The following is a 72089-nucleotide window of genomic DNA, read 5'->3' on the forward strand; positions in this document are numbered from 1 at the left end:
AGGGGAGATGTGGGAGTTCAGTCAGGGTGGTGGGAAAGATCTTAGAGGAAAAATTATAAAGATAGTTATAGCAAATAGTCACAAACCTTGGAAGGTGGGGAGTTTGCATAGCTTTAGTAAAAGATTTGGCTGAAAGCAGGTGAATTCTCTTCAAAGGTGTAGCTACATAGGATTGTATAAGAGTTTACTCAGGTGATCTTAAGAACAACCTTTGATTATCTGCAGATGCAGGATTGCTCTCTACTTGGGAGGTCGGTAATATCAATTACCCTCTGGTGGTGTTTACTCAAGACCTTTGTCATTTAATCTGTACTAAATAAATGCAAACTTAGCTGGCTGATTGGGGTCACTGCTGCTAACTATTTTCCTGAACTTTCTTGGTGTTGGTGAGTGGCTTGGCAGCCCAGTCTGCTCTTTCACTGGATATTTGTGTCTGAGTATATTTGTTTTTCTGTCACTGGGTCAGGGTCTGCCGGTCAGACTCAGACAATCAAGCTCCTTAATTGTTTTTTGTCCTAAGGCCCATTTCAGACCCTGTCTCTTCATTGATGTCTGTATGGTTGTTTCTGTTAGAGGCAGCCAACTTTCCTTTCTTTGGATTCTGGTAGGTACAATTGTGTAGAATGAAATACAAGTTTTAGTTTATTACTCTTTTAGAAAAAAGAAACTAATTCATTCTGCTCATTAAAAGTTTTCTTTTCAAAACAAATCTTAAAATCTTGATTGGAGAAGGATTAGAGATTAAACTGTTGATGTTTGAAATTCATCGTGGCTTTAAAAAATGCTTATTTTAGTTTCAGGGGTACACATGTAGGTCTGTTATATAGGTAAACCCATGTCACGGGGGTTTGATGTACAGATTATATCATCAATTAGGTACTAAGCCTAACACTGAATAATTATTTTTTTCTTCTGTTGTTTTGCCTCCCACCCTCCACAAGTAGGCCCTGGTGTGTGTTGCTCCCATCGTGTCCATGTGTTCTCATTATTTAGTGCCCACTTATACATGCAATATTTCATTTTCTGGTTCCTGCATTAGTTTGCTAAGGATGTTATCCTCTAGCTTCATTTATGTTCCTGCAGTAGACAAAATCTCATTCTTTTTTTTATGGATGCATAGTATTCCATGGTGTATATGTACCACATTAAAAAAATCCAGGTTCCATTGATTGGCATTTAGGTTGATTCCATGTCTTTTCTATAGCAAATAGTGCTGCAATGAAAATTTGTGTGCATGTGTCTTTATGGTAGAATGGTTTATATTCCTCTGGGTATATAAGCAGTAATGAGATTGCTGGGTCAAATGGTAGTTCTGTTTTTAGCCCTTTGAGGAATTGTCACACTGCTTTCCACAATGGTTGAACGAATTGACACTGCCACCAACAGTGTGTAAGCATTCCCTTTTCTCTGCAGCTTTGCCAGCATGAGCTCTTTTATTTTTTGATACTAGCCATTCTGATTGGTGTGAGATGGTGTCTTGTTGTGGTTTTGATTTGTATTTCTCTAATGATCAGTGATACTGAGCTTTTTTATGTGCTCTTGGCCACATGTATAACTTATTTTAAAAAGTGTCTCTCCATATCCTTTGCCCACTTTTTGTTTTTTTTTTCTTGTAAATTTATTTAAGTTTCGTATAGATGCTGGATATCAGACCTTTGTGAAATACATAGTTTCTAAATATTTTCTCTCATTTTTTAGCTTGTCTATTCACTCTGTTGATTGTTTCTTTTGCTGGAAGCATGAGTTTTAGATTCAGAAATATGTGAGTCTGCGTCCTGATTCCACCTTTAATGGGCTCTGAGATAAGGGACAAGTTCATTGATGTTTTGGGATAGAGGGATAATAGTAACTGATTAAAGGGTCATTGTGAACATTAAATGAAGTGCAAACATAAAGGTTCCCAGCGCATAGCAGGTTTTTTCTTCTTCATTTTCATCTTCATCTTAAGATGTATATTGTCTCATAAAACAAAGTCCCTGCAATTGTAACTTTAGGTGTGCAATCTAAGTTTAGCTCCTAAAACTGAAGTCTCTTAGATTTTACACTGATGATGCTTTTTCTTTCTATGTACAGAATAAAGACAAGATGAGAACAAATATTCTTCCCCCTCCTTGTCTCTTCCAACCTGTCTTCCCTGCTTTAAGAACATGCAAAATGCCAGGCCTCCTGAAAACCTCCTCAAAGATATAAGAAGCCACAGAGTGTTTCTACAATTTGTTTTTTTCCAGGGTATGCCCTCAAGCTCTGGTCCAATAAACCTCAATTGATTCAGAAACTTGAATTGGGCACTCAATTTAGTTTACATTTTGCCAACCATGAAGGGGTCCTGTTAATGGAGTTTAGAACCTTTGACCTGCAGTGCTTCTTCTATTGTTCATGCTCTGTACCAACTATAGAGCTTTAGTTCTGACCAATTGTGTGACTTTCAGGGAATTGGATCCTACTTTCTCTTGAGGTCCCTGCTGTCTTAGATTTTTTTTGTTTGAGATCTGAGTTTTGTTTTTTCATGGAACTCCTCTCCTCATGGAGCCTTGCTCACTTCCTAAAAGGAACATGAGTTTCCTGCTCCTGTGACAATGGAGATCAGATTACAGCTAGCTCCCTGCTCAACTGAGGAGCTGGTTTGGGGTTTTGTTTTAGAATTTGCTAGCTGCAGGATAAGGCTTTTTACTACTTCATTCTAACCTCTCCTTATGCTTACAGTGTTTAAAAGTATGTAAATAGTACAATCAGTATTTGTGGTTTTGGTTTTTATCATTCTTCTTTTGGATTTGACCAACTCTTCACCCTGTCTAATGTCCAAAACCCTTTCACTTGGTCAAATCCAAATCTAACAGGAGCTCTAAATTATGTTGATGCAGGCCTTGAAATTGGCTAAAGTTCTGTAACTGCAGAACATCCAATTCCACCTCTAGAAACACCTGTTAGTTGAAGAAAATAAAAATATTTTTAACCCACGATATATTTCTTTGACAAATTTTGATGTGTCTCTCAGAAGGCCAGCAAATAGAAGTGGCCCTGCACAGTTGCGTTTTGTGGAAAAACATCAACATCATAGAGAATCATTATTAATGCAGGCATGTCTTCCCTTATCTGGATCTGGGAGAAATGGACTGAACCTCACACCTTAAAGATAAAAAAATTTAGCATTGATTTTCTCTAAGGGCTGCTACCTGCAAGGTTTCACTGACACAAGACCAGCTTTGCTAACTGAACTTCCTTTCTTTCTCCCATGAGCTGTATTACCATTAAAATCTGTTTTACTGCCATAACATCGTTTTGGACATGCAGAAATGCAGAACAATAATCAGCCAGCTAAAGGGTAAAAATGTATTAGTCTCAAGTTTCCTGGCTTCTCTCTGTGCATTCTTTCCAATTGGATGGTAAAAATCACTTTCCTCCACCAAATTTTGATTAATGGGAGAAGATATGTGTTGGACTAGTCTTGGTGTAGTAATTCTGGTGTACTTTTAAGTGATGTTGGGGTATGAATATTTTGATTGCTTAATCCATTTCCTCCCTGAAATAGTCTTTTCCTTTACCTCTTTCCTTCAGTGTTGTTCATAAAGAGAGGTACTGGATAAAATGTTATCTCACCTTGTCGTATATCCTTGAGGGCTTGATTTGTGACCAAGTCAGAGCACTCACTCTTGGTCTCCACCATCAGGGGGAGGAATCATTTTTGAGTCACATTAGTTGACCAGCCTTAACATGGCTGAGTGCCTGAGGTTTTTTATTTTTTCTTTTGTTTTCTAAATGTGTTAAGCTCCCAGGAGGGCTTGTCATTAGAAATCCCATCCATCATGGACTTTTGGCATCCCAAGTCTTGTTGCCTGGATAGGGCTGTGGCAACACGAGTCTTTTGCTTTCCTAAGCCTATTCCTGAGAGTACATAACTTATTTTGTTGGGATGGGGGAAAAGATCATTGGGATTGGTTTTTCACTGAAGAGGCTGTTGGATTGAGTCACTTAGAATCAATACACCACTGGAAATTCTAATAGTCCATGGCCAGAAGATGGATTCTTTAAATTGGGACTTGTAATTTAAAAAATATTTTAGAGCTCTGTTATTCCAAACGGTTGATCAGAGGATTGAATGTCAAGGAAAGACACCTAATAGTTTTATGGGTAGCCTTAAAATTTCTTTTGACTAAATTACAGAGCAACAATCTGACCTAAAACAAAGTTAAACTTTTTTTGTAAACTCAAACTGCTTCCCTTAGATCCTCTGAGAAAATAAGAATAAAAGCCACTTTACCTTGTCATCGAATAGTTAAAAATTTTATGCTTTTACTGCCGCATCCTGGATTTAATTTCGGATGAGGGATCCAACCTTATTTGTTTTGATATTTGTGTGATTTTTGAGTTTTTGAGTTGCTCCTTCACCTCTTTGGAGATGTCTCATACATGCTTGGCTAAGCCATAATCTTGGTTAAGACTTATTAGTTTCATTTGGGAGAATACTTTTGGTTAAAAAACAAAAACAAAAACAAAACTCAAAGGCCAGAAACATCAGCTGTTTGTCCTACCTAAAATCTGACAATAAGAAATCTGAGGCCGGGCGCAGTGGCTCATGCCTGTAATCCCAGCACTTTGGGAGGCGGAGGCGTGAGGATCACGAGGTCAGGAGATCCAGACCATCCTGGCTAACGCGGTGAAACCCCGTCTCTAATAAATATACAAAAAATTAGCCAGGCGTGGTGGCGGGCACCTGTAGTCCCAGCTATTCTGGAGGCTGAAGCAGGAGAATGGTGTGAACTTGGGAGGCGGATGTTGCAGGGAGCTGAGATCGCGCTACTGCACTCCAGCCTGGGTGATAGAGCGAGACTCTGTCTAAAAAAAAAAAAAAAAAAAAAAAAAGGACAATCTGACAGTAGGTAGCTGGTCAGATGTAAGCCAGGCAGGAGAGCTCCTTGCACCTCCCCACAGTAGAAATGTCAAGTGATCATCACCAGGTGATGGTCAAGTCAGGTGGTTGTTAATATCTCTCTAAAGAAATAACTGGTTGCAGGTAGTGCCAGGGAGATATAGTCTCACAATAGATAGAAAACACCTGAAACAAGTGATCAGCAGCTTTCTGATAACTTCTGAGAAGTCGAGCAAGTGGGCTCAAAGATACGCATTAAGAGGCAACATAATAGAGTTTTCTGGTATATGATGATCAGGACTTCTTTTTTTTTTAACATTTTAGAAGAATTTATAACAACTATGTTTTCAAATTTTTACCATTTTATTTTATTTTTAAATCTTTTATTTCCATAGGTTTTTGGGGATTTGGTATTTAATTACATAAGTTCTCCAGTGGTGATTTGTGAGATTTTGGTGCACCCATCACCCCAGCCGTATACACTGAACTCAATTTGTAGTCTTTTGTCCCTCACCCCTTTGCCACCCTTTTCCCTAAGTCTATTGTATCATTGTTATGCCTTTGCATCCTCATAGCTTAGCTCCCACTTATGAGTGAGAACATCCAGTGTTTGGTTTTCATTCCTGAGTTACTTCACTTAGAATAATAGTCTCCAGTTTCTTCCAGGTTGCTGCGAATGCCATTAATTCCTTCCTTTTATGGCTGAGTAGTATTCAATCATATATATATATATACCACAATTTCTTTATCCACTCATTTATAGTTTGCATTCCTACCAACAGGGTAGATGTGTTCCCTTTTCACCGCTTCCACATCAACATCTATTATTTTTATTTATTTATTTTTGAGATCATGGAGTCTTACTCTTTCACCCAAGTTGGAGTGCAGTGGCATAATCTTGGCTCACTGTAACTTCTGCCTCCCAGGTTCCAGCCATTCTGCCTCAGACTCTGGATTTGCTGGGATTACAGGCATATGCCACCTCACCTAGGTAATTTTTTTGTATTTGTAGTACAGACAGAGTTTCACCATGTTGTACACGCTGGTGTCAAACCCCTGACCTTAAGTGGTCCACCCACTTCGGCCTCCCAAAGTGTTGGGATTACAGGTGTAAGCCATCGTGCCTGGCCAACAACTATTATTTTTTCATTTTTTGATTATGAACATTCTTGCAGGAGTAAGATGGTATCACATTGTAGTTTTGATTTGCATTTCCCTGATCATTAGTGAAATTGAGCATTTTTTCATATGTTTGTTAGCCATTTGTTTATCTTGTTTGGAGAATTGTTTATTCATGTACTTAGCTCACTTTTTAATGGGATTGTTGTTTGTCAATTTGTTTTGAGTTTCTTGTAGTTTCTGGATATTGGTTATCTTTCAGATGTATAGATTGTGAAGATTTTCTTTCACTCTCTGGGTTATATGTTTAGTCTGCTGACTGTTGCCTCGTTGTTCAGAAGCTCTTCAGTTTAATTAGTCTCACCTACTTATTTTTGCTTTTGTTGCATTTGCTTTTGGGCTCTTGGTCATGAACTTTTCGCGTAAGCGAAAGTCCAGAAGGATTTTTCCAATGTCATCTTCTAGAATTTTTATAGTTTCAGGTCTTAGATTTAAGTCCTTGATTCGTCTTGAGTTGATTTTTGTATAAGGTGAGAAATGAAGATCCAGTTTTATTCTCCTCCATTCGACTTGCCAATTACTTCAGCACCATTTGTTGAATAAGGTGTCCTTTACCCAATTTATGTTTTTGTTTGCTTTGTCAAAGATAAGTTGGCTGTAAGTATTTAGGTTTAATTCTGGGATCTGTATTCTGTTCCATTGGTCTATGTGCCTATTTTTATACCAGCACCATGCTGTTTTGGTGACTATGGACTTAGAGTATTGTTTGAAGTCAGGTGATGTGACACCACCAGATTTGTTCTTTTTCTGAGTCTTGCTTTGGGTATGTTGGGTCTTGTTTGGTTCCACACAAATTTTTGAATTGTTTTCTCTAGTTCTGTGAAGGATGATGGTGGCATTTTAATGGGTATTGCATTGAATTTGTAGATTGCTTTTGTCAGTGTGTCCATTTTCACAACAATGATTCTATTCATCCATGAGCAAGGGGTGCATTTTCATATTTTGCGTCATCTACGATTTCTTTCAGCAGTGTTTTGTAGTTTTTCTTGAGGTCTTTCACCTCCTTGTTTAGATATATTCCTAGTTATTATTTCTTCATAACTGCTGTCATAAAAGTTGTTCAATTCTTGATTTGATTCTCTGCTTGGTCACTTGGAGGGGTCTTTAGGGTCTTCTAGGTATAGGATTATATTATCAGCAAGCAGCGACAGTTTTACTTCCTCTCTACCAATTTGGATGCCCTTTATTTATTTCCCTTGTTTGATTGATTTGGCTAGGACTTTCAGTACTCTGTTGAATGAAAGTGGTGAGAGCGGCATCTCCTTGTGTTGTTCCCCTGCTGAGAGTGAATGCTTTCAACTTTTTCTCATTCAGTATTATGTTGGCTGTGGGTTTGTGTGCCAATTTTGCTGAGAGTTTTAATCATAAAACGATGCTGGATGTTGTCAAATACCTTTTCAGTGTCTATTGAGAGGATCATGTGAGTTTTAAATTCTGTTTATGCGGTGTACTATATTTATTGACTTGTGTATGTGGAACGATTCCTGCTTCCCTATTATGAAACGTACTTGATCATGGTGGATTATGTTTTTGATGTGCTGTTGGATTCAGTTAGCTAGTATTTTGTTAAGAATTTCTGCATCTCTGTGCATCAGGGATATTGATCTGTAGTTTTCTTTGTTATATCCTTTTCTGGGTTTGGTATTAGGGTGATACTGGCTTCATAGAATGATTTAGGGAGAATTCCATCTTTCTCTAGCATGTGGAATAGTCCTGGAATTTGTTTTGTTTTGTTGTTAATTTTTAAATTATCTTTTCAATCTTGCTGCTTTTTGTTGGCCTGTTCAGGGTTTCTAATTCTTTCTAATTTAATCTAGGAGGGTTTTATATTTCCAGGAATTTATTCATTCCCTCTAGGTTTTCTAGTTTATGCACATAAATGTGTTTGTAGCACCTGTGAATGATCTTTTGTATTTCTGTGGCGTTGGTGGTAATAGCTCCCATTTCATTTCTAAATGAGCTTATTTGGCCCTTCTCTCTTCTTTTCTTGGTTGTTCTTGCCTATGGTCTATCAATTTTATTTATTTTTCCAAAAAGCCAGATTTACATTTAATTTATATTTGGTATTATTTTGTTTCAACTTCATTTGATTCTGCTCTGATCTTGGTTAATTTCGTTCTTCTATTGGGTTTGGGTTTGGTGTGTTCTTGTTTCTTGAATTTCTAGAAATGTAACCTTAGATTTTCTATTGGTGCTCTTTCAGTCATTTTGATGTAGGCATTTAAGGCTATGAACTTTTAGCACACTCTTTGCATAATTCCAGATGTTTTGATAGGATGCATCATTATTGTTCATTTCAAAGAATTTTTAAATTTCCATCTTGATTTCTTATTTGACCCAATGATCATTCAGGAGCAAGTTATTTAATTTCTGTGTGTTTTCATGGTTTTTAAGGTTCCTTTTGGAGTTGATTTCCAGTTTTATTCTACTGCTGTCTGAGAGAGTACTTCACAGTATTTCAATTTTCTTAAATTTATTGAGACTTGTTTTGTGGCCTATCATATGGTCTATCTTGAAGAAAATTCCATGTGCTGATGAATAGAATGTACATTCTGGGTTATCGGGTTGAACATTCTGTAAATATTTCTTAAGTCGATTTGCTCTAGGGCATAGTTTAAATCCATTGTATCTGTCTTGACTTTCTGTCTTGATGACCTGTCTAGTGCTGTCAGTGGAGTACTGAAGTCCCTCACTATTATTGTGTTACTGTCCATCTCAATTCTTAGGTCTAGTAGTAATAGTTATATAATTTTGGGAGCTCCAGTGTTAGGTGCATATGTATTTAGGATTGTGATGTTTTTCTGTTGGACAAGTCCTTTTATTGTTATATAATGTCCCTCTCTGTCTTTTTTAACTGCTGTTGCTTTAAAGTTAGTTTTATCTGATAAAAGAATAGTTACTTCTGCTCACTTTTGTGGCCATTTGCATGGGGTATCTTTTCCTATGCTTTTACCTTAAGTTTATACAACCCTTTATGGTTATTGGAGTCTCTTGAGGGCAGCAGATACTTGCTTGGTGCATTATTATCAATTCTGCAATTCTGTATCTTTTAAGTGCTGCTTTTAGACCACTTACATTCAATGTTAATATTGAAACTGAGGTCCTGTTCCATTCATCCTGATATTTGCTGCCTGAATACCTTGGTTTCATTCATTTATTGATTGTATTTTTGTTTTTTAGGTCCTGTGAGATTCATGCTTAAAGAGGTTCTGTGTTGATGTGTTTCCAGGATTTGTTTCAATGTTTGGAACTCCTTTTAGCAGTTATTGTAGTGCTGGCTTGGTAGTGGCAAATTCTCTCAGCATTTGTTTGTCTGAAAATGACTGTTATCATTCCTTTATGTATGAGCTTTAGTTTTGCTGAATATAAAATTCTTGGCTGATAATTTTTTTAAGGAGGCTGCAGATAGGTATGCATGCTCATTTGAGGCATTCTTCTATTATTGAAGATTACTAATATCACATGTGTTGAAAAGCATTTGAGATTATTTTCTTAATTGATGAGTACTCATTTATTTTTATATTAATTTGATACCATGTATAAACAATATATAAACATAGGTACTGACATATACATATATGTGATACCACATAGAACATATACATGTGCACATAAAGATAGAGGGAGACAGAAATACTTTAGATATTTGATTTTAAAACTTTCTGCATGGAACCCATAAAACTCACTATTAAATAAAACAGTTGGATTTAAATGGTGCGTTTGTAAATAGAAAAAGTTAGCATTTATCTGAGGAAGCCCTGGCTGAGTTTTAGAGAAAGTAGGTAGTAAATTAATATCTCAAAGCAGAGAGAAAGAGAGAGAGAGAGAAAAGGAATTTGGGTGTGTTCAGGGAAGATTAAAAATAGATGCCAAGGTATCACAAAAATGATAGAAATTTATAACAGGATTTTATAACTAGACCAATTTTATTTACATATATAACTTTTATTTTGGTCTCTGTTTTCCAACTGTACTCCAGGAAACACACTACACAGGGTCCCTTCATAAGTGCTAGTGGGCCACTTCATATGCAGACAGCCCACTTTAAGGGAAGAATCAGGGGAGAAGAGATGTAGACCCCAGAATTATGCCAACATTCAAAACCCTAATTCAAAGGTCAAACCACACACGTGAAATCTCATCACCTGTTTGGCCCTGTTTTCAGTGTACTTTACTTTCTTTAATTTCTGCTCTAACACCGTTAAATAAACTTTCAATCTTGGTGTAAAACTTGCCTCAGTCTCTTCTTCTGTCTTATGACACTTAGTTGAATTCTTTCTTTTGAAAATAAAGAATTGAGGCTGCTGCAGACTTGTACAGATTTGTGGCCATTAATATATTTTAGCACCATTCTACATGGTAGAATATATATATATATTCATATATATAAAACATATGTATTCATAGAGGCCTTGAATCTATATTCTTGCTGCACTTTATATAAACAATCCAGGTGTAAGACTAAAACTTATTTTGGAAATTCATTTGTCCCAAATGATTTCTATTTCATAAAATGGGGAACAGGAGGGGGAAAATTATTTTTCAGAGGAAAAGAGCAGAACAACAGTTATTAAATTTTAGATGTGTTCATTTAAAAAAAATTTTGTTATTTACCTACAATTTGGACTGAATCATACATTTTTTCCTGGCCAGAATTTTCAAAACTAATGGTTTCAGAATTTTCTTCCATTTTTCTTCCATTTTGGCATATTATAAATTTAAGCTGTGCTTTTCAATTTTGTATCATTTTTTTAAAATTACACTTTTAAGTTCTGGGATACATGTGCAGAACCTGCAGGTTTGTTACATAGGTATACACGTGCCATGCTGTTTTGTTGCACCCATTAACCCATCATCTACATTAGATATTTCTCCTAATGCTATCCCTCCCCTAGCCCCCCACACCCCAACAGGCCCCAGTGTATGATGTTCCCTTCCCTCTGTCCATGTGTTCTCATTGTCCAACTCCCACTTATGAATGAGAACATGCAGTGTTTGGTTTTCTATTCCTGTGTTAATTTGCTGAGAATGGTGATTTCCAGCTTCATCCATGTCCCTGAAAAGGACATGAACTCATCGTTTATTATGGCTGCATCGAATTCCATGGTGTAGATGTACCACATTATCTTTATATAGTGTGTCATTGATAGGCATTTGGGTTGGTTCCAAGTCTTTGCTATTGTGAATAGTGCCACAATAAACATATGTGTGCATGTGTGTTTATAGTAGAATGATCTATAATCCTTTGGATATATACCCAGTAATGGGATTACTGGGTCAAATGTTATTTCTTATTCTAGATCCTTGAGGAATCGCCACACTGCCTTCCGCAGAGGTTGAACTAATTTACACTCCCACCAACAGTGTAAAAGCATTCCTATTTCCCCACATTGTCTCCAGCATCTGTTGTTTCCTGAGCTTCCTCCAGCATCTGTTGTTTCCTGACCAACATTCTAACTGGCGTGAGATGGTATTACATTGTGGTTTTGATTTGCATGTCCCTAATGAGCAGTAATAATGAGCTTTTTTTCATATGTTTGTTGGTCACATAAATGTCTTATCTTGAGAAGTGTCTGTTCATGTGCTTTGCCCACTTTTTGGTCGGGTTGTTTGTTTGTTTTTTTCTTGTAAATTTAAGTTTCTTGTAGATTCTGGATATTACCCTTTTGTCAGATGGGCAGATTAAATGTTGCAAGCTGAAACTAGACAACTTATGTAAACTTCTGGAGAAATCATAGCAACTTATATATAAACAACCTTTATGCCTGCTGATGAGTAGACAACACAAAACATACACGTGAACACTGGATTCAGACTGCAATTCAGAGAATTGTGTCAGATTGCCATGGCAATTGGAAGATGCTTCAGAAACTCTAGAAAACCTAGTCTGTAGACTGCTGCAGACATTACAGGTGAACCAACATACAACTGAAAATGTTAGAGCGATGTTTGCCAAACAAATTCCTCTCATTGAAGCAGCATTTGTGTGACTTATTAAGGTTCCAGGATTATACTATCCCTTTGTTGCTGTGATTTCCCTTTGCCCTTTTCTGATTTGTCTTCATGCCCTTTTCCGTGGGATGTGACTTCTTAAGAATGAGCCTTCCTAGTCAGGTAGGATCAGATGAAACATACAGACACAGGGGTCTTCTACAATGCTTTCTCTGAGAGCCTTTGAAGAATTGTGGGGCCAGGTGTGCTGGCACAGGCCTGCAATCCCAGCCCTTTGAGAGTCCAAGGCAGGAGGATCACTTGAAACCAGGAGTTTAAGACCAGCCTAAAGAAAAAAGGGAGACCATGTCCTTACTAAACAAAATAAATCAAATTAGCCAGGTGCAGCAGTGCATGCCTGTAGTCTCAGACACTGGGAAGGCTAAGGTGGGAGGACAGCTTCAGCCCAGGAGTTCAAGGCTTAAGTGAATACACTCTAGTCTACGTGACAGAGCAAGATTATGTCTCTTAAAAAAAAAAAAAAAGAAAGAAGAGAAAAAGAACGGGGTAAACAGAAAAGCCAAAGATCTCTGGCATCTCCGGATGACTGCCTGAACAAGTTGTTTTTGTTTGTCTTCAAAACCTTTCAAGATGTATATTTGTTTTTAAAAGAAAGACATGTCGATTATAACTTTAGGTGAGCAATCAAAATCTAGCTCCTAAAACTAAAGTACTTTTACTCTCATTCTGATAGTATTTATTTTCTGAGGTACAGAAGAAAAACAAGATTAGATCTATTGTTTTTCTGCCCACTCCGTCTCCTCCTACCTGCCTTCCCTCCTTTAATTAAATGTATAAATACTAAGCCTCCAGAAACCTCTTCAGAGAGAACACAAGCCACAGAGGTTTTTTGCAACTCATATTTTCCCAGGTTGCACCCTCAAGCTCTGGCTCAATAAAACTCAATTTGTCAAGACTCTTGCCTCAGTCTTTCATTCTGGAAAACAACCATGAGTCCTGCAAAGCCATTCAGTAATGTATTGCCTGCCTAGGTGATGTGTACCTCGGTGAGTCATATCTTCATGAATCAAACACTCTTTTTCCTTTTTTGCCTTTCCCAACCCTACCACTCAGTGCTATGTGCTCTGATTTGACCCCAGCTCCCAGGTTGTTTGTGTTGGTCTAAGAAAGCAAGACCAGGAAGGGCAGGTTGAGAAGGAATTAAGAGGCCAAGAGCCGTGGAACGTGGCAGGTGGGGCTGTCATTGCTCAAAGTCACACTCCCTGGATGCATTTTATGAATTTTTCTGGATTTGGAATCTTTTCCCTGTGTGTCTTTCTAGAAACTCACCCTCCTACTTTCTTCTCATTACACTTTCTGTTTCTAGTGTACTTGGTTATGTCCAGAGAATGGCCATGCAAACAGTTGACAATAGAATAGAAAAAGACTTTTTGTGAGACTTGGAACCTGGCCTTTCTTTTTTCCAAAAAGATTGAGGTTTCTAAAAGCTAGCTTTTATGCAGGACTGTGCAGTTGTGAGTGTAGTGTTAGGGAACAGGTGCATAAGTGAAGGATGAGACAGAAAACAAAATCTGGCTGTCAAATCCTGAAAGTAAATGGGACAAAAATTATTTTTGAAGGTGGATGTCATTCAGGAGACCTTGTAAATCTTAGCATGTCCTCTTACCAGATGAAGTGGAGGATGAGGTTAAGTTATGGAGTTAGGTGACAGTGGGCACATACTTCTCCGCCACAGTTCTTTTTTTCTTAATCTGTAAAAATGGTGATGGTGACACTTAGGATTTTTGTCATGACTGTAGCTACATGAAAAGCACTTAGGATGTGCCTGTTGCATAGTTATTATGCTAACTCAGGTAGACTGGAATCGACTTCTTACAGAAAAATATGATCTGTTTTGAGAGCTATCTGCTTCCTTAAAATTTCAGTGATAGTATATAACATTTGTCATGTATGGCTCTATTTTGGAGTGTCTGTACTCTCACTTAGGTGAGAATATGAACAAAACTTAAAGCATTAGCTTTAGTCTCAATAACTGTAATTTTGGGCTTCTATCAATTCTTTCCTTTTCTTTTTTTTTTTATTTTCTTTGTCTTTAAAAAATTTTTTTTTATACTTTATGTTCTAGGGCAGATGTGCACAATGTGAAGATTTGTTACATTTGTATACATGTGCCATATTGGTGTGCTGCACCCATTAACTCATCATTTACATTAAGTGTGTCTCGTCATGCTATCCCTCCCCCCTTCCACCACCGTATAACAACCTTGGTGTGTGATGTTCCCCTTCCTGTGTCCAAGTGTTCTCATTGTTCAATTCCCACCTATGAGTGAGAACATGCTGTTTTTGTTTTTCTTTTCTTGTGATAGTTTGCTGAGAATGATGGTTTCCAGTTGCATCCATGTCCCTACAAAGGACATGCACTCATCCTTTTTTATGACTGCATAGTATTCCATGGTGTATATTTGCCACATTTTCTTAATCCAGTCTGTCAATGATAGACATTTGGGTTGATTTCAAGTCTTTGCTATTGTGAATAGTGCCGCAATAAACATACGTGTGCATGTGTCTTTCTAGCAGCATGATTTAGAATCCTTTTGGTATATACCCAGTAATGGGATGGCTGGGTCAAATGGTATTTCTAGTTCTAGATTCTTGAGGAATCGCCACGCTGTCTTCCACAATGGTTGAACTAGTTTACAGTCCCACCAACAGTGTGAAAGTGTTCCTATTTCTCCACATCCTCTCCAGCACCTGTTGTTTCCTGACTTTTTTATGATCGCCATTCTAACTGGCGTGAGATTGTATCTCATTATGGTTTTGATTTGCATTTCTCTGATGGCTAGTGATGATGAACATTTTTTCATGTGTCTGTTGGCTGTATAAATGTCTTCTTTTGAGAAGTGTCTGTTCATATCCTTGCCCACTTTTCGATGGGGTTTTTTTTTCTTGTGAATCTGTTTGAGTTCTTTTCTGGATATTAGCCCTTTGTCAGATGAGTGGTTTGCAAAAATGTTCTCCCATTCTGTAGGTTGCCTGTTGACTCTGATGGAAGTTTCTTTAGCTGTGCATAAGCTCTAGTTTAATTAGATCCCATTTGTCCATTTTGGCTTTTGTTCCCTTTGCTTTTGGTGTTTTAGACATGAAATCCTTGCCCATGCCTATGTCCTGAATGGTATTGCCTAGGTTTTCTTCTAGGGTTTTTATGGTTTTATGTCTAACATTTAAGTCTTTAATCCATCTTGCATTAATTTTTGTATAAGCTGTAAGGAAGGGATCCAGTTTCAGCTTTCTACTTATGGCTAGCCAGTTTTCCCAGCACCATTTGTTAAATAGGGAATCCTTTCCCCATTTTTTGTTTTTGTTAGGTTTGTCAAAGATCAGATGGTTATAGATGTGTGGTATTATTTCTGAGGGCTTTGTTCTGTTCAATTGATCTATATCTCTGTTTTGGTACCAGTACCATGCTGTTTTGGTTACAGTAGCCTTGTAGTATAGTTTGAAGTAAGGTAGCGTGATGCCTCCAGTTTTCTTCTTTTGGCTAAAGATAGTCTTGGCATCCTGGGCTCTTTTTTGGTTCCCTATGAACTTTAACGTATTTTTTTCCAATTCTGTGAAGAAAGTCATTGGTAGCTTAATAGGGATGGCATTGAATCTATAAATTACCTTGGGCAGTATGGCCATTTTCATATTATTGATTCTTCCTATTCGTGAACATGAAATTTTCTTCCGTTTGTTTGTGTCCTCTTTTATTTCATTGAGCAGTGGTTTGTAGTTCTCCTTGAAGGGATCCTTCACATCCCTTGTAAGTTCGATTCCTAGGTATTTTATTCTCTTTGAAGCAATTCTGAATGGGAGTTCATTCATGTTTTGGCTCTCTGTTTGTCTGTTATTGGTGTACAGAAATGCTTGTGATTTTGGCATATTAATTTTGTACTCTGCTGAAGTTGCTTATCAGCTTAAGTAGATTTTGTGCTGAGATGATGGAGTTTTCTAAATATACAATGATGTCATCTGCAAACAGGGACAATTTGACTTCTTCTTCTCCTAATTGAATACCCTTTATTTCTTTCTCTTGACTGATTGCCCTGGCCTGATCTTCCAACACTATGTTGAATAGGAGTGGTGAGAGAGGGCATCCCTGTCTTGTTCCAGTTTTCAATGGGAATGCTTCTAGTTTTTGCCCATTCAGTATGATATTATCTGTGGGTTTGTCATAAATAGCTCCTATTATTTTGAGATACATTCCATCAATCCCGAATTTATTGAGAGTTTTTAGCATGAAGGGCTGTTGAATTTTGTCAAAGGCTTTTTCTGTATCTATTGAGATAATCATGTGGTGTTTGTCTTTAGTTCTGTTTATATGCTGGATTACATTTATTAATTTGCGTATGTTGAACCAGCTTGCATCCCAGGGATGAAGCCCACTTGATCATGGTGAATAAGCTTTTTTATGTGCTGCTGGATTTTGTTTGCCAGTATGTTGTTGAGGATTTTTCCATCGATGTTCATCAGTGGTATTGGTCTAAAATTCTCTGTTTTTGTTATGTCTCTGCCAGGCTTTGGTATAAGGATGATGTTGACCTCATAAAATGAGTTAGGGAGGATTCCCTCTTTTTCTATTGATTGGAATAGTTTCAGAAGGAATGGTACCAGCTCCTCCTTGTACCTCCGGTAGAATTCGGCTGTGAATCCATCTTGTCCTGGACTTTTTTTTGGTTGGTAAGCTATGAATTATTGCCTCAATTTCAGAGCCTGTTATTAGTCTATTCAGGGATTCAACTTCTTCCTGGTTTAGTCTTGTGAGAGTGTAAGTGTCCAGGTAATTATCCATTTCTTCTAGGTTTTCTGGTTTATTTGCATAGAGGTGTTTATAGTATTCTCTGATGGTAGTTTGTATTTCTGTGGGGTCGGTGTTTATATGCCTTTTATCAATTTTTATTGGTTCTATTTGATTCTTCTCTCTTTTCTTCTTTATTAGTCTTGCTAGCAGTCTATCAATTTTGTTGATCTATTCAAAAAACCAGCTCCTGGATTCATAGATTTTTTTGGAGGGTTTTTGTGTCTCTATCTCCTTCAGGTCTGCTCTGATCTTTGTTATTTATTGCCTTCTGCTAGCTTTTGAATGTGTTTGCTCTTGTATCTCTAGTTCTTTTAATTGTGATGTGATGTTAGGGTGTCAATTTTCTATGTTTCCTGCTTTCTCTTGTGGGCATTTAGTGCTATACATTTCTCTTTATACACTGCTTTAAATGTGTCACAGAGATTCTGGTATGTAGTGACTTTGTTCTCATTGGTTTCTAGGAACATCTTTATTTCTGCCTTCATTTCGTTATGTACCCAGTAGTCATTCAGGAGCAGGTTGTTCAGTTTCCATGTAGTTGTGCGTTTTCATTGAGTTTCTTAATCCTGAGTTCTAGTTTGATTGCACTGTGGTCTGAGAGACAGTTTGTTATAATTTCTGTTCTTTTGTATTTGCTGAGGAGTGCTTTACTTCCAATTCTGTGGTCAATTTTGGAATAAGAGTGATGTGGTGCTGTGAAGACTGTATATTCTGTAGATTTGGGGTGGAGAGTTCTGTAGATGTCTATTAGGTCCGCTTGGTGCAGAGCTGAATTCATTCCTGGATATCCTTGTTAACTTTCTGTCTCGTTGATCTGTCTAATGTTGACAGTGGAGTGTTAAAGTCTCCCATTATTATTGTGTGGAAGTCTAAGTCTCTTTGTAAGTCTCCAAGGGCTTGCTTTATGAATCTGGGTTCTCCTGTATTGGGTGCATATATATTTAGGATAGCTAGCTCTTCTTCTTTAATTGATCCCTTTACCATTATGTAATGGCCTTCTTTGTCTCTTTTGATCTTTGGTGGTTTAAAGTCTGTTTTATCAGAGACTAGGACTGCAACCCCTGCCTTTTTTGTTTTCCATTTGCTTGGTACATCTTCCTCCATCCCTTTATTTCGAGCCTATGTGTGTCTTTGCACGTGAGATGGGTCTCCTGAATATAGCGTACTGATGAGTCTTGACTCTTTATCCAATTTCCCAGTCTGTTTCTTTTAATTGGACCATTTAGTCCACTTACCTTAAGGTTCATATTGTAATTTGTGATCTTGATCCTGTCATTATGATCTTGCTAGTTATTTTGCTCGTTAGTTGATGCAGTTTCTTTCTAGCATCGATGATCTTTACATTTTGGCATGTTTTTGCAGTGGCTGGTACCGGTTGTTCCTTTCGATGTTTAGTGCTACCTTTAGGAGCTCTTGTAGGGCAGGCCTGGTGGTAACAAAATCTCTCAGCATTTGCTTGTCTGTAAAGGGTTTTATTTCTCCTTCACTTATGAAGCTTAGTTTGGCTGGATATGAAATTCTGGGATGAAAATTCTTTTCTTTAAGAATGTTGAATATTGGCCCATACTCTCTTCTGACTTGTAGTGTTTCTGCTGAGAGATCCGCTCTTAGTCTGATGGGCTTCCCTTTGTGAGTAACCCATCCTTTTTCTCTGTCTGCCCTTAATATTTTTTCCTATATTTCAACTTTGGTTAATCTGACAATTATGTGTCTTGGAGTTGCTCTTCTCGAGGAGTATCTTTTTGGCATTCTCTGTATTTCCTGAATTTGAATGTTGGCCTGCCTTGCTAGGTTGGGGATGTTCTCATGGATAATATCCTGCAGAGTGTTTTCCATCTTGGTTCCATTCTCCCCGTCACTTTCACATACACCGATCATACATAGATTTTGTCTTTTCACATAGTCCCATATTTCTTGGAGGCTTTGTTGATTTCTTTTTACTCTTTTTTCTCTAAACTTCTCTTGCTTCATTTAATTTATTTGATCTTCAATCACTGATACCCTTTCTTCCAGTTGATCGAGTCGGTGACTGAAACTTGTGCATTTGTCACGTAGTTCTTGTGTCATGGTTTTCATCTCTATCAGGTCATTTAAGGGCTTGTCTACTTTGGTTATTCTAGTTAGTCATTTGTCAAAGATTTTTTCAAGGTTTTTAGTTTCTTGGCGCTGGATTCGCACTTCTTCCATTAGCTAGGAGAAATTTGATTGTCTGAAGCCTTCTTCTCTCAACTTGTCAAAATCATTCTCCATCTAGCTTTGTTCCGTTGCTGGTGAGGAGCTGCATTCCTTTGGAGGTTGAGAGGTGCTCCGATTTTTAGAATTTTCAGCTTTTCTGCACTGCTTTTTGCCCATCTTTGTGCTTTTATCTACCTTTGGTCTTTGATGATGGTGACCTACAGATGGGATTTTAGTGTGGTTGTCCTTTCTGTTTGTTAGTTTTCCTTCTAACAGTCAGGACCCTCAGCTGCAGGTCTGTTGGAATTTGCTTGAGGTCCACTCCAGACACTGTATGGCTGGGTATCAGCAGTGGAGGCTGCAGAAGAGTGAATATTGCTGAACAGCCAATGTTGCTGTCTGATCGTTCCTTTGGAAGCTTCATCTCAGAGGTGTACCTGGCCGTGTGAGGTGTGTAGTGTCACTCTGCCCCTAGTGGGGGATATCTCCAAGTTAGGCTACTCAGGGTCAGGGACCCACTTGAGCAGGCAGTCTGTCCATTCTTTGAAAAAAATTCCACCCTGGGAGAACCACTACTGTCTCCAAATCTGTCAGACAGGGACATTTACATCTGCAGAAGTTTCTGCTGCCTTTTGTTTGGCTATGCCCTGTCCCCAGAGGTGGAGTCTACAGAGGCAGGCAGGCCTCCTTGAGTGGCGGTGGGCTCCACCCACTTCAAGCTTCCTGGCTGCTTTGTTTACCTCCTTAAACCTCAGCAATGGTGGCACCCCTCCCCCAGCCTTGCTGCTGCCTTGCAGTTAGATATCAGACTGCTGTGCTCACAATGAGCGAGGCTCCCTGGGTGTGGGACCCTCCAAGCCAGGCACGGGATATAATCTCCTGGTGTGCCATTTGTTGAGACTCTTGGTAAAGCACAGTATTGGGTGGGAGTGACCCAATTTTCCAGGTGTTGTGTGTCACGGTTTCCCTTTGCTAGGAAAGGGAATTCCCATCCCCCTTGTGCTTCCTGGGTGAGGTAGTGCCTCACTCTGCTTCGGCTCTCATTCATTGGGCTGCACCCACTGTCTTACACCCACTGTCTGAGACATCCCAGTGAGATGAACCTGGTAGCTCAGTTGAAAATGCAGAAATCACCTATCTTCTGTGCTGCTCATGCTGGGAGCTGGAGGCTGGTGCTCTTCCTATTGACCATCTTGACACCACCCGCTCTTCTTTTTTTTTTTTTTTGTTGGAGTCTCACTCTGTCGCTGAGGCTGAAGTGCAGTGGCACGATCTTAGCTCACTGCAACCTCTGCCTCCCTGGTTCAAGCCATTCTCCTGCCTCAGCATCCCAAGTAGCTGGGATTATATTGCAGGATCTGGCCAGCAGCCCACAATGCAACAGGGCTCTTTCTTTGTTCCCAGGTGGATAGGCAGGTCAAGAAGTAAAAGATACACACAAGATAGTGAAAGCTGAGTCCAGGGGTGGTGATTACGTTTTGGTCCTGTGGTGCCGCCAATGCACTGGATATACCAGCATTTATTATTAAGTTTAGTGAGGGCAGGGGTAGGTTAGTGAGGGAGTTAGGGGGGTTTGATTCTGAAGTGAGATGGTCACATTGGGATGAAGTAATTCTTTAACATAACATCGGCATGCAGAAGTAGAGTATACAGAGATAAGAATTTACAACATGGTGTGTGCATCAGCATTTTCTAAGAGAGCCTTAAAACAGAAACACAGTCTATCCATAACCTATGATTAGCAAGATATTAATCAGCAGTGACAGTTGCAGTCAAAGCTGGTTGCAAACAATCAGTAGAAACAGGAAGTGAAGCTAGACAACTGGCGAAACCAAAAAATTATCAGAAGGGAGTATGCCTTAACTCTAAAGAGACCTAGAAGAGCCGTGGCAAGATAAGGGCGTTTATAACCCTATCTTATCCATATGAACAGACGCCCCTCATGTGTCCATTAATAGGCTCTCCACAGGGTTGCATTCCATTCCCAGAGCTATGAACATCTGCTTTTCTTTGATAGGAATCTTGGTGGTGTGAAATCTCCCTGAGTACACATTCATTAATAGGCTCTCTGCATGGGGAAGCCAATCACGCACTGTTGGTTCATTGTGGCAGCCCAACCTGGCATTGTCTTTACACAATCCTGCATGCAATTTTGTATTTACAATACAGGAGCATTTTATCTTTTATTCCATAGCAATGGTTTCAGGGGGTCTCCCTACAGGACTACAGGTGTGCAGCACCTAATTTTTGTAATTTTAGTAGAGACAAGGTTTCACCATATTGACCAGGCTGTTCTCGAACTCCTGACCTTGTGATCTGCCTGCCTTTTCCTCCCAAAGTGCTGGGATTACAGATGTGAGCCACTGCCTCTGGCCCATAAACCACACATTTCTTTGAGTTTTTGAATTCCAGCCCAAGAGAAACAATTTGATATTTGAAGGATGGCTGATCACAAATATTTGCACAGAAGTAAAAATGTTCGTAGATTGCACCACATGAGGGAGACTACCAGTATGACTATCAGGACGAAAATATCAAGAGTTTGGAGTATGCACCTTAAGCAAGATGCAAACCAACTACAACAGAATAAAGAAGAAGCCAGAAGAGTCTAGTCATTTTAACCAGGCAGCACATTTGTTGATCTTTACAATTGAGTCTCTATTAGAACCCGATGTATTTATCCATGTGCAACAAGAAGTGTCAGAAACTGCACAGGCTCCTCCCTGTTAAGCTGGTAGAGAGCAATTCTATTTTCTAGCATTGCATGTCTATGTTAAATTAAAACAGAGAGTGAGAAGAATAGGCAAGTATAGAAGTGGAAGCCTAAAAAAAACTCGACACATTTGAGGAAAAAGTTGTGTTAAAGATGCAGCTAACGTCAGCTTTGGGGTGGACTAAAGGATCTCTTGTTATGTAAAAATGTGTGGACCAGGTGTAGTGGCTCATGCCTGTAATCCCAGCACCTTAGGAGGCCGAGGCGTGCGGATCACCTGAGGTTGGGCGTTCAAAACCAGCCTGACCAACATGGAGAAACCCCGTCTACTAAAATTACAATATTAGCCAAGTGTGGTGGCGCATGCCTGTAATCCCAGCTACTAGGGAGGCTGAAGAAGGAGAATCACTTGAACCCAGGAGGCGGAGGCTGTGGTGAGCCAAGATTGTGCCATTGCGCTCCAGCATGGGCAACAAGAGAGAAACTCCGTCTTAAAAATAAAAAAAAAGCGTGGTTGATGTGATATATCTGACACTGTTAAGTTACTCTCAGAAGCTACTTCTTGTGAAATCCTAAGTACAGCATTATTCTGGGAAGCAAAGGAGACAGGCATAAGCAAGGACAAATTAAGAGAGGTAAGAGTCTCATCATGATTGATAATCTTGTTCTGACATATTGAGAAAAGCTGTCCACAATGTAAAGTCATCAACTTGTTGTCGTGGTTTGCAGTTTAAGTTTCTCTAAGTTATGGTCTTGAATATTTGGTGAACTCTGAGTGGCCCACTCCTCAGACATGAGGGTTTTCCCATGAAATTTACATTGAGTTGTCCACCTCCAGATTATATGGCTTCAGAAACAGAGCTGTTCTTGTTCTTAATGATTGAATTGGAAGAACTAAAAGAATTCAGGGTACAGTCCAGTCTACCAGTGGATTAAAAATACTCAAAGATAATGAACAGTGGTTCAGTCTGGTAACAGGTGTACTACAGTTTTTCTTTCCAACATAATTTTTCTCTATATAGGAGTCTCTATTTTTACCCAAGGTAATTGCAGTAGGATGAATTTATTTGCAAAATAGGTTGAGTCTCACCGAACTTGCCTAGACTTTTTACCTAAGTGCAGCAAGAGTATCAATGGACCATAGAGGATCTTTTTAAACTTTGCTTTGCTAGAAGTTTTATAGGACTCTCAGATTAAACTTTCAAAAACCTCTTGAGACTAGGAAGCCAAACCAAGGCCAACTTCAGAATTTTCCTGCGTTCCTTATGGGTTTACTCTATGTATATTCTCAAATAGAGCATCCCAGTCAAAACCTTGGTAATATAAGCAATGTTTTCAAATGTGTCCTGTTATAAAGAGAGTAGATTCTTACTGAACTTGTGCAAATAACTTTATTGCCATAAGCATATGAATACTCATGAGTAGTTTCCCAATTCTGGGGCACTCAGATAGGGAGCCAAAGCAAATATTTCAATTTTTGTTTACAAAAGTGTACTTTACCAAATTGCTGTAAAGTATAAATAGCTTAAAAGAGAAAGTTCATATCTGGAGAATAAAACATTCAAAGAATCAGCACATTTTCAAATAAAAACTTATGAAAACATTATCCTTTTAATTATTTAGTCCAATAAAATTGAGATTTTTTTTTTCTTCTTTGTCTTGAATTTCATGAAGGTGTCAGCCTGTTCATTAAAATTTCAACAGCTCTCAGAGAGTCCAGTGGTATGATCTTGAAATTATCAGAAACTTGCATTCAAGAGTCGTTGTCAGAGTCTTTTCCATATATCTCCTTGAAGAAAAAGCAATTTTGGACTGTAGCTGATTGTAAATACTTCGAGGAAGAGTCAAACCAACTGTCTGGGAATGACAAATATTTAAAATCACTGTGGTTAAAAATCTAATTTGATTTTCATTAGGTTTATTATGGTAAAGACACAGCTCACATAGAAATCTAGTTACTTCTGTGGCACATGACACTATTACTGATAACATATTCGATTTCCAGAAATTTCATATAGTTTTTAGAATACTCATTTTTTAAAATGTATTTATTTATTTTTTTTGAGACAGAGTCTTGCTTGCTGCCCAGGCTGGAGAGCAGTGGCACGATCTCGGCTCACTGGAAGCTCCACCTACTGGGTTCATGCCATTCTCCTGCCTCAGCCTCCCGAGTAGCTGGGAGTACAGGCGCCTGCCACCACGCCCAACTAAGTTTGTTTTTGTATTTTTAGTAGAGATGGGGTTTCAACGTGTTAGCCAGGATGGTCTCGATCTCCTGACCTCATGATCTGCCCGCCTCAGCCTCCCAAAGTGCTGGGATTACAGGTGTGCACCACCGCGCCCAGCCTAGAATACTCATATTGTTAACATTCCCATAAATGTTATTTAGAGAAGGTTTAGCATCACTTATCACGCATTTAAAAATGCTTTATATATATTTTAACATATCAAATAAGGTGGCTTTTCCATTCAGCTTCTGTTTCCCAACTGGATTACTGTGTTCTTGGTGTAGCCGATTAATAATTAGGGCCAAAAAAGTATAGTCTTATGTATGTTGAAAAAGGTCCTTAGGTAATACCAGTACTTCTAGCTGAAAATCATTGATTTATTTTTAAGTTCTACCTATTACAACAAGAGTTCTCCATCCTTGTTACATGTTTGTAGTGTCAGGGAAGACTTAAAAATTACCAGTGCCTGGGTCCCTTACCAGACCTTTAAACTGGAACTCATGGGTGGGGCTTGAGCATCCACTTTTAAAAATGTTTTCCAGTGATTCCAATGTGTAGCTATATTTCCCATCAGATTTCTCTGATTTCTTGTGGCCTTCACTTTTTTTCTATTTTGGTATTATGATTATTTTCAGGTTTCATTTCCTGTCTTAGGCTTTATGTCACCTGGGGTGGGGAACTTGCCTTCTTCATTTCTGTATCTTTTTGGAACACATGAATTGGTCACCAGGAAAAGGTCTCAACCTCACATAGGTTGTGTCCTGACTCTCAGGTTCACAGACTATTCATAAAGTCTTTGTTCTCCACCAGGTCGGAGATTGTTTGTGATGAAGGGTGTGGTTAAGTCTGTAGTGCAGATGGTGGAGGGGAGTTCACCCTGTTTTTAGGCATTGCATTGGGACTAAGAATTTTATGTATATATGGGTGAAGCGACAGGGATGTGTAGGAGGACAGTTCTAATTAGGATGGAGGAATTATACTAGGAAATAGAGGTAAAAGAAGTGAGAAGGATTAGTAAATAGAGAACTGTGAACTTACTAAATAGGCTAGAGTAAACCCTTGGGGATTGTTGATTAAGTGAATTAACTAGATTTTAGAAAGGTAATGAGGCAGTTATATGCAAGGAAGGTTTCAAAGTCTGGAGACAAGAAGTCAAGCAACACTTTGAGAAGTGGTTGAGCTTTATGGGAATGGATAAAACTACACTATTGAGAGATGTTAAAAATAATGAAGAGGGTTTCACAATGTGAAATTGTGTTTCTCATGTGAATCTGAGAAACAAATGAGCAGAGGCTGGAGATAATTATGTCTAAAAGACATTGGGGTAGAGGGAGCATAAAGGCCAGGGAGAAAGGGAACTGCAGGAATTAGTGCTGAGAAGCAGGAGTTTAGTGGAAGAAGGAGGAGATCCAGCCCCAGATACAGGCCAATAAGTCTTTTCCTGCTCCCAAGCATGGCAGTCAGCCTTGCAGGAAACAGGACAGGAGAAAAGGCCATCATACCTGCCAGTCTTCCCGAAATACAGAAATGACATCACGGCTGATATATGGGATTAAGGCCAGGAATATGTCCTCTTCCTGAAAGACCTGTCATGGAAAGAAATGAAAAGGAATGGAGATGATGTTATTTTACAGGGAAGAGCCTCAGGAACAAACATGTAACATGAGGTACTCTATAATTGTTTCTTCAAGGAATGCATTATTTCTGTTGGAAAATTGATGGGAGATGGTTATATTCTTGCAGTTTTTTTCCCTCTCACCATGTTTCTAGGTTGGTGATCAGTCCTCTGTCAATTCTCTACTGCACTCAGATATTTCAGAAAGCTTTCAGATGGGAGAAAGGCTGATTGCTATTTTCTATGTCATTAGAACTTTCCACCTTTCCACCTTTTCATGGTTGCATCTTTTTCTCAGTGTCTCTGTGTGGCAGCCATGAATGAGACCCTGCCAGGTCTCCGTGGCAGGGACCTGATTGACAGAAGGCCCAGGTCAGTGTATTTCAAGTTCACCACCTCCCTTGCACAGAAAGCTTCCTTCCCACAGGTTCCCAGCAAGGGCGTGAAAGCAAGCCTATTTCTCTGAGGCTCTCTTTAACGTTCATGGGTGACTGATTGGAAGACTCCCTATCAGCCTTGCAAAAACTCTCTTAGAACTGAATTGATACCTAAAAATTCTTTTTCTTTCTTTTTCAGAGGAGTCAGCTTTGCATAGGGGTCTGTGGGTTCTCCCGTACTACCTTCATGCCTGCCCCACATTCCCTCAGAGGTGTCTTCCCTGATAAATTATCTTAAATGTCTAATCCCATCCTGGATGCATCTCAGTTGGTAAAAAACTCAGGCTTGATTCTTTGTACTTAGCTTTTTCCCTTTCTCTCCCACAAGTAGTCAGTCACCATGTCCTAGTGTTTTACGTGGTACCTCTTTTTCTATATGTATATGGAAATAGGTACTGTTGAGGGGCATGTCCTATGTGCCAGGACCTGTGCTAAATACTTTACCTGTACCTCATTTAATTCACACAGTAACCCTGTCAGGTAGACATTATTTCCATTTTGCCAATGAAAAGACAGAGGCTTAGAGTAGTGTAAAAACTTTCCTGGTGTCATATGGCTAGTAATAGGTGTATCTGACATTTGATTCTAGGACTATTTGACCTCAAAGCTAATGACGATGGTATTAATATACCAGGTGACATTGGTTACTCTGTGTGTGGCATCTTGTTTCATTGACTACATTAAACCTTTAAAAGAATGGTATGAAGCAAGCTCTCTCATTGCAATTTTCAGGTGAGGAACCAGAGGTTCAGAGAAGTTAAGAGTCTTGTGCAAGAAATTTATAACTGTAAACTGTTACTTTAAAAAAGGAAGAAAGATCTCAGATCAGCAACCTACTTTAATACTTCGTGATATGAAAGAAGAACAAACTAAACCCAAGCACAGTGAATGAAGGTAACAATAAGGATTAGAGTAGATAAAATAAAATGGAGAATAGAAAAAGAATAGAGTAATTAATGAAATGAAAGTTGATTCTTCAAAATGAAATCAACAAAATTGATGACCATTAAGTAGACTGACTAAGAAAAAAAGAGAGAAGATTAAAATTACTAAAATCAGAAATGAAAATGGAGTCTGAGCATGGTGGGTCATATTTTAATCCTAGCACTTTGGGAGGTCACAATGGGAGGATTGCTTGAGGCCAGGTGTTTGGACCAGCAGAGGTAACCCGGGGAGACCCTCTCTCTACAAAAAAAAGTTAAAAGCCCATTAGCTGGGCATGGTGGCATGCATGTGTAACCCAAGTATCTTGGGGGACTGAAGAAGGAGAATTGCTTAAGCCCAGGAGGTTGAGGCTGCAGTGATCCCTAATCACACCACTGTATTTCAGCCTGGGCTGGCCTACAGAGTGAGAGCCTGTCTCTCTCTCTCCAAAGAAAAAAATAGAAAGATAAAAAACAAGTGAAAAGAAAAAACAAAATGAAGTGATTACTAGCAATTATAATAAAATAATGGTTATGAAAGTACTGTAAATAATTGCATGTCAAAAAATTTGATAACCTAGATGAAATAGTCAAATTCCTAGAAAAACACAAAAACATGATGCGAACTATAATCGGTAATAAGAATTAATCAATAAAAGCATTTGATGAAATTCCATATTTTTTCATAATGAAAACATTCTAACTAAGAATGCAAGGAAATGACCTCAACATAAAGTCAATATGTGAAAAACCCAATGCTAACATCATACTCAACAGACAAAGACTGAAAGCTTTCCCTGTATGAGCAGGAACAAGACAAGAATGCTGCTTTTGACACTTCTATTCAATGTAGTATTGAAAGGTCTAGTCAGAAAAATTAGGCAAGAATTTAAAAAAAGATACTCAAATTGAAAGAAAGGAGTAAAATTATTTCTGTTCACAGATAACTTGAATTCATATGTAGAAAATCCTAAAGATGGAACAAACCTATTAGAATGAATAAATGAATTCGGTAATGTTGCACAATACAAAATCAACAAACATCAATTGTATTTCAATACATTACCCATGAACAATCTAAAGGAAAATTTTAAGAAATTTAATTTGTATTAATATCAAAAACAATAAAAGAGTTAGGAATAAGTTTATCCAAAGAGGTGAAATGATTATACCTGAAATCCATAAAATATTGCTTAAAGATGACATCAATAAATTGAAAGACACTTTGTTTCATGAATTAGAAGGCTCAATATTGTAAGGAGGACAATGCTACGCAAAGTGAGCTGCAGATTCAATACAATTCCTATCAGAAACTCAGTGACATTTTTGCGGAAAAAGAAAAATTGGTCCTAAAATTTATATTGAATCTCATGACTGTAAATAGACAAACAACTTTGAAGAGGAAGAATGAAGCTGGAGAACTCACACTTCCTGATTTCAGCATTCACTACAAAGTCCCAGTAATCAATACAGTGTGGTACTGGCATAAAGGAGGACATAGAAATTAATGAAACAGAACAGAGAGCCCAGATAGAAATATTTGCATATATGGCCAAATGATTTTCATCGAGTGTGCCAAGATCATTCAATGTTGAAAGGACAGTGTTCTCAGCAAAAGATATTGGGAAAGCTCAATATCTAGGGTCAAGAATGAGTGGAACCTTTACCTAACATCATATACAAAAATTAACCCACAATAAATCAAAGATCTAAATGTAAGAGCAGAACTACACAACTCTTAGAAGAAAACATAGGAGAAAAGCTTCGTGATATTGGATTTCACAATGATTTTTTGGTTGTAACATCGCAAGCACAGGCAACAAATAAAATTTATAAATTGGACTTCATAAAAATCAAAACCTTTCATATATCAAAGAACATTATCAAGAGAGTAAAAAGGCAACCTATGAAATGAGAAAAACATTTGCAAATTAAAAGTGTGATAAGAAATTAATTTCCAGAATACATGAAAAACTACAAGTCAACAACAGCAAACATCCAAAAACCCAATTAAAAAATGAACAAAGGATTAAAATAGAGTTTTCTCCAAGGAAGATATACAAATATCCAATAAGCCCATGTAAAGTTCCTCAATGTCATGAATACTTAGAGATATGCAAATCAAAACCACAATGTGACACCACCTCACACACTTTAGGATGGCTTTGATAAACAACAACAACGACAGCAACACAAAACATCAAATGTTTTCAAATAGATGGAAAAATTGGAGCTCTAGTGCATTGCTGACGGGAATGGGAACTGTTATAGCCACTGTAAAAGGTGGTATGGCTGTTTCTCAAAAAATTAAACAATAAATTACCATTTGATCCAGCAATTCCACTTCTGGACATACTGCCTATAGAATTGAAAGAAATTTGAAGAAAGATTTGCACATTGATGTTCAGAGAAGCATTACTCACAATAGCCAAAAAAGGAAACAATGGAGAAGTCCATTGAAAGATAAGTGGGTAGGCAAATGAGGTATATCTATACATCAAAATGTTATTCAACCTTAACAAGGAATAAAATTCCAATACATCATGCAAAATGGATGAACCTTGAAGACATTATGCTAACTGAAATAAGCCAGACACAAAAGGATAATTATTACATAATTCTATATATGAAAGATAGAATAGCCAGTTACATAGAGACAGAAAGTAGAATGATGGGTGCTAGGGGTTAGGGGGAGAAGGAGTGAGGGTTACTGTTTATCGGGTAAAGAAGTTTAATACGGTAAAAGGAAAAAGATCTGGAAATAGATAGTGTGATTATTATACAACACTAAATTACACAATTAGAAATAGTTAATGATATATTAGACATATATAAAGTGTCTGGCAGTCTTACCCTCTCTATAAATACACACTTTTTGGCATTGCCCCTTTCCTGCCATGCAGAGCCTGAGAGGTGATTCTCACTATTTCTCCAAGTGCGCATCACTCACTGTCCTCTGTGCTGTGTCCCACGTGCTGTGCCCACAGCCTCATACAGCCGGTGACTTCAGAACCAGGACACAGCTCAAGGGTCTGCCCCGAGGCTCCCTCTCTTCTTATTTCCCTGCAGCCTAGGCTTCACTTCAACTGGCAGCTCAATTTAGCCGAATTCAGGACAGGCCACCAGGACTCTTTCTTCACACATGCTGGTCCCACACCAGGTGGAGTCAGGCAGGGCCAGTCACCGGAGAACCCTGGAGCAGAGCAGGGAGCGGTTGGAGCTGCCCCTCTCTCATCTAAGGGGCTTCCTCCTCTCATTTAGGGGAAAAATGTGAGCTTGTTTCATAGCCTCAGATGTTCGTTGTAGCTCATGGAGTAGGTAAAAGAAAACAAAGACGTAGCGGAAAGGGATGTGTTGCTGACAGCAAGAAGCAACTTGATCTTGAGGACTCTCCTTGTCCCTCTGTGAAGCCTCTTCCACCACATAGGGCTCAGGGCTGACAAAGCCCCCTCCCTACCGTTCTCAGGGTGGACACAAGGTCAGCCATGAAAAACAGAAGAACAAGCAGAAGAGAGTCTGTAGAGACAAATTGGGAGGGTTCAGGAGGAGAAATTAGGATTTGCTTCTGCCCATGGGGCACAGACTGGGAATAAAAATGTTTTCCTGACTCTTCTCTGAAGGCCAGATAGACTCCACCTAAAACCCTATTGCCAATGATGCAGGGATCCACTTACCAGAGACTTTGATCGTCTTGAATGTGGAACGTTCCCTGCCAGTGACGGAGTTACGAACACAGCAACCATAGCGCCCGCTATGTTCTGTAGTAATTTGGGGGATAGAGAGTATTTGTCCTGATTGCAGAAACTTCCCATTAATTGTCCAAGTATACTCTGCCGGTGGGTTAGAGTCCGCGTAGCAGTACAAGTAGAGGTTTCCTCCTGAATGGTAGTAGGTGAATGAAGGGGAAATCCTGGGGAAGTCTGGACCATCTGGAGTAAAGACAATAAAGTCACAGGTGATGTCATCCGAGGGAAGGGGATACTCCTGGTCTCTTAAAGGGACACAGTGTCCCTCTGAACCAAGACACACCCTCAGGTCCCAGCCAAACCCCTTCTGTGTTCACAGAGCTGAGGCCTGAGGTATTCACCTGTTTCTGCCATCAGAGACTGTAGATCCCAAGTCTCCCATGACAAGAGCATCCCCTCCCCTTATATCCTTGGTTAAGGCTGTGCCTGCCCAGGTTTTCCCAGGGCAGGGAGTCATGGCCAGCTCGGGTGTCCAGAAATGAAAGTGTCTGTACTTTGACCTGAGAGAGACTGAGATGCCTGGCCTATGTTTCTTTGAATTTAAGCTGGTGACTTGGCTCACAGAGAAACCAAAGATACTCACAGAGGACATCCAGGGTGATGGGGTCACTGCGCATGCTACCAACTCGGTCCCGTATTTCACATTCATAGGGTCCTGTGTCATTTCTTGAGACATTGGGTAGAATGAGGAACCTGTTTTTACCGGGTTGCTTTAGCCTGGGACTGACCGGGAGGCTCTGACCATTTACCCACCACACGTAGGTGTAGTTCTGAGTCTTTGGTTCACAGGTTAAGGCTACAACATTCTCATTCTCCATGGGGTTGAAGTTGTTGCTGGTGATGTAAGGCTTGGGCAGCTCCGCTGTGTGGATAACAGAGAGAAGTTTGTCCCGTGTGGCAGCTTTGATTCTTCCACAGGCATCCTTCAATCAGAGTTGGCATCTCCCACCTCTCAGCCCACCCGAGTCCTTGAAAACCAATAGCTGGTGTGTGTGTCACAAGACAGATGCATGATGACCTAAGGGCTCAAAGACTGTGAGGCCGCCTGCTCTGTCTTATGGAAGCATAGACTTTCTCAAGTGTGAATTGAGCAGCAGTGCTGGGTCATGGACAGACACGTCAGTGGGAGTGAGAGCACCTGGTACCCCTCCCAGTCCCTCTCTAATCAGCTGTCTGGCTGGCTCACCTTGGGTTCCTTACCTGGAATGTGCAACTGCTAGGCCCCTTCCAAATTCCATCTTACTTTGCCCCGCTGGATGTGATTTCTCTGCAGCTTCCATTTCTAAGGACATTTTAGAGATGAGTAATAATGGGACTTCCCATTGTCCTGAAACCCTGAAGATACTGAGCAGCCTGGCCTGGGACTGGATGTTTCAGCAGAAATAAAACAGGGGAGACCAGAGTCAAGCCTGGAGGTCAGTTCAGTCATCAGGCAGTGGAGGCACAAGGTGGGGCAGTTTTCTGCAAGAGTTTCATGATGACTTACTTGTTCCAGTGACCTCCAAAGATAGAGCAGAGTGCAAGGAATGATCTAGAAAGAGTGAAGGGGACAGGCAAGAGCTGGTGGCTTTGGAGCAGAACCATGTTCCCTGTTCTGAGTTCTTTAAGTTTCCTCTCCTTCTGCAAAGGGCAGGTGAGGACTATGTGGATCTTTCCAGAAATACATGTGGACATTTGCAAATGCAGAACTGAGTGGTGGAAAGGGTGGGAATGAACTGCTGGAAATCTGGTCCTCATTGGACCATGTGTATTTGATGGATATGAGACAAATGTGGGGGGAAATTTCGCAAATATTTTCTTTCACTGGACACTCTACTCTCTGATTCCATGGGTTTGACTACTCTAGGGACCTCATGTTAGTGGATTCCAGAGTGAATCTGAGAAGAGACTGCTGGTTTCCAGGAGCTGGGATTGGGGAGAATCAGAAGTTGTTCATGTGTGTGCAGTTTCAGTTATGCAAGATGGGGAGGTTCTAGAGATCTGCTGTACAGCTTGATGCCTATAGTTCACACAGATTGAGTGTTTCTTATGCATAAGACTTAGGAAAAAAAGTGTTTTGGGTTTCTGATTTCTTTTTTTGATTCTTAAATATTTGTCATATACTTACTGGTTTAGCATCCCAAATCTGAAAGATTCAAAATCTAAAATGCTCCAGGTAGCATTCCTTTTCCGCATCAGATTAATACACCAAAGTGGTAGGTGATTATCCAAATACACTCTTCCACCCCCCCTTTTTTTTCTCTCACCACGTTTCTAGCTTGGTGATTAGTTTTTGGTCAGTTCCATACTGGCCATGCTGCACTAGTATATTTTTGAAGGCTTTGGGATGTGAGAAATAATGATTGCTATTTTCTACGTCATCAAATCTTTCCACCTTTTCACGGTTGCATCTTTTTCTCAGTGTCTCTGTTGTGGCAGTCATCAATAAGAGCCTGTCAGGTCAGATTTAGGACAGATTTTTGTAATTCTGCAAAAAATGTTACTGGGATTCTGGTAGGGGTTGCGTTGAATCTGCAGCTCACTTTGGGTAGTATTGTCTTCCTAACAATATTGATTCTTCCAATCCGTGAAAATGAAATGCTTTTCCACATATTGATGTCATCTTTAATTTCTTTCAGTAATGTTTTGTAGTTTTCAGGATATAACCCTACAACCTTTTGGTTAAACTTATTCCAAAATATTTTATTCCTTTTGCTGTTAATGTGAGTTGAAATTGTTTTCTTAATTTCCTTTCAGATTGTTCATTGTTAGTGTATAGTCTAAAGAATGATCTAGAAAGAGTGAAGGGGACAGGCGAAAGCTGGTGGTTTGGATCAGAAACATATTCCCTGTCCTGTGTTTTTGATTTTCCCTCTCTCTTTGCAGAGGGCAGGTGGCTCTTTCCTGATAGCCAGATAGACTTCACTGGAAAACATATTGCCAATGCTCCAGGGATCCACCTAGCAGGGACTATGATCCTCTTGATTATGAGATTTCTTCCACCAGTGACTGAGTTATGGATGAAACAGACATAGACCCCTGTATATGTTTTAGTGACTTGGGAGATAAAGAACACTTGTGCTGATTGCTGGAACTTCCCATCAATCAGTCAACAATGCTCTGCCAGTAGGTGAGAGTCTGTGAGGCAGGAGAGCTTGGGGACTCCCCTTTATGGTAATAGGTGTATGAAGAAGAAATGGTGGGGGCATCCAGACCACCTGGAACAAAGAGAATAAAGTCACAGGTGATGATGTCAGAGGGAAGGTAAAATCCTGGTCTGTGGAAGGACCAGAGTGACCCTGTGAGCTAAGTCACAACACTGAAGTTCTAGCCAAATCCCTGCTGTGTTCACTGATCTGGACCCTGAGACATTTACCTGTTTCTCCCATCATAATCTGTGGACCCTGAGTCTCCCAGGACAGGAGTAGCCTTTTCTCTCCAATTTTTGTTCAAGCCTAAGCCTATTCTGTTTTGCCTGGGGCAGAAAATCATGGCCAGCTTTGATGTCCAGAGGTAAAGGTCTCTGTACTTGCACCTGAGAAGGACTGAGAGGCCTGGCCTCTGGCCATGTGTATTTGGGATGGCAGCCTGCCTCACAGAGAATTAGAAGATACTCACGGAGGAGATTCAGGGTGACTGGGTCACTGCGGCTGGAACTCACTGGGTTCTTCATTTCACATTCATAGGGTCCTGCAGTATCCTTTGTGACACCAAATATAACGAGGGTCCTGTTGGTTTTGGACAGCTGCAACTTGCGACTGATAGGGAGGCTCTGACCATTTATCCACCACCGGTAGCTTACGTCCTGAGTGTCAGGATCACAGGATAAGATCACAGTCTCCACGGCCTCCCTGGGGTGTAAATTACTGCTGGAGATGGATGGCTTGGGAGTCTCCACTGTAGAGATAACAGAGAGAAGATTGCCTTGTGTGGCACATTTGATTCCTTCTAAGACATTTTTCAATCAGTGTTGGCATTTCCCACCTCTCAGCCCACACAAGTCCTTAAAAGCCCATGGTAGGTGTATGTGTTACAAGAGAGATGCATGGCAATCTGAGGGCTCAGAGATTGTGAGGCTGCCTGCTTTATGTGGGAGAAGCACAGACTTTTTCAAGTGTGAATTGAGCAGCAGTATTAGGTCATGGAAAGACACAGGACCAGCAGTCACAGCCCCTGGTGCCTCTCTGAGTCCCTCCCTCTCCAACTGCCTGCCTGGCCCACCCTGTGGTCCCTACCTGGAGTATGCAGTACTGGAATCTTCTTAGTTTCAGTTTTACTTTGTCCCCCAAGGTATGCTTTCTCTGCGGCTTCCCTTTCCAAGGACATCCTAGAGATGGATGATGGAACTTCCCATTGTGCTTAAACCCTTTGGGTACTGGGAAGCCTGGCTTGGGACTCAGCACTTCAGCAGAAATAGCACAGGGGAGACCAGAGTCAAGCCTGGAGGTCTGTTCAGTGATCAGGCAGTGGAGCCAAAAGGTGTTGCAGTTTTCCCAGCTGTCTCATAGTGACTGACTTGAGCCAGTGACCTCTAAAGATAGAGCAGAGTCCAAGGAATGAAGAGTGAAGGCAACAGGCAAGAGCTGATAGCTTTGGACCAAGACCATATTCCCTGCTCCGTGTCCATGATGTTCCCTTCCCCCTGTAGAGGGCAGGTGAGGACCATGTGGATGTTTCTAGAAATACATGTGGATATTTGCAAGTGCAGAACTAACTGGTGGAAAGGGCAAACATGAACTGATGATGGAAGTCTGGCCCTCATGGACCCTATGTATTTGGTGGCTATTAGACCAATATTTGGGAAGAAGTGTTGCAGATACTTTCTCTCATTAGACATTCTACTCTCTGATTCTATGAGTTTGTCTACTCTATGTACCTCATCTCAGTGGATTCCAGAGTGAATCAGAGAGTAGAATAGTAGTTTTCAGTAGCTGGGATCGTGGGAATAGGGCATTGTTCCATGTGTGTGCGGTTTCAGTTATGCAGGATGAGGAGATTCTAGAGACCTTCTGTAGAGCTTCATGCCTATAGTTCATACAGATAAAGTGTTCCTTATGCAAAAAGCTTAAAGCGAAGTGTTTTTGATTTCTAACTTTTTTTATTTTGGAATATTTGCAGTAGATGTACTGGTTTAGCATCCCAAATCTGAAAAATTTAAAATCCAAAATGCTCCTGTGAGCACTTCTTTTTAGCACCACATCAGTGGTCAGAAGTGTTGGATTTTGGAGCATTTCAGATATTGGATTCTGGATTTGGGATATTCAGTTTGTAATACAGCAATTTTCCCATAAAAAGTTGTCAGGAGTTTAGACCTCATGTTATGTTCTGATTCTAGTAACAAAACAAAAAAATATTTGGGGGAAACATTAAAATGTTGTCATAAGTGGAAATTTTTTACTGATAGTCCAAACATCTAAGATCAATTTCTGGTAGCAGTATTTCTCTTGATACCCAATTAAGGTTTAGGTGTGGGGTGAATTCCAGCACGATCACATTATGCTCAAAGAAAGATGCCAAAGGTGATTTGAAATTAGCAAGTCCTTTAGTAGAGAGAGTCCCGTTAAAAGGACAGAACTGGCCAGTGTGTCTATTACATAAAGGGAGGAATGATGCAGAATTTAAAGAAGTGATGTGTGTTATGTTAGTAAATATAGAAAGAACTTGTTTCTAATTTCTGTGTAGAGTTAGGAAAAATGGGGAGGAGCCCAAAGCAGGTATGTGAAATGCTTTCTTCATTTTCTCTTAACCTCAGGAAATACAACTAGAGTTTCAGTTTGTGTGAATTAGGAAGAGTCTAAGTGAGATGCCAATGGCTCATGTGTCCCCCACGAAGAACCCCAGCTTATGAAAATGGCATCATCATGAGGAAACAATTGTGTGTGGCACAGGCAGTGAAACCATCAGATAACACCCACCTGGCCACTTCCAACAACTCTCGGCATCCCCCAGTATTCCCATTACATGTATATTACATCCTTGGCGGTTGTCCCACAACTACAACATTTAGAAATTGCTATTGTCAATACAAAGTATTAAATATGAAGTTGAATGTGTTGTTCCACATTTCTCCCCCTACTCTTTTTGAACTTTCCTGTTTCAGTTTTGGAAGTTTCTATTCACACATCCTCAAGCCAGGGATTCTTTTTTTTTTTTTTAATTTATTTATTATTATTATACTTTAAGTTGTAGGGTACATGTGCATAACGTGCAGGTTTGTTACATATGTATACTTGTGCTATGTTGCTGTGCTGCACCCATCAACTCGTCATTTACATCAGGTATAACTCCCAATGCAATCCCTCCCCCCTCCCCCCTCCCCATGATAGGCCCCGGTGTGTGATGTTCCCCTTCCCAAGTCCAAGTGATCTCATTGTTCAGTTCCCACCTATGAGTGAGAACATGCGGACTCTGTTCTGTTCCATTGGTCTATATCTCTGTTTTGGTACCAGTACCATGCTGTTTTGGTTACTGTAGCCTTGTAGTATAGTTTGAAGTCAGGTAGTGTGATGCCTCCAGCTTTGTTCTTTTGACTTAGGATTGTCTTGGAGATGCGGGCTCTTTTTTGGTTCCATATGAACTTTAAAGCAGTTTTTTCCAATTCTGTGAGGAAACTCATTGGTAGCTTGATGGGGATGGCATTGAATCTATAAATTACCTTGGGCAGTATGGCCATTTTCACGATATTGATTCTTCCTATCCATGAGCATGGTATGTTCTTCCATTTGTTTGTGTCCTCTTTTATTTCACTGAGCAGTGGTTTGTAGTTCTCCTTGAAGAGGTCCTTTACATCCCTTGTAAGTTGGATTCCTAGGTATTTGATTCTCTTTGAAGCAATTGTGAATGGAAGTTCATTCCTGATTTGGCTCTCTGTTTGTCTGTTACTGGTGTATAAGAATGCTTGTGATTTTTGCACATTAATTTTGTATCCTGAGACTTTGCTGAAGTTGCTTATCAGCTTAAGGAGATTTTGGGCTGAGACAATGGGGTTTTCTAAATATACAATCATGTCATCTGCAAACAGGGACAATTTGACTTCTTCTTTTCCTAACTGAATACCCTTGATTTCTTTCTCTTGCCTAATTGCCCTAGCCAGAACTTCCAAGAGTATGTTGAATAGGAGTGCTGAGAGAGGGCATCCCTGTCTTGTGCCAGTTTTCAAAGGGAATTTTTCCAGTTTTTGCCCATTCAGTATGATATTGGCTGTGGGTTTGTCATAAATAGCTCTTATTGTTTTGAGGTATGTTCCATCAATACCGAATTTATTGAGCATTTTTAGCATGAAGGGCTGTTGAATTTTGTCAAAAGCCTTTTCTGCATCTATTGAGATAATCATGTGGTTCTTGTCTTTGGTTCTGTTTATATGCTGGATTATGTTTATTGATTTGCGAATGTTGAACCAGCCTTGCATCCCAGGGATGAAGCCCACTTGATCATGGTGGATAAGCTTTTTGATGTGTTGCTGAATCCGGTTTGCCAGTATTTTATTGAGGATTTTTGCATCGATGTTCATCAGGGATATTGGTCTAAAATTCTCTTTTTTTGTTGTGTCTCTACCAGGCTTTGGGATCAGGATGATGTTGGCCTCATCAAATGAGTTAGGGAGGGTTCCCTCTTTTTCTATTGATTGGAATAGTTTCAGAAGGAATGGTACCAACTCCTCCTTGTACCTCTGGTAGAATTCAGCTGTGAATCCATCTGGTCCTGGACTTTTTTTGGTTGGTAGGCTATTAATTATTGCCTAAATTTCAGAGCCTGCTATTGGTCTATTCAGGGATTCAACTTCTTCCTGGTTTAGTCTTGGAAGAGTGTAAGTGTCCAGGAAATTATCCATTTCTTCTAGATTTTCCAGTTTATTTGCGTAGAGGTGTTTATAGTATTCTCTGATGGTAGTTTGTATTTCTGTGGGGTCGGTGGTGATATCCCCTTTATCATTTTTAATTGCGTCGATTTGATTCTTCTCTCTTTTCTTCTTTATTAGTCTGGCTAGCGGTCTGTCAATTTTGTTGATCTTTTCAAAAAACCAACTCCTGGATTCATTGATTTTTTGGAGAGTTTTTTGTGTCTCTATCTCCTTCAGTTCTGCTCTGATCTTAGTTATTTCTTGCCTTCTGCTAGCTTTCGAATGTGTTTGCTCTTGCTTCTCTAGTTCTTTTAATTGCGATGTTAGAGTGTCAATTTTAGATCTTTCCTGCTTTCTCTTGTGGACATTTAGTGCTATAAATTTCCCTGTACACACTGCTTTAAATGTGTCCCAGAGATTCTGGTATGTTGTATCTTTGTTCTCATTGGTTTCAAAGAACATCTTTATCTCTGCCTTCATTTCGTTATGTACCCAGTAGTCATTCAGGAGCAGGTTGTTCTGTTTCCATGTAGTTGAGCGGTTTTGATTGAGTTTCTTAGTCCTGAGTTCTAGTTTGATTGCACTGTGGTCTGAGAGACAGTTTGTTATAATTTCTGTTCTTGTACATTTGCTGAGGAGTGCTTTACTTCCAATTACGTGGTCGATTTTGGAGTAAGTACGATGTGGTGCTGAGAAGAATGTATATTCTGTTGATTTGGGGTGGAGAGTTCTATAGATGTCTATTAGGTCTGCTTGCTGCAGAGATGAGTTCAATTCCTGGATATCCTTGTTAACTTTCTGTCTCATTGATCTGTCTAATGTTGACAGTGGAGTGTTGAAGTCTCCCATTATTATTGTATGGGAGTCTAAGTCTCTTTGTAAGTCTCTAAGGACTTGCTTTATGAATCTGGGTGCTCCTGTATTGGGTGCATATATATTTAGGATAGTTAGCTCTTCCTGTTGAATTGATCCCTTTACCATTATGTAATGGCCTTCTTTGTCTCTTTTCATCTTTGATGGTTTAAAGTCTGTTTTATCAGAGACTAGTATTGCAACCCCCGCTTTTTTTTGTTCTCCATTTGCTTGGTAAATCTTCCTCCATCCCTTTATTTTGAGCCTATGTATGTCTCTGTATGTGAGATGGGTCTCCTGAATACAGCAGACTGATGGGTCTTGACTCTTTATCCAGTTTGCCAGTCTGTGTCTTTTAATTGGAGCATTTAGTCCATTTACATTTAAGGTTAAGATTGTTATGTGTGAACTTGATCCTGCCATTATGATATTAACTGGTTATTTTGCTCGTTAGTTGATGCAGTTTCTTCCTAGCCTCGATGGTCTTTACATTTTGGCATGTTTTTGCAATGGCTGGTACCGGTTGTTCCTTTCCATGTTTAGTGCTTCCTTCAGGGTCTCTTGTAAGGCAGGCCTGGTGGTGACAAAATCTCTAAGCATTTGCTTATCTGTAAAGGATTTCATTTCTCCTTCACTTATGAAACCTAGTTTGGCTGGATATGAAATTCTGGGTTTAAAATTCTTTTCTTTAAGAATGTTGAATATTGGCCCCCACTCTCTTCTGGCTTGTAGAGTTTCTGCCGAGAGATCTGCTGTTAGTCTGATGGGCTTCCCTTTGTGGGTAACCCGACCTTTCTCTCTGGCTGCCCTTAAGATTTTTTCCTTCATTTCAACTTTGGTGAATCTGGCAATTATGTGTCTTGGAGTTGCTCTTCTCGAGGAGTATCTTTGTGGCGTTCTCTGTATTTCCTGGATTTGAATGTTGGCCTGCCCTACTAGGTTGGGGAAGTTCTCCTGGATGATATCCTGAAGAGTGTTTTCCAACTTGGTTCCATTTTCCCCCTCACTTTCAGGCACCCCAATCAGACGTAGATTTGGTCTTTTTACATAATCCCATACTTCTTGCAGGCTTTGTTCATTTCTTTTTCTTCTTTTTTCTTTTGGTTTCTCTTCTCGCTTCATTTCATTTATTTGATCCTCAATTGCAGATACTCTTTCTTCCAGTTGATCGAGTCGGTTACTGAAGCTTGTGCATTTGTCACGTATTTCTCGTGTCATGGTTTTCATCTCTTTCATTTCGTTTATGACCTTCTCTGCATTAATTACTCTAGCCATTAATTCTTCCACTTTTTTTTTCAAGATTTTTAGTTGCTTTGCGCTGGGTACGTAATTCCTCCTTTAGCTCTGAGAAATTCGATGGACTGAAGCCTTCTTCTCTCATCTCGTCAAAGTCATTCTCCGTCCAGCTTTGATCCGTTGCTGGCGATGAGCTGCGCTCCTTTGCCGGGGGAGATGCGCTCTTATTTTTTGAATTTCCAGCTTTTCTGCCCTGCTTTTTCCCCATCTTTGTGGTTTTATCTGCCTCTGGTCTTTGATGATGGTGATGTACTGATGGGGTTTTGGTGTAGGTGTCCTTCCTGTTTGATAGTTTTCCTTCTAACAGTCAGGACCCTCAGCTGTAGGTCTGTTGGAGATTGCTTGAGGTCCACTCCAGACCCTGTTTGCCTGGGTATCAGCAGCAGAGGCTGCAGAAGATAGAATATTTCTGAACAGCGAGTGTCCCTGTCTGATTCTTGCTTTGGAAGCTTCCTCTCAGGGGTGTACTCCACCCTGTGAGGTGTGGGGTGTCAGACTGCCCCTAGTGGGGGATGTCTCCCAGTTAGGCTACTCAGGGGTCAGGGACCCACTTGAGCAGGGAGTCTGTCCCTTCTCAGATCTCAACCTCCGTGTTGGGAGATCCACTGCTCTCTTCAAAGCTGTCAGACAGAGTCATTTGCATCTGCAGAGGTTTCGGCTGCGTTTTGTTATTGTTTACTGTGCCCTGTTCCCAGAGGTGGAGTCTACAGAGACAGGCAGGTTTCCTTGAGCTGCTGTGAGCTCCACCCAGTTCGAGCTTCCCAGCAGCTTTGTTTACCTACTTAAGCCTCAGCAATGGCGGGCGCCCCTCCCCCAGCCTCACTGCTGCCTTGCCGGTAGATCACAGACTGCTGTGCTAGCAATGAGGGAGGCTCCGTGGGCGTGGGACCCTCCCGGCCAGGTGTGGGATACGATCTCCTGGTGTGACTGTTTGCTTAAAGCGCAGTATTGGGGTGGGAGTTACCCGATTTTCCAGGTGTTGTGTGTCTCAGTTCCCCTGGCTAGGAAAAGGGATTCCCTTCCCCCTTGGGCTTCCCAGGTGAGGCGATGCCTCGCCCTGCTTCAGCTCTCGTTGGTCGGGCTGCAGCAGGTGACCAGCACCGATTGTCCGGCACTCCCCAGTGAGATGAACCCAGTACCTCAGTTGAAAATGCAGAAATCACCGGTCTTCTGTGTCGCTCGCGCTGGGAGTTGGAGACTGGAGCTGTTCCTATTCGGCCATCTTGCTCCGCCCCCCCAGGGATTCTTTCCTCAGCGGTGTGCAGTCTACCAGTAAGCATCAAAAACATTTTTCATTTCTCTAACAGCACTTTTTTTTTTTTTTTCCTGAGACAGAGTCTCGCTCTGTTGCCCAGGCTGGAGTGCAGTGGCACGATCTTGGCTCAAGCAAGCTCTGCCTCCCAGTTTCATGCCATTGTCCTGCCTCAGCCTCCCGAGTAGCTGGGACTACAGTTGCCCACCTCCACGCCCGGCTAATTTGTTGTGTTTTTAGTAGATACGGGGTTTCACCGTGTTAGCCAGGATGGTCTCGATCTCCTCACCTCATTATGCACCCACCTCAGCCTCCCAAACTGCTGGGATTACAGGTGTGAGCCACTGTGCCTGGCCATCTCTGAGAGATTTTAACAAGTTGTTGACTTTTCAGTTTGTTCAGGTTTTTACTTACTGCTAAAACCAAGTGACAAATTTCAAGGTCGTTATATGCCTGACAGGAAACCAGAAATCTCTAGGAAGTGACTGGAGAATGTGAGCTCCACAGTAGGTTGAGGATGGAGTCACGAGTGAAATGGGTGAAATCAGCCCATGGGCTTTGGAGACTGCAGACCTGTCCAGCCTCTGACACCCTGGTGAGTCAGTGCAAAGATTACAACAGTGACAGCAAACTAGCATGGCTGACTCCATCTGGCATCTAGTCTCAGGCTGGCTGTCCTCACTCATTCCTGGACATAGGCCAGGCTAACCATGGGAGGAATTTAATTTGTGGCTTAACTTTGAAGCAAGAATGATAATAGTTCCTCCATAAAACGAATACCCTTACTTTGCCCAGGGATTGCCTTTGTAAAACTGGTGAAAGACCATGAGAGTAAGATTATAGGAGGGAACTGAGTTCTGCTAAAATGTAGGCACAGTTTCTATAATCCCTTACTGCTCAAATGTCATTTGGCCAGATTTTACAAAATTTGTAACTGATTGCTTCTATAGGTAACATCACTATTGTAGAACCTGAGATTGGTCTTTTGAGATGTTTCTCATTCCTTGCATTCTGGCAACCGGCTGACCTCATCCATACCCATGACTAATGGCTCAGTCAGTCACCTGGTCCCCACCTAGAGGCAGATTCAAGCACAAGCACATCATTTCCCTCTGCCCTCATGATTCCATCCCCAAACAATCAGCAGTAGCTATTTTTCAGTTCTGTGCCCCTGAAACTATCCTTGAAAATCTCTAACCCGTGATCCACTAGAGAGGATGATTTGAGTAATAATAAACCTCTGTCCTCCTGTTTGGCAGACTTGGAGTCATTAAAATCTTTCTTTACTGCAAATCATCATCAGGATAAATTGGTTTGGTTTGTGCAGGAGGCCAGAAGAACTTGTCTGGGAATTATAAGAGTGGATGGAGGAGCTGCTTATCCCTGCCCCATGGTCTTGTCCACAGAACAGCCTCACAAAGGGACAGAGCCCTGGATGGGGATACAGTGGAAACTTATTCTCTTAGTGACCTCGGGTCATTGGCTCGAGATGAAGCCTGGCAGGAGTGACAACTCCAGGTGATTTCTATGCCTCTCCCATTTCCTGGGAGGTGAGCCAGGCAACGGTGTTAGCAGGAAGGGAAGAGAACAGTCAGCCTAGTTAGAAGGATTGTCTGGGGAAGGCCTACGGGTGGAGGAAGAAGCTGTGCAGGACAGGGCTTGCCAGGTAGAATGAAATGGGGCAAGATGAGGGACACAGAGAAGCAGAGAGAGGCAGAGACAGTGTGGCAGTGAACAGCGGGGGCCACAGTGACTTCAGAAACCCCAGGGACCAGGTGCCTCCAGTTCCACCGTCCAAGATCAGGGAGCCCTCAAAAACCCTCCAGACGCCAAGGAGATTCAGAGTTACACAAGAGGTGGGGTGGCTTTAGGGGCAAGAGGTAGTGGGGGGCGATGAAACATGGGTGTCAGCCTCTGAAGGAGAAGGGACAGGTGTGACTAGAACTTCCTAGGTTTCTGCATCCAAGATCCAGTCTCTAAAGAGGTTATGGGTCATTCCTTTCTTCATTCAATTCCTTCATTTGTTATGTGAGAGCTCCTGAGTGTGTGTCTCTCACTGGGCCTGTGCTGGTGCGGGGTGTGAGTGGGGAATGAAAACAAGGTCCTCTCTTTTATCCTGTCATACCAGTGACATGGACACTTTGAGAAACACAGGATTTCAGGTTCAGTGATAGGAGTTAAGATCTCAGGGGGAGGCCTGGACATTTTTTGCACTGACTCTGACAGTTGAGGCAGGTGATTTAGTTTTGGAGAACAGACTAATCAGCTGACCATTTGCTCTCACTCCTCTGATGTTTGGATGCCTAAGAAGAGAGGATTTGAGCCAATAAATGACTATGGGGTCCTTGGAACTCAATGATTCGTCACTTCTGGTGGAGGAGAGGATGGGCCTGTGGCTGCAGACAGACCTCATGTGACCCTGATCTGCCTTTTGTGTTTGTGTGACTCTGGTTCAGTGACTGTGCCTTCCTGTGCCTCAGTTTTCTCTCAGTCAAATAAGCTAAATGGCAAATGGACTGTGGCTTTTCATACTATCTGTGAATAAACTGAAAATTCTTCACAGTCACGCGACCTAATGCTTGGCACAGTGGAGGTGTTCACACAAACAGCATTTATTATCATTCACTTCCATGAGAGAGCACTTTTAGGTCAGATCCCTGTGGACAAACTGCTTCCAGGTACATTTTCTCTCTTCTGTTTCTGCTTCTGGGGACATTAGACTTCCTATGGAGTGTCCTAAGCCTCACAAGGCAGTTGGCTAATGGTCTACAAAGCTTGTCTTTCTGTCCTCTCCACTCTGAGTGTCAGGTGAAGAAAGCTCTGTCCTTGCCCAGATGAGGCTCTGAGGGCTGAGCCCTGGCAGTGAGCAGCTCCAGGAGACACAGTCCTCAAACAGCTGGTGAGTCCTTGGTCCCAGTAAGCCCTGCCACAACCCAGCCATGGCACAGGCTCCTCAGCTTTATCTGGAGTAAGGATTTAAGGACAGGGGTCTGGGGTTGAGGCTTCTAGGACTGATGTTCTCTGAGAGTATCTCATGGGACCTCTTAGGCAAAGCCCTACTCAGTTCTCCAGGGTCTTTCTCAGGGTCAAGTTTATGAAGAGGGCATGAGGTGCTTGGCTGAGGCTGATCTCCTCCTGCTGAGCACCCCCCCCCCCCATCAGACTGTCCTTCCTGTGCAGCAAGTGTCTGCAGGGTCTGGAGGCAGGAAAGGAATTCTGATCTGTTGTGATTTGTCTCCTCTGTGTGTGTCCTGCACTAAATGCCGAAACCCCAACATGGGACATAACGCAGAGAGGGACACAGGCACAGTCCAGGTCTGACCATCCTGTGTATGCAAAGTAGAAGTGACCCCGCCCCCCAACACCCAGGGATCATGTGGAATCACTCACGGTATAAGGTGAAATGTCCAGTTACTCCTTTAGTGGTATCACCTCGCTTTATGATTTGTATGGTGTAGGATCCTGTGTCCTTCTGGGTGACATTCTGGATCAGCAGGGATGCATTGGAATATACTGTTTCTCGTCCACTGTATGCAGGCCCAAATACAATTATTTCAGTGTCTATTACATATGATGTAATGTAATGGTGGAGGTCCATTATTTGCCCTTTGTACCAGATGTAGGCAGCAAGATTCTGGGGCAAATTGTGTACAAGTAGCAGAACATCCTTCCCCTCAGAAACTTTGGTTGGCTGGGCTTCAATCGTGACTTGGGCAGTGGTGGGCGTGTTCCAGAAGATTAAAAGTGATGCTACGAGGTGGAGAGAGCATCAGTCAATATTGAGACCTATGTATGGGAGTGAGAATATGGGGCCCTGGGTCCTGAGAATGTCTCTTCAATCATCAGCCTTGAAAACACACACCCACACACACTCACAGACACACACACATACATACCTTTTGTCTGTGTGTGTGTCCTACTGTCTTACTGGATAAAGGTCAGCAGCATGACCCCCATTCCTTCAACACTTCTGACCTTGGCACTTTTATGTTTGGCATCCTCTTGCCCAGGGGTCTGCATGGCTCCCTCCATACTGCTCTCTGGTCGTGCTTATATCAGGGCATGTTAGACTTCTTTCCTGACACCTCCTTCAGAGACCCTGGGTCTTTCCTTTCTGACCTTTCCCTGCTCTGCTCCCTCCAGAGCACTTGTCAACACCTGACCTCACATTCTAGATCTCTTTACATGTCTGTCTTCCTCCCCATGACAGCATGAGCTCCGTGAGGACAGGGACTTTTGATCTTGGTTGCACCCCAGTGCCTCGGACAGGCTGCAGACTCCTGTAGATGTGAGAGTTCCCAGGGCTCTCCACGCCTGGGGTGTTTTTTTTTTTTCTTCTTTCCCCAATTGTTGAAGTTTTTTGCTGACTACAGTGTTTCATGCCCTGCTTATATTTTCATGTGAAATATCATCTGATAATAGTTATTATTATCATTTTTCAAAATGTGGTGGCCAGTGATGATTGACCAGTAAAACGAAACACTTGAGATTTTTCTACCTCTTACCAATTCCAGTTCAGTGTGATTTTCCTGTTTTGACCCCTGTCCCTCTCAAGTATATTCTCCCCTATCCAGGCTCCAACAGAGAATTCTTTCCTGTTTTTTTTTTTTTTTTTTTTGAGATGAAATCTCGTATTGTCGCCCAGGCTGGCATGTAGTGTTGCGATCTCGGCACACTGCAACCTCTGCCTCCCGGGTTCATGCAAATCTCCTGCCTCAGCCTCCCGAGTAGCTAGGATTACAGGAGCACACCACCACACCTAGTTAATTTCTTGTATTTTTAGTAAAGACGGGGCTTCACTGTGTTGAGCAGACTGGTCTTGAACTCGACCTCATGATCTGCCCACCTCAGCCTCCCAAAGTGCTGACTTCTTTTATTTTTTAGAACCCCATCTTCTCCAGGAGACCCCATCCAAGCATTCTGCTTCCTTCTCCTGTCCTCTCCCAGGAAGTTCTCTCCTCACCTGTGAGCAGGAGATCCTTCCAGGTGATGTGTAGTGTGCAGGGAGGGACTGAGGGGGCCCCCATGGTCTGTGCTGCCTGTGTGTTCTCCGTCCAGATGAGCCTGGGATCCAGAATCTTTCTGAGCACTGCTGTCAGCTGTGCTGTCCTTCCTTCTTCTGTGCTGAGCCTCTTCCCGCGGCAGGAGCACTTCTCAGGCTCATGGGTGGGGTCTGTGCCCAGGACACGTCTCTGTCCCCTCCCCTCTCAGTCCTGCCTCCTTGTCCCTCCTTCTCTTTTTCCTTTTGTCTGTGTGTCAGGTCCCTGGGAATTGTGGAGGCCTCTGCCTTTTTCAGCAGTGTCACCAAACCTCGACACACACTATGTGCAGAAACACAAATGCACACACAAAAGAGACACACACAGACACACACAGTCACACACATACCCTGTAGGTTGGGCAAGCACAGTCCTGGACCTCAGCCTCCTGCTGTCCCAGTGGCTCTGGGTCGGGGTGCACATTCACACCCCTTGCCCTCTTTCATCCCCAATTGGGTCTCCCCTTCAGTGCAGGAGGCTGGAGCTGCACCAGGTCCCTGCCACAGGGACACCCCATTGTGCTGTGGGTGAGCTGTGTGTTGCCTGGTGACAGGAACCCTTCCTTTCTCTAATTGTGTCTAGCTTGGCTGCAGCTTCCAAGGATGGATATTCAGGACCTGGGTGTCTCAGAGGAAAGTGTCCTTCCTGGAGCTGTGCAGGGTGAATCTCTCATGCCTCTTGTGAGGAGAGGCCTGTGCTGGTTGCTCAGTGGGGGCTGTGAGTCCCATGGTCAAAGGGACAGTTCTCAGTCACTCTATTGCTCCCTGGGGTCTGGTGGCTGAGCTGGGGCTCAGGGTTTCTCCTTTCTTCCTGACCATTTTTGGTGTCCTCTCTTCTCTGCCCATCTGATTTTCCTGTGGACACCACACCTTCCCCGTGGTGGCGCAGGAGGAAGTGGAGAGTTACCCAGGAACCCTGTGGAACTTGGCTGGTTGAGATGCAGGAAGGGGAGCCTGGGACAGAGCAGGGGTTCAGAGCTGGAGAGATTAATCCCGACTTACTCCGTGGTCGTGATGGGCTCAGCCCTCCATGTGCTGACATACCCAGGGGTCTGTCCTGAGGGTTTTGACCTGGCCGAGCTGCTCTTTGTAGAGGAGGAACAGGCAGTCGCCTGAGAGCCTGTCTGGAGGGATGTTGCTCATACCTGAGAGGGCAGGTGAGTATGAGTTGTATTTTGGGAGCAAAGAGCAATAATACCCCCTTCTCCCAGCAGGGACACAGGAGAGGTCTGTCTTCCCAAGGGACAGCCGGGGGTAGGTGGCCACATCCTGGATGGTGCCTTTGTGTGACCATCACAAGTGCTCTGAGCCCCCCCGGGGTCCAGCATGCAGACAGGTCACAAGGTGCCTGACTGATTCCCGGGGAGGCTGTTGGCCCTCAGGCAGCCGCTGTTCTGTGTCAGCGCTAGGCTTGGCCTGGGATGCCCCACAGAACAGGACAGATGGAGCACAGGCGGGCATTTAGGGAGCAGTGACAGAAAGAGTTGATGAGGATGAAGGGAGATCACGAGGGGAAAGTACACTAGCGCTGCCCTGGGAGATGTATTTTTAGCTGAGCCCAGGGATGGAGCAGGTGTGTGGAGCAAGAGCTGCCTGCAGAGGCAGTGGTGGTAGGTTGGCGGCCGCCAGGTCAGGGAGGAGCTGACGGGGTCCGTGTGGGGAACATGGAGGATGCTGAGGACTTGGGCTGAGGTGACCCTGGTGAGGGTGGATCCTGCTAGGCTATGGGTTCTGCTGAGGTAGGTCGGCATCCCCTGGGAAGGTTCCAGGCTGGAGGGACTTTGCCACCCTCTGGTGGACCGGAAGGGAAGTGTGGGTGACCACAGTCCCAGGTCAGGCTGCCTTTTTTATTTCACAAGGATCTGCACATTTCACAGGAGGTCACACATATATTATGTTACAGCTCCATCACCTTCCAGCTCCGTGAGTCCCAGTCTCTGTGGCTCTATGTTCACTGTTCTCTCTCTTTCACAATTGGATGTTCTGAATGCAGATTTTTGTCACCTTCTGTGAGTTCGTGTGCAGTAGGCGGCACTGTGTATACCCTGGGGGCACTGATGTCTAGGTCTGAGCACTGCATATGGGCTTGGGAGTAGAAGACGGAGCAGCAGGGCGGGAGGATCAATGCCAGGGGAGTAGGGACAAGTCATTTTCATTTTCTCACTCCCAGGGACCAGAACCCAGGATTCTGACTCCAGGGCACAGTACCACACCCTGCTGGTGTCCCTGGACGTCGCGAGTGCCCATAGTGTCATGTTGCCTTGGCATTCATTTTCTAAAGTGCAAGTTTATTTGTCTAACATCAGAGGCAGGCCTTGGTCACCATGGCAGTTTTCAATACTGTGTCTGGTTGTTCAAGTGGCTCCAGTTGGTTGCCAGAGATAAAATCTTAGAGGCATCTCTCCTGCTTGGTGTGCTGGGCTCCCTTCTCTCCAGCTGCTTTCTTTAAACGGATAATTCTGACATTTGCCCTCACATTTAAAGTGACCACTTGTCAGTCACAGCATGATCTCCTAGTCCCAGTGTTTGCTGTTCCCTTTACACACATTCATTAAAGCTCCCTGCTGGAAACCTGTCAGGTAACACCTGGACTTACTAAAGCCATTGGCTTACCGGTCTCTTCTCTCCTCCCTGCCTGGGCTTGCTGACCTCTGTATCTGTGGTCTCCAGGTGTGCGGAGTTCTCCCCAGTGTCTGTAAGTACTAAAAACACACTTTCACTTTGTGGTTGTATCACTATAGCCTCACATGCCATCCAGGGCCTGACATCCAGACTGCCCTATGGGACCTGTGCTGGTTGAGCCCGTGCTGGAGCTCTTGTTTTGGGACCTCTGGTTCTTCTGGGGACAGGAGCTTCCAGCTAACTTGATTGATAAACTGATACATTTCATTGAAAACACTGGGTCGGATGACGTATTCATGGACTTCAGCTGCCATAACAAACACCTTAGCCTGGGTGATTTAAATAATAGAAATAGATTTTTCACAGTTCTGTGAATAATGTGCTATTTTAAAAACTTTAAAATGTGCAATCAAGTGGAAATAAACACATACACAATGTTCAGTTACCATCACCACTATTTTTCCTAGAAAATTTTTTATCATTTTAAACTGAAACTTTGTATCTTTTAAACAATAATAACTCCCTGTATTTTCCACCCTAGACCTTGATCATCTCTACTCTGTCTCTATTCTTGATGTTTCATGTAAATGGAATTATACATATATGTTACTTTGTTTCTGACATATTTCACTTAGCATAATGTTTCCAAAGACCATGCATGTTCCAGCGGATGTCAGAGCTTCATTACTCTTTAAGGCAGATTAACATTCTGTTGTATGTGTGACCACATTTGTTTATTCATGTGTTGATGAACACTTAGATCGTTTTCATATTTTATCTTTTGTGAGTAATGCTGCAATCAACATTCCCATGCGAGTACCTATTTGAGTCCCTGGATTCAATTCTTTGGATATATACCTAGGAATGGATGCTGTTTCACATGAGAATTCTATGATTAGCTTCTTGAGGAACAGCACAACTGTTTCTCCCGGTGGCTGTACCTTTTTATAACCTCACCAGCAGTGCATGAGGATTCCAAATTCTACATAAGGCTTTCACTTGTTATTTAACATTTTAAAAGAATAGTAGCCATATTTGTAGGTGTAGTGTGGTATCTCCTTGTGGCTTTGACTTTGTATTTTCCTAATGACTAATGATGTTGAGATTCTTTTCATGTCCCTCTTGATGATTTGCATATCTTCTTTGAAGAAATGTCCATTTGAGTCCTTTGCCCATTTATATAAATTGGGTGGTTTGTCTTTTTGTTATTGAGTTGTAGCAGTCTTTTATATATTCTGGGCATGAAACCATTGTCTATGTGATTTGCAACTGTTATGTATCATTCTGTGTTTGGTCTTTTTATTTTCCTGATAATTTCCTTTGATGCACAAAAGGCTTACATCTTTAGCCCAATATATCTATTTTTCCTTTTTGTTTTTCATGCATTTGGGTCATACCTGAGAATCCATGGTACATTTGAGGTCATTAAGTTTTACCCCTACGTCTTTTTCTAAGATGTTTTTATGGTTATAGATCTTATAATTAACTCACTGATCCATTTTTAGATAATTGTTTGATATGGTTGGAAGTTTAGTTCTCTAAGTTTATTGTTTTGCATGTGGTTATCTAGTTGTTTCCACATCGTTATTTGAGAGGATGCTTGTTCCTCCATTTAAGTATCTTGACAACCTTATGCAAGAGCAATGAACTATAAGGGTGAGTGTTTATTTCTGTTCTCTTAATTCTATCCCTTTGACCCCATTTGTATTCTTATACCAGCAGCTTCTGTTTTTAATAGTTCTAATGTTTTGTGAGAGTTGAAATAAGAAAATTCAATTTCTGCAATTTATTTTGGCAAAATTGTTTTGGCTCTTTCAAGGATACTTTTTTAAAAGCAAGTAGGCCAATGTTTTGCAGTTGGAAAACCATTTCTGTCATCTTTCAGAGGGGAATTTTTCAGTCTAGGGATCTTTTCAGGAACTTTATCAAAGTAGGTAAATTATCACCACTTCCATTGCTGAGGTACTCTGTTAAAATGTGTGTTGCCTCCCGTTGAGGAATTGAGAGACCCTGGAAGCACTTACCCATGTGGTGAGGGACAGTGAGCTCCTTCATGAGGGGCACAGAAGACATTGCTTTGGGACACAATGTTGTCAGGGAAAGTGTGTGCATCTCTACTTCTTTATTTTTTTGTACAGGTTGCATCTCTGCTGGATATACTAGATATTGAAATCTTTGTTCATTCTCTTGGTTCTGGTTTAGCTGACCTGTCAGCTGGAGCTGGAAGACATGCCTGGCAGGGGAGTGACCCCCATGTGAAAGAGCAAGACTCAGCAGAGTGAAAGCAGCTGAGACCCAGAGAAGCCAGTGAGGTCTGACTCTTAGAAGCCAAAGACCAGCAGGTGGGTGTCCTCAGGGGCAAATGGACTACACTGGTACCCATCGCAGTGGATTGGAAAAAGGTAAGAGGCTTTGGATATTCCATTTTCTCTCTCAGCTCTTCAGCAGGAGATTTGGGCCCTGGGCTGGTACTGTCCTGCATCAGGGGCAGGATAGGCAGGAATGGCTGCATATCAGGCCTAAGTCCATGTCATCCTCTCAGGCATTGGCACTGCAGATGGAGAATTTTGTTCAGAGGCCTAGCCTTGGCACATGGGAGGAACCACCTTATTAAAATTAATTTAAGAAAATAGTATGCATGCCTTATTCTTCTCAAATAATTATTAATGTCATGTTTTACAATGTATCTCTTAAAGGAATGGTGAGAATCATCTACATAATGTATGTTTTAGGTTGTCCTTTCTATAATTGCAGCTTTCACATGTTCTTATAGAAACCATTTTCTTTGGGAGCACACGGGCAGTGTCTCTGTGTTCATTTCTACTGGGAAATTTTTATGCAGGGTGGAGAGAATCTCATTTCCTAATGAGAGATGGAAAGCATCTGGCTACCAGAAAACATGTCCAAATGCTGCTGGTATGATCATGGGGCTGCAGGTGGAGGTCAGTTTAAGGAGGTGTCAGGCAAAGTAATTTTGAAAGTCTTTTTTTTTTTTTTTTTTATAAAATCATGGGCAGAAGCCACCATCTGGACCCACCACATGTTGGAATGGATGAGAGACAGAAATGGAGCTCAGTAAATTGAGAATGAAATCCAGGAGTGGCAAGAGGTTTGAGAGGTCGATGGGTGTGAGAGGTGAATGAGTGAAGGATGAAAATGTTCAAAACGTCTTCTTTCTTCATAATAAGAGAGCATGTAGGTCCCCGAACCAGACAGTGTACAGGCCAGGGACATAAATGCTACCATTCATAGATAGCCAAGATGGCCCTAAGATGGTGAGAGAATCGGAATGGGATTTGGGTTTACATTGTGTATTTTTTTCTGCCAATATCTACAGAATTCCCTACATCACACTTTTTAACGTAACCCATTGCGTGTCATTACCTTTCCCAGTTCCAGACCTTTCCAGTTCATGAATACAGACCCTTGGAAAACCCATACCCTTTCTGCTGTGAGGTACAGGCAGCCATGTGGCATCACCCCTAAACATGCCTTCCGGGACATCAAATTGCTAATTAAGTAAAAGTTCAGTAAATATTGAAGACCTCCATTTTACCCATCTCACACTTGTAATTCTTCTACCAAGAGGTGATGGATTTTAGTGGTGATTTGCTTTTACAGATTAGTGTAGATTAATGCTTCTGCCAGGGGCAATATTTTCATTTTTAAAAGCATTTGGCAAAGTCTGGAGACATTGCTGATTGTCAGAGCTGGGGAAGGGAGTCCTGCTGGCCTTGAGTGGGTAGAGTCCCCAGATAGTGCTGGACATTCTAGAGCTCACAGAACCCCACCAGCATGACCACTACAAAGTCCAATGCTGAGGAGGAGTGGAGAGCCCTGATGTGCCTCCCCTAACTTCCCTGGAGCTTTTTACCTTCTCCTTCCATTAGTCTCTACCACTTTCTCACTTCAGCTTGCTCCTTGAACCTTAATATCCTCCACTTGAACTTTCTCTTAGTTTAAGACCTGCTGTAATCTCTCAACTTCTTTGGCCCCTTTCTGATCCTTAGCAGCGTGTCCTCTAGAGGGCATCCTAACATTTTCTGGAGCTTCCCAGGATCCAGAGGATCCTGCCCTGTGTGGGCACCAGGGATATGGCCCTGTGCTTGTGTCCCTAAAGGTCCTGTCACTCAGGACCTTTGTGTGAGAGCAACTGAGGTGATATTACACTCCCCTACTTTTCTTGGAACAAAAATATGTACAAACCTTGTAGAGTAAAATTTCTTAATACATATCAAAATTTAAAAAAATATGTATTTTTGCCTCCCAAACTTTACTGGGAAAAATTTGTCACACTCTCAGTCATGAAAAATGACACTTATCAGGGTTATTCACTGTATTGTTTGTTTAACAGCAAAATATTGGGAAAAACCTAGACTTTCACCAGCACGATGCTATTTAAACAGGTTACTTTATATCCACACAATAGAATATGATGCAGCTGTATAAAAAGTATAGAATCTTTCAGCTATTCCTATGGAAACACCTCCATGTTCTATTTTAATTATAGCATCTAAACATCACAGAAGAAGATGCAGTTTTTGTATTAGATCTGACCTTAGAACATTATTTTTACTTTTTTTTTTTTTTTAATTAAGGAGAGAGTGTCTCACTCTCTTACCCAGGCTGAAGTGCAGTGGCGAGATCATAATTGACTGCAGCCTCAAACTTGTGAGCTCAAGTGATCCTCCTGCCTCAGCCTCCTGAGTAGCTGGAATTACAGGCATGTGCCACCATGCCTAGCTAATTTTTTGTGTTTGTTTCTGTAGAGATGGTGTTTCACCCAGGCTGGTGAAACCCCAGGCTGGTTTCAAACTTCTGGGCTCAAGTGATCTGCCCACTTTTACTCCCAAAATGCTGAAATTACAAGCAAGTGTCATCACACCTGATCTCCCCTCCTTTTTTTAAAAATTGGACTGCAGTCTACTCGCTCATCTCTTTCCCCATCAAGTGATTTCTGTTTTTCCTCTATTTATCTACCATATGTCCATGCCAAAATCCAGATGTATTTGCTTTTGTTTAGAATTATATATATATATTTAAGAGAAGACTTAGGAATAGTCTCCTAGCTGATTTTCAGGATTCTAATCTTCACTGTCTAAGCCATATTTTTGTGTTTCCGGATACTGATTAGAGTTAATTGTACGGCATTTAAAGCCTACCAATACCTGTACCATCCCTCAAGTGTATCTGATTTGGCTGATGTGTGGTGTGGCCCAGGGATTAGCTGTTTAAAAATAGTTTCAAGGAAAAGGGTCATGTTGCAGTGGAGGAACTTTAGCCCAGTGATCAAAGTTAACATCCCCAGTAATCAGTGTTAATGACATCATAGGGCATTGTAATATAATGGATATAGAAGATGTAGCATAATCCCTGTAGTGTTCTTGTACAAAGTGTATAACCTGAGTTTAATCATGAGAAAGTAATAGAAAAGTCCAAACTGAGGTTCATTCTACAAAATAAGTAACCAATGCTCTTCAAAAAATGTGAAGTTCTTAAAGGTAAATCCTAACTTTCCCAGATTAAAGGAGACTGAGAGAACAGTAGAGTGAAGAGCAATATGTGATGCTAGATTGGATACTGGTCCAGATAAAGGACATTAGTCAGAAGATAGAGGGGATTTGGATAAGGTCTCTACAGGCATTCATTTTACAGTGTTAATAATCACTTATTGATTTTGATTATTAGATGCATATCTGTAATGTTAATATTTGGGGAAGTCAAATGAATAGCATGTGAGGACTTTGCCTATTTTTGGAACATTTTAGAAAGTCTGAAATTATTTCAAAATTAAACATGAAAAGAAAAGAAAAAATATAGGTCTTTTAGATATTTCTATTAAGTTGCCAAAGTTGAAGATCATTTCCCAACTTATCTTGCCTAATACTGGTCAGAGTAATCTTCCCAGAAATGCTGTTTGTCATGTTTGTGACCTTCTCAAAGCTTTCCAGTGACTTCTGTTATCTGTAGGATGAAGTTCCCATTATGTAGTCTGCCATTCAGTGTCCTCATAGCATGGCCCTAATCTCCCTTTTTTTGATATGTGTTGAAAGACCTGATCAACATTTTACTTTCTTATGGCCAAACTTGTTCTAATTTTTTCTTGCTTGTATAATGCCCTTCCCTGTCTTCTCAACTGTGGGACTTCAGTCAAGGTGGTGGGAAATATTTTAGAAGAAAATTTATAAAGATAGTTATAGGATATAGTCACAAACCTTCTTGGAGTCTGAGGGTTTGCGTAGCTTCAGTAAAAGGTTTGGCTGAAGGCAGCTGAATTATCTTAAAAGCTTAGGGCATAGATACACAGGAATGTAGAGGAGTTTATCTAAATAGCTTGTTAACTCAGGCGGTCCTAAAACCAACATTTAATCTTATGCTGGGGGAACTACTCTGGGGGAGGTTGGCAATGTCAATTATCTTGTAGTGGTGTTTACTCAAGACCTTTGTCATTTAATCTGTATTAAATAAATGCAAACTTCACTGGCTGATCAGGGCCCCTGCTGCTAACTCTTTACCCAATGCTTCTAGCTATCCATGAGTGACTTGGCCACCTAGCCTGCTCTTTCACTGGATATTAGTGTCTGAGTGTATTAGTTCATCCATTGCTGGGTCAGGGTCTGCTGGTCAAACAGTGCTCCATGTGAGGACCTGGCATGTTGGTGCCCAGGTCTGAGTTATAGCTACAAATAATCATGACAGAATCTTCAAAAACTAAGGTGAAGACTGTGCGGTTGGTAAGCCAGTAAGTCGATAAGTCAATAAGTCAGTAGGTCATGGTGCCCGCTTAGGATCTCCAATTTTGAGGGATTGTTCTGGGTAGGGTTTTATCATGGGACAACAGTTACCAGCACAACAGGAGCAGTATCTAAAAGTATTCAAACAACCGCTTAAAGCTACTAGATCCTCATTTTGCAGGCTCAATTATGGGACCTAATGCAAATTGTGCCACTTAACCCATGGTTCCCGAAAGAAGGTAAGCTAGACTTAGAGCTTTGGGAACAAGTAGGAAGAAATATTTCTTTTGTTGTTGTTGTTGTTTTTTTTTTCCGAGAAAGATATGAGAAACAGAAAAGGGGGAGATGTGGGAGTTTAGTCAGGGTAGTGGAAAAGATTTTAGAGGAAACATTATAAAGATAGTTACAGGAAATAGTCACAAACCTTCTTGGAAGGCTGGGGGCAGGGGGTGTTGCATAACTTCAATAAAAGATTTGGCTGAAGGCAGCTGAATTCTCTTAAAAGGTGTAGATAAATAGGATTGTAGTGGAGTTTACTCAGGTGGTCTTAAGAACACCCTTTGAGGCCGGGCGCGGTGGCTCAAGCCTGTAATCCCAGCACTTTGGGAGGCCGAGACAGGCGGATCACGAGGTCAGGAGATCAAGACCATCCTGGCTAACACGGTGAAACCCCGTCTCTACTAAAAAATACAAAAAAATAGCCGGGCGAGGTGGCGGGCGCCTGTAGTCCCAGCTACTCGGGAGGCTGAGGCAGGAGAATGGCGTAAACCCGGGAGGCAGAGCTTGCAGTGAGCCGAGATCCGGCCACTGCACTCCAGCCTGGGCGACAGAGCGAGACTCCGTCTCAAAAAAAAAAAAAAAAAAAAAAAAAAAAGAACACCCTTTGATTATCTGCAGGTTCGTGATTGCTCTCTACTTGGGAGGTTGGTAATGTCAATTATTACCCTCTAGTGATGTTTACTCAAGATGCTTGTAATTTAATCTGTACTAAATAAATGCAAACTTAGCAGGCTGATTGGGGCCATGGCTGCTAACTCTTTTCCGAAACTTTCTTGGTATGTTTGAGTGGCTAGGCAGCCCAGCCCCATGTTTCGTTGGATATTTGTGTCTGAGTACATTTGTTCATCTGTTGCTGTTTCAGGGTCTGCCGGTCCGACTCAGACACTCAACCTCCTTAATTGTTTTTTGTCCTAAGGCCCATTTCAGACCCTGTCTCTTCAATTACGTCTGTATGGTTATTTCTGTTAGAGGCAACCAACTTTCCTTTCTTTGAATTCTGGTAGGTACAATTGTGTAGAGTGAAATACAAGTTATATTTTATTATTATTTTAGAAAAAAGAAGCTAATTTATTCTGCTCATTAAAAGTTTTCTTTTTAAAATAAATCTTAATATTTTGAATGCAGAAGGATTAGAGATTAAATTGTTGATATTTGAAATTCATTGTGGTTGTTAAAAAATGCTTGTTTTAGTTTAAGGGGTACACGTGTAGGTCTGTTATATAGGTAAACCCATGTCACGGGGTTTGATGTACAGATTATATCATCAATTAGGTACTAAGGCTAACACTCAATAATTATTTTTTCTTCTGTTGTTTTGCCTCCCACCCTCCACCCTCTAGTAGATCCTGGTGTGTGTCACTCCCATCGCGTCCATGTATTCTCTTTATTTAGTGCCCACTTATACATGCAGTATTTCATTTTCTGGTTCCTGCATTAGTGTGCTAAGGATATTATTCTCTAACTTCATTTATGTTCCTGCAATAGACAAGATCTCATTTTTTTTTTCCATGGATAGGTAGCTCTTTGAGGAATTGTCACACTGCTTTCCACAATGATTGAACTGATTGACACTGCCACCAAAAGTGTATAAGCATTCCCTTTTTTCTGCAACTTTGCCAGCATGTTATCTTTTTATTTTTTGATAATAGCCATTCTGATTGGTATGAGATGGTGTCTGGTTGTGGTTTTGATTTATATTTCTGTAATGATCAGTGATATTGAGCTGTTTCATGTGATGTAGGCCACATGTATAACTTCTTTTAAAAAGTGTCTCTCCATGTCCTTTGCCCATTTTTTAATGGTTTTTTTTCTTGTAAATTTATTTAAATTTTGTATAGATGCTGGGTATCAGACCTTTGTCAAATGCATAGTTTCTAAATATTTTCTCTCATTTCTTAGCTTGTCTGTTCACTCTGTTGATAGTTTCTTTTGCTGGAAGCATGAATTTTAGATTCCGAAATGTGAATCTGAGTCCTGGTTCCATCTTTAATGGGCTCTGAGAAAAGGGACCAGTTCATTGATGTTTTGGGATAGATTGATAATAGTAAATGATTAAAGGGTCATTGTGAGCATTAAATGAAGTGCAAATATAAAGGTCTCCAGTGCATAGCAGGTTTTTTCTTCTTCGTTTTCATCTTCATCTTAAGGTGTACATTCTCCCATAAAGCAAGATCACTTCAATTGTAACTTTAAGTGTGCAATCTAAGTCTAGCTCCTAAAACTAAAGTCTGTTAGACTTTACACTGATAATACTTTTTCTTTCTATGTACAGAATAAAGACAAGATGAGACCAAATATTCTTCCACCTACTTGTCTCTTCCTACCTGCCTTCCCTCTTTTAAGATGATGTATAAAGGTCAGAGCTCCTGAAAACCTCCTCAAGGACATAACAAGCCACAGAGGGTTTCTACAACTTGTGTTTTTCCAGGGTATGCCCTCAAGCTCTGGTCCAATAAACCTCAATTGATTCAGAAACTTGAATCAGGCACTCAATTTGGTTAACATTTTGCCAACCATGAAGGGGTTCTCTTAATGGAGTTTAGAACTTTTGACCTGCAGTGGTTCTTTTTTTGTTCATGCTCAGTACCAACTACAGAGCTTTAGTTTTGACCAATTATGTGACTTTCTGAGAATTGGGTCCTACTTTCTCTTGAGGTCCCTGCTCTCTCTGATTTTTTTGTTTGAGATCTGAGTTTTGTTTTTTCATGGAACTCCTCTCCTCGTGGAGCCTTGCTCACTTCCTAAAAGGAACATGAGTTTCCTGCTCCTGTGACAATGGAGAGCAGACTACAGCTTGGTCCCTGCTCAACTAAGGAGCTGGTTTGGGGTTTTGTTTTAGAATTTGGTAGCTGCAAGATACGACTGATTACTACTGCATTCTAACCTCTCCTTATGCTTAGAGTGTTCAACAGTATGTAAATAGTGTAATCGCTATTTGTGGGTTTTTTTTTTTTAATCATTCTTCCTTTGGATTTGACCAACTCTTCACCCTGTCTAATGTCCAAAACCCTTTCAGTTGTTCAAATCCAAATCTAACAGGAGCTCTACATTATGGTGAAGCAAGCCTTGAAATTGGCTAAAGTTCTGTAACTGCAGAACATCCAATTCCACCTCTAGAAACACCTGTTAGTTGAAGAAAATAAAAATATTTTAAACCCACGATATAGTTCTTTGACAAATTTTGATGTGCCTGTCAGAGGGCCAGCAAATATAAGTGGCCCTGCACAGTTGCTTTTTGTGGAAAAAATTTACATTATAGAGAATCATTATTAATGCAGGCATGTCTTCCCTTATCTGGATCTGGGAAAAATGGACTGAATCTGATACCTTAATGATAAAACATTTAGCATTGATTTTTCTCTGAGGGCTGCTACCTGCAAGGTTTCACTGACACAGGACCAGCTTTGCTAACTGAACTTCTTTTCTTTCTTCCATGACGTGTATTACCACTGAAACTTGATTTACTGCTATAACTTTGTTTTGGATGTGCAGGAATGCAGAAAAATACAAGCCAGCTAAAGGGTAAAAATGTATTTGTCTCAAGTTTCCTGGCTTCTCTCTGTGCATTCTTTCCATTTGGATGGTAAAAATCACTGTTTCCTCCACCAAATTTTGATTAATGGGAGAAGATTTGTGTTGTACTAGTCTTGGTGTAGTAATTCTGGTGTACTTTTTAGTGATGTTGGGGTGTGAATATTTTGATTGTTTAATCCATTTCCTCCCAGAAATAGTCTTTTCCTTTATCTCTTTCCTTTTTGTTGTTCCTGAAGGGGGGTACTGGATAAAATTTTCTCTCATCTTGTCATATGTCATTGAGGATGTGATTTGTGAGTGTATCAGAGCACTCACTCTTGGTCTCCACCATCAGGAGAGGAATCATTTTTGAGTCATATTAGGTGACCAGGCTTAACATGGCTGAGAGCCTGAGGTTTTTTATTTTTTCTTTTGTTTTCCAAATGTGTTAAGCTCCCAGGAGGGCTTGTCATAAAAAATCCCATCCATCTTGGACTTTTGTCACCCCAAGTCTTTTTGCTTGGATAGGGCTGTGGCAACACGAGTCTGTTGCTTTCCTAAGCCTATTCCTGAGAGTACATATTTTATTTTGTTGCGGTGGGGAAAAGATCACTGGGATTGGTTTTTCACTGAAGAGGCTGTTGGATCGAGTCACTTAAAATCAATACACCACTGGAAATCCTAATAGTCCATGGCGAGAAGACGGATTCTTTAAATTGGGAATTCTAATTTAAAAACATATTTTAGAGCACTCTTATTCCATATGGTTGATCAGAGGATTGAATTTCAAAGAAAGACAACTAATAGTGTTATGGCTAGCTTTAAAATTTCTTTTGACTAAATTACAGAGCAAAAATCTGACTTAAAACAAAGCTATTTTTTTTTTTTTGTAAAGTCAAACTGCTTGTCTTAGATTCTCTGAGAAAATAAGAATAAAAGCCATTTTACCTTGTCATTTAATAGTTAAATGTTTTATGCTTGTACTGCTGCATTCTGGATTGAATTTCGGATGAGGGACCCAGCCTTATTTGTTTTGATATTTGTGTGAGTTTTGAGTTTTTGAGTTGCTTCTTCACCTCTTTGGAGATGCCTCATACATGCTTGGCTAAGCCAAAATCTTCGTTAAGGCTTATTAATTTCATTTGGGGGGATACTTTTGGTTGAAAAAACAAATCAAATGCCAGAAATATCAGGTGTTTGTCCTACCTAAAATCTGATAATAAGAAATATGATGCCAGGAGCAGTGGCTCACACCTGTAATCCCAGCACTTTGGGAGGCTGAGGCGGGTGGATCACGAGGTCAGGAGACCGAAACCATCCTGTGTAACACAGTAAAACTCTATCTCTACTAAAAATACAAAAAATTAGCCAGGCGTGGTGGTGGGCACCTGTAGTCCCAGCTGCTTGGGAGGCTGAGGCAGGAGAATGGTGTGAACCTGGGAGGTGGAGGTTGCAGTGAGTTGAGATCATGCCACTGCACTCCAGGCTAGGTTACAGAGCAAGACTCTGTCTCAAAAAAAAAAAAAAAAAAAAAAAAAAAAAAGAGAGAAAAAGAAAAAAATCTGAAAGTGTTACAGTAGGTAGCTGGTCAGACATGAGCAGGGCAGGAGAGATCCTTCCACCTCCACACACTAGAAATGTCAAGTGAACATCACCAGGTGATGGTCAAGTCAGGTGGTTGTTAACTGTCTCTCTAAAGTAGTAATTGGTTGCAGGTAGTGCCAGGGAGATACAGTCTCACAATAGATAGAAAACACCTGCAACAGGTGATCAGCAGCTTCCTGAAAAGTTGTCAGATTTGAGCAAGTGGGCTGAAACATTCGCATTAAGAGGCAACATAATAGAGTTTCTGGTATATGACCTTCAGGGACTTTTTTTTTTTTTTTTTCATTTTAGAAGCATTTTGTAGGAACTGTTTTTAAATTTTTTATTATTTTATTTTATTTTTAAATCTTTTCTTTCCGACGGTTTTTGGGGATTTGGTATTTAATTACATAAGTTCTCTAGTGGTGATTTGTGAGATTTTGGTGCACCCATCACCCGAGCAGTATACAATGAACTCAATTTGTAGTCTTTTATCGCTCACCTCCTTCCCACCCTTTTCCCCAAGTCTATTTTATCATTCTTATGCCTTTGCATCCTCATAGCTTAACTCTCACTTATGAGTAAGAGCATTCAGTGTTTGGTTTTCCATTCCTGAGTTACTTCACTTAGAATAATAGCCTCCAATTTCTTCCAGGTTGCTGCGAATGCCATTAATGCATTCCTTTTATGGCTGAGTAGTATTCAATCATATATATACCACAATTTCTTTTTTTATTTTTTTATTATTTTATTTATTTATTTTTATTATTATACTTTAAGTTCTAGGGTACATGTGCATAACGTGCAGGTTTGTTACATATGTATACTTGTGGCATGTTGCTGTGCTGCACCCATCAACTCGTCAGCACCCATCAACTCGTCATTTACATCAGGTATAACTCCCAATGCAATCCCTCCCCCCTCCCCCCTCCCCCCTCCCCATGATAGGCCCCGGTGTGTGATGTTCCCCTTCCCAAGTCCAAGTGATCTCATTGTTCAGTTCCCACCTATGAGTGAGAACATGCGGTGTTTGGTTTTCTGTTCTTGTGATAGTTTGCTGAGAATGATGGTTTCCAGCTGCATCCATGTCCCTACAAAGGACACAAACTCATCTTTTTTGATGGCTGCATAGTATTCCATGGTGTATATGTGCCACATTTTCTTAATCCAGTCTGTCACTAATGGACATTTGGGTTGATTCCAAGTCTTTGCTATTGTGAATAGTGCCGCAATAAACATACGTGTGCATGTGTCTTTATAGCAGCATGATTTATAATCCTTTGGGTATATACCCAGTAATGGGATGGCTGGGTCATATGGTACATCTAGTTCTAGATCCTTGAGGAATCGCCATACTGTTTTCCATAATGGTTGAACTAGTTTACAATCCCACCAACAGTGTAAAAGTGTTCCTATTTCTCCACATCCTCTCCAGCACCTGTTGTTTCCTGACTTTTTAATGATTGCCATTCTAACTGGTGTGAGATGGTATCTCATTGTGGTTTTGATTTGCCTTTCTCTGATGGTCAGTAATGGTGCTGGGAAAATTGGCTAGCCATAAGTAGAAAGATGAAACTGGATCCTTTCCTTACTCCTTATATGAAAATTAATTCAAGATGGATTAGAGACTTAAATGTTAAACCTAATACCATAAAAACCCTAGAGGAAAACCTAGGTAGTACCATCAGGACATAGGCATGGGCAAAGACTTCATGTCTAAAACACCAAAAGCAACGGCAGCAAAAGCCAAAATTGACAAATGGGATCTCATTAAACTAAAGAACTTCTGCACAGCAAAAGAAACTACCATCAGAGTGAACAGGCAACCTACAGAACGGGAGAAAATTTTTGCAATCTACTCATCTGACAAAGGGCTAATATCCAGAACCTACAAAGAACTCAAACAAATTTACAAGAAAAAAACAAACAACCCCATCAAAAAGTGAGCAAAGGATATGAACAGACATTTCTCAAAAGAAGACATTCATACAGCCAACAGACACATGAAAAAATGCTCATCATCACAATTTCTTTATGCACTCATTTATAGTTCACATTCCCACCAGCGGTGTAGACGTGTTCCTTTTTCACTGCTTCCACATCAACATCTATTATTTTTATTTATTTATTTTTGAGATGGATGGAGTCTTGCTCTTCACCCAGGTTGGAGAGCAGTGGCATGATCTTGGCTCACTGTAACTTCTGCCTCCCAGGTTCAAGCCATTCTTCTGCCTCAGCCTCTGGAGCAGCTGGGATTACAAGCATGTGCCACCTCGCCCGCGTAATTTTTTTGGTATTTTTAGTATAAACAGGATTTCGCCATGTTGTATGTGCTGGTGTCAAACTCCTGACCTTAAGTGATCTGCCCATCTTGGCCTCCCAAAGTGTTGGGATTACAGGTGTAAGTCACTTTGCCTGGCCAACAACTATTATTTTTTCATTCTTTATTATGAACATTCTTACAGGAGTAAGATGGTATCACATTGTGGTTTTGATTTGCATTTCCCTGATCATTAGTGATATTGAACATTTTTTCCTATGTTTACTGGCCACTTGTGTATCTGCTTTTGAGAATTGTTTATTCACATATCTAGCTGACTTTTTAATGGGATTTTTTGTTTGCTAATTTGTTTGAGTTTCTTGTAGATTCTGGATATTGGTTATCTTTCAGATGTATAGATTGTGAAGATTTTCTTTCACTCTCTGGGTTATATGTTTAGTCTACTGACTGTTGCTTTGCTCTTCAGAAGCTCTTTTGTTTAATGAAGTCTCACCTACTTATTTTTGCTTTTGTTGCATCTGCTTTTTGGCTCTTGGTCATGAACTTTTCGCGTAAGCCAAAGTCCAGAAGGGTTTTTCCAATGTCATCTTCTAGAATTTTTATAGTTTCAGGTCTTAGGTTTAAGTCATTGATTCATCTTGAGTTGACTTTTGTATAAGGTGAGAAATGGGGATCCAATTTTATTCTCCTACTTTTGGCTTGCCAATTATTTCAGCACCATTTGTTGGATAAGGTGTGCTTTACCCATTTTATGTTTTTGTTTTCTTTGTCAAAGATAACTTGGCTGTAAGTATTTAGGTTTATTTCTGGGATCCGTATTCTGTTCCATTGGTCTATGTGCCTATTTTTATACCAGCACCATGCTGTTTTGGTGACTATGGACTTAGAGTATTGTTTGAAATCAGGTGATGTGACACCACCAGATTTGTTCTTTTTGCTTATTCTTGTTTTGGGTATGTTGGCTTTTGTTTGGTTCCATATGAATTTTAGAATTTTTTTTCTAGTTCTATGAAGAATGATGGTGGCATTTTAATGGGAATTGCATTGAATTTGTAGATTGCTTTTTTCAGTGTGGTCATTTTTACACTAATGATTCTATTCATTCATGAGCATGGGGCCCATTTTCATGTTTTGCATCATCTATGATTTCTTTCAGCAGTGTTTTGTAGTTTTTCTTGAGGTCTTTCACCTCCTTGTCTGGATATATTCCTAGTTATTATTTCTTTGTAACTGCTGTTGTAAAAGGGGTTCAGTTCTTGATTTGATTCTCTGCTTGGTAACTGTTGGTGTGTAGCAGAGCTACTATTTGTACACATTAATTTTGTATCCTGAAACTTTGCTGAATTCATTTATCTGTTCTAGCAGCTTTTTGGAGGAGTCTTTAGGGTCTTCTAGGTATACAATTATATCATCAGCAAACAGCGACAGTTTTACTTCCTCTTTACCGCTTTGGATGCCCTTTATTTATTTCCCTTGTTTGATTGATTTGGCTAGGACTTTCAGTGCTCTGTTGAATAAAAGTGGTGAGAGCCAGTGGCCATCCTTGTCTTGTTCCCCTGCTGAGAGTGAATGCTTTCAACTTTTTTTCATTCAGTGTTATGTTGGTTGTGGGTTTGTGTGCCAATTTTGCTGAGAGTTTTAATCATAAAACGATGCTGGATGTTGTCAAGTACCTTTTCAGGGTCTATTGAGAGAATCATGTGATTTTTAAATTTTGTTCATGTGGCGTATCACATTTATTGACTTGTGTATGTACAACCATTCCTGCATCCCTAATATGAAACCTACTTGATCATGGTGGATTATGTTTTTGATGTGTTGTTGGATTCATTTAGCTAGTATTTTGTTAAGAATTTCTGCATCTGTGTGCATCAGGGATTTTGGTCTATTGTTATCTTTGTTATGTCCTTTTCTGGTTTTGGTATTAGGGTGATACTGGCTTCATAGAATGATTTAGGGAGAATTCCATCTTTCTCTAATATGTGGAATCATCCTTGAATTTGTTTTGTTTTGTTGTTAATTTTTAAATTATCTTTTCAATCTTGCCGGTTTTTGTTGGCCTGTTCAGGGTTTCTAATTCTTTCTAATTTAATCTAGGAGGGTTTTATATTTCCAGGAATTTATTCATCTACTCTAGGTTTTCTAGTTTATGCACATTAATGTGTTCATAGTACCTTTGAGTGATCTTATAGTTTCTATGATTTTGTTTCAACTTCACTTAATTCTGATTTGATCTTGGTTATTTTCTTTCTTCTGCTGGGTTTGGGTTTGGTGTGTTCTTGTTTCTTGAATTTCTAAAAATGTAATCTTAGATTGTCTACTTGTGCTCTTTCAGTCTTTTTGATGTAGGCATTTAAGGCTATGAACTTTTAGCATACTCTTTGCAGAATTCCAGATGTTTTGATAGGATGCATCATTATTGTTCAGTTCAAAGAAGTTTTAATTTTCTTGATTTCATGTTTGACCCAATGATCATTCAGGAGCAAGTTATTAATTTCCATGTGTTTGCATGGTTTTGAAAGTTCCTTTTGGAGTTGATTTCCAGTTTTATTCTACTGTTGTCTGAGAGAATACTTCATACAATTTCCATTTTCTTAAATTTTTTGAGACTTGTTTTGTGGCCTATCATACTACCTATCTTGAAGAAAGTTCCACGTGCTGATGAATAGAATATACATTCTGGGTTGTTTGGTAGAATATTCTGTAAATATATCTTAAGTCTGTTTGCTCTAGGGCATAGTTTAAATCTTTTGTTTCTTTCTTGACTTTCTGTCTTGATGACCTCTCTAGTGGTGTCAGTGGAGTACTGAAGTCCCTCAGGATTATTGTATTACTGTCTATCTCATTTCTTAGGTCTAGTAGTAATAGTTATATAAATTCGGGAGCTCCAGTGCTAGGTGCATATATATTTAGGATTGTGATATTTTCCTGTTGGACAAGTCCTTTTATTATTATATAATGTCCCTCTTTGTCCTTTTTAACTGCTGTTGCTTAAAAGTTAGTTTTTTCTGATATAAGAATAGTTATTCCTGCTCACTTTTGTGGCCATTTGCATGGGGTATCTTCTTCTACCCTTTTACCTTAAGTTTATATGACCCTTTATGGTTATGGGAGTCTCTTGAGGGCAGCAGATACTTGCTTGGTGCATTATTATCAATTCTACAATTTTGTGTCTTTTAAGTGGAGAATTTAGACTGCTTACATTCAATGTTAGTATTGAGATGTGAGGTACTGTTCCATTCATCCTGCTATTTGTTGCCTGGATACCTTGGTTTTATTCAGTTATTTATTGTATTTTTGTTTTATAGGTCGTGTGAGATTCATGCTTAAAAAGGTTCTGTGTTGATGTGTTTCCAGGATTTGTTTCAAGATTCGGAGCTCCTTTTAGCAGTTATTGTAGTGCTGGCTTGGTAGTGGCAAATTCTCTCAGTATTTGTTTGTCTGAAAAAGACTGTTATCTTTTTTTTTATTTATGGACTTTAGTTTTGCTGGATATAAAATTCTTGGCTGATAATTTTTTTAGGAGGCTGCAGATAGGTATGCATGCTCATTTGAGGTGTTCTTCCGTTATTGAAGATTACTAAAATCGCATGTGTTGAAAAGCATTTGGGATTATTTACTTGATGAGTACTCATTTATATTTGTATTAATTTGATACCATATATAAACAATATATAAACATAGGTATGGACATATACATATATATGATACAACATAGAACATATACATTTGCACATAAAGATAGTGATACAGAAATACTTCAGATTTTTGATTTTAAAACTTTATGCATGGAGCCCATAAGGTTCACTATTATAGAAAAAAAAAGTTGGGTTTAAATTGTGCTCTTGTAAGTAGAAAAAGTTAACATTTATCTGAGGAAGCCCTTGCTGAGTTTTAGTGAAAGTAAGTAGTAAATTTACATCTCAATGCAGAGAGAGAGACAGAGAGAAAAAGAGAGAGAGAATTTGGGTGTGTTCAAGGAAGATTAAAAATAGATGCCAAGGTAATACAACAATGATAGAAATTTATAACAGGATTTTATAAGGAGACCAATTTTATTGACATATATAGCTTTTATTTTGGCCTCTGTTTTCCAACTGTACTCCAGGAAACACACTACACAGGCTCCCTTCTTAAGTGCTGGTGGGCCACTGCACATGCAGACAGCCCACTTGAAGGGAAGAATCAGGGGAGAAGAGATACAGACTCCAGAATTATGCCAACATACAAGAGCCTAAGTCAAAGGTCAAACCAAACGCATGAAATCTCATCACCTCTTTGGTCCTATTTTCAGTGTAGTTTACTTTCTTTAATTTCTGCTCTAAAGTTTTTAAATAAATTTTCACTCTTGCTGTGAAACTTGCCTCAGTCTCTTCTTCTGTCTTATGACCCTCCGTTGAATTCTTTCTTCTGAAGAAACAAGAATTGAGGCTACTGCAGACTTGTACAGATTTGCTGCCACTAATATACTTTAGTGCCATTCTACATGGTAGAATATATATATATATATTCATGTATATATAAAAACATATATGTATTAATAGAGGCCTTGAATCTACATTCTTGTTGCACTTTATGTAAACAATCCAGGTATAAGGCTAAAACTTATTTTGGAAATACATTGGTGCCAAATGATTTCTATTTCATAAAATGGGAAACAGGAGGGGGAAAATTATTTTTCAGGGGAAAACAACAGAACAACAATTATTAAATTTTAGATGTGTTCATTTTTTTTTGAATTTTGTTATTTACCTACAATTTGGACTGAATTGTACATTTTTTCCTGGCCAGAAGTTTCAAAACTAATGGTTTCAGAATTTTCTTACATTTTTCCTCCATTTTGGTATTATATAAATTTAAACTGTGTTTTTCAATTTTGTATCATTTTTTAAAATTACACTTTTAAGTTCTGGGATACATGTGCAGAACCTGCAGGTTTGTTACATAGGTATACACGTGCCATGGTGTTTTGTTGCACCAATTAACCCATCATCTACATTAGGTATTTCTCCTAATGCTATCCCTCCCCTAGCCCTCTACCCTCCAACAAGCCCCAGTGTATGATGTTCCCCTCCCTGTGTCCATGTGTTCTCATTGTCCAACTCCCACTTATGAGTGAGAACATGCAGTGTTTGGTGTACTGTTCCTGTGTTAGTTTGCTGAGATTGGTGGTTTCCAGCTTCATCCATGTCCCTGAAAAGGACATGAACTCATCGTTTATTATGGCTGCATCGAATTCCATGGAGTATATGTACCACAATTTCTTTATTCAGTCTATCGTTGATAGGCATTTGGGTTGGTTCCAAGTCTTTGCTATTGTGAATAGTGCCACAATAAACATATGTGTGCATGTGTGTTTATAGTAGAATGATCTATAATCCTTTGGGTATATACCCAGAAATGGGATTACTGGGTCAAATGGTATTTCTTGTTCTAGATTCTTGAGGAATCGCCACACTGTCTTCCACAATGGTTGAACTAATTTACACTCCCACCTACAGTGTAAAAGCATTCCTATTTCTCCACATCCTCTCCAGCATCTGTTGTTTCTTGACCTTTCAATGATCACCACTCTAACTGGTGTCAGATGGTATCTCATTGTGCTTGTGATTTGCATGTGTCTAGTGACCAATGATGATGAGCTTTTTTTCATATGCTTGTTGGTCACATAAATGTCTTATTCGGCGAAGTGTCTGTTCATGTGCTTTGCCCACTTTTTGATGGGGTTGTTTTTTTTCTTGTAAATTTGTTTAAGTTTCTTATAGATTCTGGATACTAGCCTTTTTTCAGATGGATAGATTAAACCTTGCAAGCTGAAACTAGATGACTTAAGTAAACTTCTGGAGAAATCATAGCAACTTATATATAAACAACCTTTATTCCTGCTGATGAGTAGACAACACAAAAGGTACACATGAACCCTGGATTCAGACTGCAATTCAGAGAATTGTGTGAGATTGCCACTGCAATTGGAAGATGCTTCAGAAACCCTAGAAAAGCTAGTCTATAGTCTGCTGCAGACATTACAGGTGAACCAACATACACCTGAAAGGGTTAGAGTGATGTTTGCCAAACAAACTGCTCTAATTGAAGCAGCAGTTGTGTGACTTAGTGTGGTTCCAGAATTATACTGTCCCTTTGTTACTGCAACTTCCCATTGTCCTTTTCTGCTTTGTCTTCCTCCACTTTTCCATGGGACATGACTGCTTAAGAATGAGCCTTCCTAGTCATATAGGATCAGATGAAACATACGGCCACAGGGATCTTCTAAAATGCATTCCCTGAGAGCTTTTGAAGAATTGGGGGGGCCAGGTGTGCTGGCACAGGCCTGTAATCCCAGCACTTTGAGAGTCCAAGGCAGGAGGATCACTTGAAACCAGGAGTTTAAGACCAGCCTAAGCAACAAAGGCAGACCAAGTATTTACAAAGCAAAATAAATCAAATTAGCCAGGTACAGTGGTGCATACCTATAGTCTCAGATACTTGGGAGGCTAAGGTGGAAGGACCGCTTCAGCCCAGGAGTTCAAGTCTGCAGTAAGTACACTCTAGTCTAGGTGACAGAGCAAGATTTTGTCTCTTAAAAAAAAAAAAGAAAAGAAAGAAAAGTAAAAGAATGGGGTAAACAGGAAAGCCAAAGATCTCAGGCATCTCCGGACGATTTCCTGAACAAATTGTTTTTTCTTGGCTTCAAAACCTTTCAAGATGTATGTTTCTTTGCAAAAGAAAGACATGCTGATTGTAACTTTGGGTGAACAATCAAAATCTAGCTCCTAAAACTGAAGTATTTTAACTCTCATTCTGATAATATTTATTTTCTGAGGCACAGAAGAAAGACAAGATTAGATCAATTGTTTTTCTGCCCACTCCATCTCTTCCTACCTGCCTACCCTCCTTTAATCAAATGTATAAATACTAAGCCTCCTGAAACCTCTGCAGAGAAAACACAAGCCACCGAAGTTTTTTGCAACTCATGTTTTCCCAGGGTGCCGTGTCAAGCTCTGGCTCAATAAAACTCGATTGTTCAAGACCCTTGCCTCAGTCAGTCATTCTGGATAACCACCATGAGACCTGCAAAGCCCTTCAGTAATCTGTTGCCTGCCTTGTTGATGTGTATCTAGGTGAGTCAGATCTTCTTAAATGAAATGCTCTTCTTCCATTTCTGCCTTTCCCAACCCTACCACGCAGTGCTGTGTGCTCTGATATGACCCCAGCTCTCAGGTTGTTTGTATTGGTCTAAGAAAGCAAGACCAGGAAGGGCAGGTTGAGAAGGAAGTAAGAGGTCAACAGCCATGGAACATGGCAGGTGGGGCTGTCTTGGCTCAAAGCCACACTCCCTGGGTGCATTTTATGAATTTTTCAGATTTGGAATCTTTTCCCTGTGTGTCTATCTGGAAACTCACCCTCCTCCTACTTTCTTCTCCTTACACTTTCTTTTTCTAGTGCATTTGTTTTTGGCCAGAGAACAGCCATGCAAATAGTTGACAATAGAATAAAAAAATGATATTTTGTGAGACTTGGAACCTGGCCTTTCTTTTTTCCAAAAAAGATTGAGGTTTCTAAAAGCTAGCTTTTATGCAGGGCTGTGCAGTTGTGAGTGTAGTGTTAGGGAACAGGTGCATAAGTGAAGGATGAGACAGAAAACAAAATGCTGGCTGTCAAATCCTGAAAGTAAATGGGACAAAAATCATTTTTGAAGGTGGATATCATTCAGGAGACCTCGTAAATCTTAGAGTGTCCTCTTACCGGATGAAGTGGAGGATGAGGTTAAATTATGGAGTGAGGAGACAGTGGGCACATACTTCTATGCCACAGTTTTTTTTTTTTTTTTAATAATCTGTAGAAATGGGGATGGTGGCACTTAGGATTTTTTGTCAGGACTGTAGCTACATGAAAAGCTCTTAGGCTAGAGTCTGTTGCATAGTGAGTGCTGCTTCAGTGTGTGGGCTATCATAATTATGGGAGTAGGCAAAATTGCCACCCTGGTCATCCAGAGTGTGGAGGTAGTTTCCAGTCAGGGTCCAGGCAGGCCAGCTGGAGATGAAGCTCGTTAGTGGGGAAGCTTAACTTCCAGGAGTAGAGGAATTTAGGAGGAGTAATTCATGCACAACATTCTGTAAACATTATTTTACCCAACAGTAGGAATA

At 40.6% G+C, this 72089-nt stretch overlaps 1 protein-coding gene across 2 annotated transcripts; it reads right to left on the reverse strand.

Moving 5' to 3' along the window:
• Nucleotides 1-24862: 24862 nt before the first annotated feature.
• Nucleotides 24863-47017, reverse strand: LOC135968328 (pregnancy-specific beta-1-glycoprotein 3-like). 2 transcript variants are annotated; one of them, XM_065534442.1, is made up of 6 exons: nucleotides 46858-47017; nucleotides 45285-45644; nucleotides 34273-34551; nucleotides 31259-31537; nucleotides 30604-30858; nucleotides 24863-25540 (listed from the first exon to the last, which is right to left on the reverse strand). In XM_065534442.1, the coding sequence occupies exons 1-6, from the start codon at nucleotides 46919-46921 to the stop codon at nucleotides 25488-25490; spliced, it is 1290 nt and encodes a 429-aa protein (XP_065390514.1). In that variant the 5' UTR covers nucleotides 46922-47017; the 3' UTR covers nucleotides 24863-25487. The 2 variants fall into 2 exon arrangements, with proteins under 2 accessions (XP_065390514.1, XP_065390513.1); XM_065534441.2 differs by lacking the exon at nucleotides 24863-25540 and adding an exon at nucleotides 26391-27191.
• Between the last annotated feature and the right edge of the window lie 25072 nt (nucleotides 47018-72089).

The sequence above is a fragment of the Macaca fascicularis genome, chromosome 19 (assembly GCF_037993035.2).
Source record: "Macaca fascicularis isolate 582-1 chromosome 19, T2T-MFA8v1.1".
Taxonomy (NCBI): Eukaryota; Metazoa; Chordata; class Mammalia; order Primates; family Cercopithecidae; genus Macaca; species Macaca fascicularis.

Coding starts and splice junctions, on each gene's coding strand:
- LOC135968328 (XM_065534441.2), bottom strand. CDS start 46,921: ATGGGGGCCCCCTCAGTCCCTCCCTGCACACTACACATCACCTGGAAG. Junction 45,645..46,857: donor GAAGGATCTCCTGCTCACAG/GTGAGGAGAGAA, acceptor TCCACCTCGTAG/CATCACTTTTAATCTTCTGG. Junction 30,859..31,258: donor CATCACCCTGGATGTCCTCT/GTGAGTATCTTT, acceptor TCTTTACTCCAG/ATGGTCCAGACTTCCCCAGG.